The following is a 72089-nucleotide window of genomic DNA, read 5'->3' on the forward strand; positions in this document are numbered from 1 at the left end:
TTTTAAATTTTTACTTGTAATGAAATCTTGCAATTAATTGCCATGCATATTAAAACAAATTCTTAGGGTACTGTCTCATTTGAAAAAGACAAAATTGTAAATACATTTCTGGCCAGTAAACAATTTACTATTTCAAGCATGTATTTCAGTAGAAATTGGTATATGTGAAGAATCTTTTGCAGCTTTAGCCATATATTAAATTCATTTTCTTGTTTTTGTTTTGTTTTGGTATCTTTTCATGTTTTAGGGACTTCCAATATAACAAGATAAGCTCTGCTTTAGGGCGCAACTGAAAAGAGATGCGCAGACTGACTGGAAAGAAGAGAAATTTCCCCACTGAGATCACTTCTTAGCAATATATTAAACCTTATGTGACACAGAAGGCAATGTATTCATCCAATTATGTCAACCAGGCCTTTCGCATCAAGATAGATTGATCTTTAAAATGTATGCCCTTCATTTTGGTTCTCAGAAATGTCCGTGTTGGCTCAGAAATCACATAAGGTAAATGTGAATGAAAGGCAGCTGAACAGCATTGTTATGATATATTATGTCACACGTGTAATGAAAATATGCAAAGGTTGGAAAATCAGGTGTGTTTTTTTTACACTAGCTGGAAACAAGATTATATGAAGGTTTATGTAGGCTGTATGTCAGATATTTCCTGTCAGATGACCATTCCTTTTATAAAAGTCAAAGATAATAACAATGTGACTTTTGTTACCATGAAAAGTTTTCATTTTAGATCTTTTAAAATTCCTTTCCTACCCAGAATTTAGAGTTAGACAGTAATCTAAACACATTAACCTGATTGTTCATGTGTGCTTTCCAGTTACTGACATTACAAGTGAAGGGCTTTGTGAGTTGGGTATTGCTTTGATATACCAGAAATTATTCTGTAGTAACATTTTATTCATTTTAGCATAATGCAACAAAGTCCATGACTTTACTTGTAACTCACTGTCAACTTTAAGCAAGTCATTTAACCTGTTTATGCCTCAGCTTACCCACTTGTGTTATACTTACAGGAATATTATGGGACAAAGAGGATGAAAAACTTCAGTAGCAATGAAATTTCATCTATACAGTATTGGGATTTGTATATGGGGGCAGGGGGAGAGAGGGCATGTTCTGTTTTCTGATCTCTAGTTGAGAGGATTAAGTTTTATTTCCTGACACAATGAGGTCCAGGGGCATGGGACCTCAGTTTTGTTCCAAAGTCAACTATTCCAGTCTGTCCAAAGTCTGTGTAACTAGTGAGTCACACATTTACTAGTTGTGTGACCTAGGACAAGTTCATTACTCTCTATAGGTCTCAGTTACTCCACAACTTTACAAATGTGGAATACTAGCACTTTCCAATGAGTGTAAAGCATTTCAAGACTTACAAAATGGACCAGAGTGAGTTTCCATTTGCATCATTCTAAAATTGGAGTTTGTCCATTGAAATGAAGTCATTCCAGATTTCCACCACTGTAACTGAGAGAATGTCAGAGAATTAATATATAATAGGATCTTGTTTCAGATACGCATTTATTTGTTTTTTCACATTTACTTTTCAACTCTTCACTTCAGTGGAGCAACTGCTAGTATTGACTGACTTTCTGCAAAAGTCTTTTCTTTTCTCGTGTGTGTGTGTCCCATTGTATTCACTATTTAGCTCGGATAGTGAATACTTGAAACAATAATCAGAATGCAGTTTGTGAGCAATCCATAGGCAGAATTTGATCACAGAATCTACTCATTGGTGAAAGTAAGTCTAGGGACTTACCGGGGCTGGGCTGGGCTGGGCTGGGGCCGGCTCTGGTCCCCCAGAAGGGGTGGGGGAGGTCCGAGCCAGCTCTGGCCCACCCTGTACCTGCAAGTGCCTCCTTCCCCCTCCCTGGGGTAACAGCAGCAGCTGGGGGCTCTGGCAGCGGTTTAAAGGCCCCTGGGCGGTTTAAAGGCCCTTTTAAATCATCCCCAGATCCCTGCTGCCACTTCTCCAGGGACGGGGCTCCAGCTGCCACTACCGCCCCGGGCCCTTTAAATCATCCCCCGGAGCCTGCCAGAGCCCTGGGGAAGCAGAAGCAGGGTTCCAGGGATGATTTAAAGGGCCCAGGGATCAGCCACTGCTACCGCCCCGGGCCCTTTCAATCACTGCCCCAGCCCCGCCGCAGCTACCCCAGGGCTCTGGCAGTGGGGCTCTCGCAGCAATTAAAAGGGCTGGGGGCTCTAGCCGCTGCTGGGAGCTGCAGGCCCTTTAAATCGCGCCTGGGGAAGCCGATCTACCCCGGTACAGCACACCGGCTCTTGCCGGTACACCGTACTAGGGCGTACGGCTTACTTTCACCTCTGAATATACACTTGATACCTGAATAATGAACAAATTCATACAAATCTACATTTGTTTGCAAATTATCCATGAAGAGACATAGGGTTACATTTGTTGAATAAATTGTTCACTGCTAAGAGTTTGCTCAGATCTACTCTTCAGTGCTATGTTACCTTGGCAGGATGCCATTTAGTTTGTTTGGGATTTAATTCTCTCCATTCCCCCCACTAGAAAGAGTGGTACTGTTTGGATTTTTTTTACATAGAATATATTGTGGTTCATTTTGCTGAAGTGTAACTGTTCTAACTACTTTGGGCTTTGTTATATTTGACACAATACTGTGTTGATATTGAAAATAAGATTTTTGTCTTTCTGACCATAAGTCCGTAAACAGGTTATCCTGATACCACTGTGAAGAGTGTTGTGATATTCTAGCAAAGCTAAGTAATGATATCTAGAATCTTCCAAAGCCTTTTTGTATTAAGTTCTTGGCTATCTGAACTGCCTTTTCTTGCACTGTAAAAAGCTTGTTGTGATGAGCTTGAATTGTGCAGAGAATTGTTCAAATGAGCCACTCATGAATTGTCTGTTAACTCCTCTGGAATGCTGTAGTGAGCAACTTATGTTTGACAATGTGTTACACTGCTCCTTGATATGCTCTTCAAGAGTTCAATTTCAAAATAATTCGAGTAGTAGGTCACTACAAAGAGATCATCGTTCCCATTTAATCTGAATAGATCTTCTATCAATCTTGGACCAAGGGCACAACATAATAGCATATAGTTAAAGTAGCTGTTTTGTATTAGTATTAGTTCCAGATTTTTACCCTGGATACTGTATTTTAAATGGGACATTCATGCAAGGATAAAAAAGAACATCCCTATTTAATATTTATATCCATGTAGCACACACAGGCTCAAACTAAGACTTTGGCCTCATTGTGCTAGATGCTATATTAATATATGTAAAGATATGCTCCCTGTTCCAAAGAGCTTACATTTATCAATTCCCAGATGTGCATGGCAGTTTGTGCTTGGCTTGATCTGATGGTTGCTATTATGAAAAAAAAAACATTGCTTTGTAGAGAATCCTATGATATGCATATACTTCATTTCTTTGGTCCCAGTATTTGTTCGGGCCTGGGCTTTTTCTGCTCACCATCCCACTTGTACTGCACTCTGAAGGAGTGGTAGGGTTTCTCATTTAAGATGCTCAAATTTTGTTTCATGGAAAGGTAGTTCTTGTATAGTTACCTCTTCAGACTCCTCTTACTGTTGTTTCCAGGCCTCCTTATACAAATCCCCAGTTTCCACGCTGATAATAAGCACCACCTTAACTGGCCTGTATTTTACATCTAGTGAACACTTTGGTAATTTCATAATCGTCTTAAAATCCTTTGGAGTGCTTTCCACAATGGCTTCCTTGACATGGGTTCCAAAGTGTTTTGTTCCTGAAGATACCAATTTCTGCTCTCAGGTGTATTAATGGAAATGTTCACAGCCAGAGAAAATTGCCAGCATTCCTTTTTCAGTCTGAGCATACTTCCGTTGTGTATTCATCAGCTCTTAGAAAGCCACTTCATAGTCACCGCAAAGGAAGACCAAAAGCTTCCAACCCATTACATTTTTATCAGCTGAGATTTCTGGGTATGTTTACACTGCAATTAAAAACACACAGATGGCCTGTGCCAGCTGGGTTGGGCATGTGGGGCTTGGACTAAAGGGCTGTTTAACTGTGAGGTAGACATTTGGACTCTGCGAGGTGGTAGGGTCCTAGAGCTTTGGCTGCAGCCTGAGCATGAACATCTACAGTGCAATTAAACAGCACATAGCTTAAGACCTGTGAGTCAGAGTTAGCTGACATGGGCCAACTGTGGGTGTTTGATTGCAGGGTAGACATTCCCTCAGTCTCTCTGATTATGTCACAATATTTCATTATAGATACTTCAGTTACAACTTTCCTTAATTCACAAAATTGATTTTTCCTTTTGCACTCCAGTGCTATTCTGTATTTTTTCTTCGGGGCAATTCAGTCATCTTAAAGTTTTTTATAAAGTCATAGATACTAAGGACAGAAGGGACCATTATGATCATCTGGTCCAACCTCCTGCATAACACAGGCCACAATCTCACCCACCCACTCCTGTGAAAAACCTCTCACCTATGTCTGAGCTATTTAAGTCCTCAAATCATGGCTGAAAGACTTCAAGGAGCAGAGAATCCTCCAGCAAGTGACACGTGCCCCATGCTACAGAGGAAGGCAAAAAACCTCCAGGGCCTCTTCCATCTGCCCTGGAGGAAAATTCCTTCCCTACTCCAAATATGGTGATCAGTTAAACCCTGAGCATATGGGCAAGATTCACCAGCCAGATACCCAGGAAAGAATTTTCTGTAGTAACTCAGATCCCACCCCATCACAGGCCATTGGGCCTATTTACCATGAATATTTAAAGATCAATTAATTACCAAAATCATGTTATCCCATCATAGCATCTCCTCCATAAACTTATCGAGTTTAATCTTAAAGCCAGATAGGTCTTTTGCCCCCACTGCTTCCCTTGGAAGGCTATTCCAAAAGTTCACTCCTCTGATGGTTAGAAACCTTCGTCTAATTTCAAGTCTAAACTTCCCAATGAGCAATTGATTCACCCACTAGTGTTTGGAAACTGGGGGGGGGGGGGAGTTTCATTTGTGCTCAAGTTGAATGGCAGTTTGCAATAACAATTTGTTTGTGTGTGTGCCACTTGCTCACAAAATTTAGGTACTAAATCTGATCTTTAAGAATTGGATGTAGTTTTTAATGGTAGATTAAAGAGTTAGTAGAGGATACAAAATCTGATAGTCTCCTCCTGTCCACCATGTAAAGTTCTATTGAATACTAAATAATAAATAAAATATGAGCTGATGCTGGGCATCTGGTAAAATTAGATGCTATTGAGTGAATACAAACCCCAATTTATGGATTAATATTAATATCAACTACAAGACAAAAAAGGACATCTATAGATTCAAAAGTTATAAGGCCATAAAGTCTGAGTTGCTACCTGATCAGAACAATTGTGGAGGAAATGTATCTAACTTTCCAATGGTGGTGGGGTTGACAGGCTAGACTCGCTATTGAAAGTATCAAACTCTAATATAAACTACCCTTTTGGAATGGACCTTATCCTCTGTGCTGTAAGAAAGCATTATGGTCCCTGGGTTTTGGAGATCAGGATGGTTTTGAAGGAACTCTTGATAACCTACTACTTTGTAGTAAAAATGATCAACACTATGGTAAGGAACTGTGAATTCTCCTGTGGAATGCTAAAGAAAATAATAAGTTAAAGAGGAACAAGTACCAAGTTTGGCTAAAAAGGTTATTTGTTTAGGACAAGTACTTAGTGATGATAAATGGATTTTGGCCAGATCCAGGAAAAGTAGAGGCAGTTTTCTAAATGGAAAGACTGAGGGGGGAGGGGGAGAAAAGAGGTCTGTCAGAGAATTATAGTCATGGTCATACAGGTAAGTAAATCCATCCCTAATTTGTCATAATGTGCCCTACAAGCTATTTAAGAAAATAGGACCAAATTCTGCCCTGACTTACACAACATGGTCTCACTGAAGTCAAAGGAAGAACTTGATTCACTTGTATTTTTAAGGCAAATGCTCACCTCACTAGTTGCTGTAGGGCTTTCACACAGTCAGCAGCAGTGGAGACACTCTCTGAGTTGAGAATGGAGAGAGAACTCAAGTGGGAGCAGCTAAAATATTGTTCTCTATGCCCCCTTTGCTTTGCTTTCAGCCCATGGGGAGGGGGCAGACTGAGAAGGGGATAACTGAGGATTGCCTCAGGTGTCTGTACTGGGATCACTGTTTGTTACAAAAATATTTAGGGTCAAATTCTGCCACTCTCATTCATGCTAAGAAGCACTATAACCCACAAGTGGTCATACTGAAATCATCAGGAATAAGGGAGACTGAACTGGACCATAAGTTATTTGAGTTAACAAAAACTATGGAGAAAGGCAAGAAACAACTTACCTTGGTGGATTGGGCACCATGATAGCAAGCAGTGATGTCATAATTTCTGTACTTTTATGTTTTGTTTTTTTTTCCTTTAACACACGCAAGTATCATTTTTGCTTTCTTACATTCTGGTTAGCCATCAGTTATCTGCTGTTAAAAAGGCAAATACAATGCTTAGTTGCTTGGAAAGATGTAAAGTAATGTCTTGATGATATTGTTTATCTTCTGTTCCTCTTTTAAGACACCCAAACATCCTATTTATTTCTCTAATTGTGGGCACCAGCAATTAAAGTATATAGGAATCTTGGGTGCCTTAAAATGGTGGAACACACAACTGAAAATATTCTAATGACATCACCTTGCTCAGCTGAATTTCATGTGGGCAGATCTTAACTGCTGCTCCACAGTGGGCATGCATAACCTGAAAATAACTCCAATAGCGTGTGCTACAATTTCAGAATCAATTGGCATATGAGGGTAAATTTAATTTGCTTGATTGCAGATTTCATGGTTTTATTTTAGAGGTTAGCATGACATTATTCTTCAGTGTTGATCCAAGAGTGTCTGCAAGGTTTGGGTTTCATTTTTTATTGCAGCTGTCAATGAAAAATGAGTCAAAACAAACTACAGTAAACTCCAAGTTTCATGAAAGGAGTTGAGTTTTTTAAAAGCAAAAAGAGAAGCAATTTTGTTTGACATTAACAAAATTATAAAATTGACAAATCTGTTTCATATTTCTTGACAGTGACACATTTTCTGGTCTTTGTTTGTTTTGGTTTGTGCAAAAGTTCCTGTGACATCAGTATTTTTACCTGGATTTTTTGTCAATGTGTTCAATAATGTATTAAAACAAATTTTTAATTAATAATTAAAAATAACATTCCAAGTTTTCACTATAAAATTGAAAATTCTGAAATTGACTTTTTTTCATTTTAATCACTTTTTCCCCCCAAGAAATCCTTTCATATGAAAATTTCAACCAGGTCTAATTTTCTGACAGGCAATCATAACTCTGTCAAGTCAATCCAGAACTGGGGTCATATTTGCGCAGATGTTTAGGAAACTTAACAAGGTCTTTGGCAAATGTGGGCTGAGAGTCAGGTCTGCAATGAACCTCTAAAGCAGGCAAGTTTTATATTCTTTCAGGTTTATTTGAGAACTCTTCTGAAGTACAAGCTCAAATTTAGCTCATCACAACTTAAATAAGATATAACTGTATTTTAAAGGCTTATAATAAAGCAACAAAATGTTAGTCGGTGTATGTCAGGACCTACATTTAAGGCAAACACCTCATTATCCAGCAAGGTTATTTAATATATAAAAGCTGGTAGGGATCAAACTAAACAAAATTATGAAGGCTATAGTGGGGAAAATAGATGGATCAGTGTCACCTGTATACCTTTATCCCTAAATGTGGAAACAAGGGGCAGGACCAGTCAATCACATTGACAGTTGATTATTAAATTTAAAACAAATAAATACTTCATCATACAGCTTATAATCATGCTATGAATTCTTTGACAGGTTAGGTCATCAGGTCAAGTACTGTGGCTGATTATAAAAAGATCTTGGTGATATTATTACCATTAATAACATTTTTACTTGGCAAGCTCAGATAAGGGTGATCAGCTTTCATGCTTTGAGGTGTTAGCTGATTGCCTTCAGGACCAAGAAACCTATTTTCCTCCTACATACATTATTGCAAAATAGGATGCATATATTTAGATTTTATTTTTGCACCAGGTATTGGGAAGTAAGATCTGAGATGTGATAAACCAATGGCCTAATTTGGCACAGGAAATTTTGTTCCTATTACTGTAACTAAATTAAAGTTCAGTATGAGTTGAAACTAAGTGTAAGTACATGCAATTTATGATTGCTGGAGGTACTAAACAGTGCATGAATGCTGTGGACTGATTACCCAGGAGGAGGAGTAGACAATTTTACTGGTGACAGGATAATCAGGAATACAAAGGCATAAATAACATTGATATAGAACTAGGAAGTGAGTTAAGAAATGAGTGAGAAACAAGGAGCAAATGATCTGTGGTGTTCAACATCTGAATTAGACACTTTAAGATAAACTAACTTATGTTGGTGTAATATAGTAAACAGAGCAGATAAGTAATGTGTAGATGGCTCTACAGTGCATAAGCAAATCCTTGTAAGCAAGGAATCAAATGGAGATGGAGATAAAACAGAATAACTTGAAGGAAGATATATTGAACCTTCCAAAGTACCAGGCTGAAACTGTTTCATATATTCGCTATGGAAACGATAAGCTTTTAAGGAAACTCAAGAGCTTCATCAACAGAACCAGTCCAAGTAGTAGCTGGGATATTTTTAAATAGATGTGGTATTCATAGGTAACATCTGCTAATGTACCAGACAAATGTTAGGGCTGAAGTACCAGGTTCCATAGTAAAATATTCCCATATTCATGATTTTGCTTACTGTTTACTAGATGCTCTACCCTGCATATGTGTTTCCTGTGGAGCTAAAGCACTTACTACAGCACTGTAGGAACTTCTGAATCCCTACAAATAGCTTCTCTTGTTCCTCTGCACTTCACTTCCTTTTTTTCCCCATCCCCATGATGGAAGGTATATTTCCTTTCAAACACTGCTGAAGCAAAATGTCGCTGGCACTCACCTATGGAGAATATTTCTTCCCTGTACATTAGCAATTGCTTCCCTAAGGCACTCAACACACCATCACTCTTCATGCTCTTCCTTGCCCCCAGGATTAACTAGCACCATAGTAGCAGGGCCTGTGGTACAACCCTCCCCCTCAACTGCCTGAGGCATATATTTATGATTTTTTGCCAGCCTTTTCCTCCCTCCACTGGCATTCTGTCCTGCCTCTCTTGTTCACTATGTATGTATCTTTTATGGTCAACAATGCAATGTCACTCACAAACAGGGGAGAGGCATTTCTTAAGTTCACAGAACAGGGGATAGACCACCAGAAAGAGTCCCTTAACACGTGATCTGTTACTGAGATCTGATTGCACATTTACCAGCTAGGAGAACTGCAGACACACACATACTTAGATGTCAATGACTCGAGTTATTGGTAGAAGTCAGGGATTAAAAGTAGGAAAAAGTGATAAGTTCAGTCAGTCAATATTGTTAGCTTATATGAAATAATGTTGTAAGCAGGATGATTGGACACTTATCAAAAGAAGTTCCCAAAACCACATGACAGAAGTCTGAGTATGAGAAGTATGATGAGATAACTGGCTCTGTGGATGAGGGGAAAGCAGTGGACGTGTTGTTCCTTGACTTTAGCTTTTGACACTGTTTCCCACAGTATTCTTGCCAGCAAGTTAAAGAGGTATGGGCTGGATGAATGGACTATAAGGTCGCTAGAAAGTTGGCTAGATTGTCGGGCTCAACGGGCACTGATCAATGGCTCCATGTCTAGTTGGCAGCCGGTATCAAGTGGAGTGCCCCAACGGTCGGTCCTTGGGCCTGTTTTGTTCAATATCTTCATAAATGATCTGGAGGATGGTGTGGATTGCACCCTCAGCAAGTTTGCAGATGACCCTAAAGTGGGAAGAGATAGATACCTGGAGGGTAGGGATAGGATACAGAGGGCCCTAGACAAATTAGAGGACTGGGCCAAAAGAAATCTGATAAGGTTCAACAAGGACAAGTGCAGAGTCCTGCACTTAGGATGGAAGAATCCCATGCACCACTACAGACTAGGGACTGAATGGCTAGGCAGCAGTTCTGCAGAAAAGGGCCTAGGGGTTACAGTGGATGAGAAGCTGGATATGAGTCAACAGTGTGCCCTTGTTGCCAAGAAGGCCAATGGCATTTTGAGATGTATATGTAGGGGCATTGCCAGCAGATCGACGGATGTGATCATTCCCCTCTGCTCGACACTGGTGAGGCCTCATCTGGAGTACTGTGTCCAGTTTTGGGCCCCACACTACAAGAAGGATGTGGAGAAATTGGAGAGAGTCCAGCGAAGGGCAACAAAAATGATTAGGGGCCTGGAACACATGACTTATGAGGAGAGGCTGAGGGAACTGGGATTGTTTAGTCTGCAGAAGAGAAGAATGAAGGGGGATTTGATAGCTGCTTTCAACTACCTGAAAGGGGGTCCAAAGAGGATGGATCTAGACTGTTCTCAGTGGTAGCAGATGACAGAACAAGGAGTAATGGTCTCAAGTTGCAGTGGGGGAGGTTTAGGTTGGATATTAGGAAAACCTTTTTCACTAGGAGGGTGGTGAAACACTGGAATGTGTTACCTAGGGAGGTGGTGGAATCTCCTTCTGTAGAAGTTTTTAAGGTCAGGCTTGACAAAGCCCTGGCTGGGATGGTTTAGTTGGGGATTGGTCCTGCTTTGAGCAGGGGGTTAGACTAGATGACCTTCTGAGGTCCCTTCCAACCCTGATATTCTATGATACTAATACCCTCGCCCATCTGGTTTGATAAACTGTATGTGACCACACTCTCACAGCTGAGCCCAAACACCTATACATTATGACAAAATTGCTATTGTGACTTGCAGTGTTTTTTAATGAAGAAAGAACTTGAAAACTTGAAAATCCAATCCATGAATTTGGCAGATATATGAAAATAGTCTATCACATGGAAAGTCAAGGGGACGCTTAACAATACAAGGGAATTCCCTAAAAATCTTGTCCATGATTCTGCTAATCAAAGAAGAGACAAAAGGCACAATTCTTTACATCCAGGATAGTGCATGTAAATGTGATCAGTAACTGTGATTAATAACACTGGTGAATGGTTATGTGACACTGTAGGTGGACCAGTGGAGTCTAGGCTACGCGTTTGTAGATGGATGTGTGATGGTGTCTGAGAAGGGAAAACATAGCAGCATCGCAAAGTTTGCGAGCCAAAGCACTGGAACCCAGAGAACATTGCAGCAACATTTGAAACATGGCTCAACTGGTACAGTATCAATGTGATGAGAAAAAAGTAAATGTAAGTTTGCTAAGAAGACAGTAAATCAGGCTTATAATTTTTTCACTTCCTCAGTCTGGAATTAACCAGCTATTTTTAAATGTGAAATCTACCCACCAAGCCAAATGTAATCTTTTTTTTTTTTTGAGGGGTGGTGTTTTTTAAATAAAGAGAAGATTTTAAAATGTGTTAAATTCTGTACCCTGCATGTCCGCTCGCTCTCTCAAACACACAATCTTTCACTCTCCCTGGTGTGCTCCATCTCTTCTTTCTCCCTGAGACATTCAGGTATGCCTTCTGTTAATGAAAGTGAGAACATTCAGTTCATGAGAAGTAACACAATAGGGTTTCTGAAGTGATTAATCATGCAAACTGAGCTCTGTAGTCCAGTAAAACACTAAATCACATTCCTAACTCTAAAGAAATAGGGAACCCCATTCACTTTAGTGGGACTACTAATGTACTTAAATTTAAGCATCTGCTTAAGTACTTTGCTGAATCAGGCCAGAATATTGAATTTCAGACACATGAAAGATACATAGTAGGATGCAGAACCTCAGCTGGTGTAAACTGTCATAGCTCCATTGAAATCAATCACTTCATTGATAATTGAATGACTTCACTGGAGCTATTAAAAAAAAAAAAAACCTTACACCAGCTGAGGATCTTTCCGAGTGTATGCATGAAACTCCCAATCTGTTAATTTTAAATTTATTTATGTGCATACTGTTTGTAGACACCCACAAAAAAGGGCCAGATTCTTTAACAAACAGTTCAACCAGCTGTACAGCCCCAGCCTTTCTAGACTGATGGAACAAAACTGAAGAAAGATTAAAACTGGAGAAAAGTATGGCCAATCTGAGAGAGCTCTGTTGGAGCAAATAAAATGTTCACTGTAGGAAGTGGTTTCCAAAATAGCCTGGGCAAATTTAGATTGATTCATCTGCTTTTGTATCTTCCGAGTGGGTCTGTTTATGGTTTCTTCTTAATACTCAGATGTGTGCAGTTTAATATGCTTAGTTGAAACAGGCTGTTATTGATACACTCTTGTAAATTTTGGGCAGTATAACATAGGGGCAGGTTATAACTATATTTGTTACAAAGTTGTCTTTCAAAGCCAATTTTTCATTGCATTGCAGGGGACATAAAAAGTTATAGATACAAATAATTTGATCTAGGAACATTTTGGTAGCAATTTATATGATGAAATTGCCATAGCCTAACATTGTGTGTGAAAACATATGGGAGTTCTGAAGATGAAAACTAGATTAGAGTACATAAGTTTATGAAGGGCATAGAAGGTATCTTATGGCTAGGCTACTGAGATACAAACCTATTAAAATTTCAAAGAAATAAGCTAATTCTCAATGAAGTGAAGAAAAAGGAATCAAACACAAATATTTACAGTAGGCTAAATCTAGCACCAGGGCAGATCTAGACTCAGAGGAGTAATGTGAAGTGATCACTTGACAGAAGAAAGACCCTTGTGAATGCAATGAAAAATTGCATAGATCAGAAGTTTTTAAATCCTGTCTCTCTGCTGTAAGTTTTCGTTAAAATATTTTGGTTAAAATTATCTTTGGTCATAATTAACTGTTCAGTAGAGATAAGATCATGTTCTGTTGAACTTTATCATGGAGCCACCAAATAACTGAGACTAAGTATACACCAACATACATTTTAAAAACATTACTGCAATTCATAATCATGTTACTAAACCCAACATTATTAAGTGGAGAACCGTGAGAATGGTTCCATTTTTTTTCTAATTGATGGCTGGAACTTAGATAACACATTAAACAATTAAAATCCATGAAAGACCTATTACATAGAAATTATTGAATGGTGATTATCTCAAATTATGCAAAACATAATTCTTGCAATGTGTATTCAATATTGTTTACAGGTAGTGAAAGGCAGTAGGGAATTCTTCTTATTCTGTGATCGCTTGATAGAATCCAGCATACATTATTTTATAATTTTCTCTTTAAAAAGTGGAAGTAGATGTATATTGCTTTGTTTTGGAAGGGGAAGGGATCACTAAGAAAAGACATTATTTTGTTAATGCCTGTTTTATCTTGCTGTACGTTAACTAAACTGTGATCCTCAAGATGACGACAAAACAAAGCAAAAAGCACAAAGTAATCCAGATGGAAAACTTGAATACTATTTCAGAACAAATGCAGGAAAAGCTTTTCTTCCAAGAGAAATAGATAATTATGTTTCTGGCAACATGGAGATTTCTAAACAGGGACATAAAATAATAGCCAGCTCCATAAATAGAAGATTAAAAAAAAAAAAAAACACTAAAATCCATTTTCTTTGAAAGGCAAAAACACTTAAAAGTTGCTGTGGGTAATATTGTCTATAATATCTCTGAAATTGGGCCACGACCCTATTATTGTCCCCTCAGAACTAACAGTGTCAACACATTGCAACCTATTATAGCATTTCTAACTGGAGCAAGGGGGTGCCAACCTTCTAAACTCTAAGACTAGGAGAAGAGACCAGCATGATCAGATCGAAGATCACCTTATTTCTCTAATTTCCAGAGTTAGAAATACACAGAATATTGATTTCAGAGTATATGATGGGGTGAAAAGAGCTAGACTGTGAAAGTGACAAACTATTTTATACAGTAACTGGCAGACCCTTTTTATAAAGAAATAATACAAAAAGCTTACTCTATAAATAGTGTAAAAGGTTTGACTGCAACCAGCAAAACAAGGCAATTTAGTCATTACTGATCTCTTTAACTCATGATATGGGGGGGAGACATGCTATATACTAGGACAAAAAATAAGGTGGTAAATCCACTTTAATTTAGTAGCACATTGAAGCTAAAGTGTCTTAATAAATAAATATTTTTTTTGAAAGTGAAGAAATTTGCTGTTAAGGTTCCTCTATTAATCTTACCACTCCTGATTTCTCCCTACCATTCTTTCCTATTGCATATATAATTTGCCTCACTCCTAAGTCAGGATGTGCATGGTATTTAGATTTTATATCTTCTGTATGTGGTAGAGAGAAAAATTGATCTTTGATCTGTTTTTACAGGTGCGTGATTGGTCCAGTATTTGGAGGATAAAAGAGGCAATATGGGATGGATGGGAGCAGGTTGCTCTCTGATCAATATTAATAAATATAAGATGTGAGCCTATACTGGGGAGGTAGTGTAGGGTTTGTGGTCCAGAAGTGGTATAGGAGATCATAATTTGCTGGTTGGTGTATTGTATGTTAGATGGGAAGTGCTAATTAAGGGGAACATGGTAGAGTTAAGGTTTGTGCAGGAATTTTGAAATGTCTGTGCTCTGAAAATATTAATTTTACAATACTAAATGTACTAAATTAGTATACAGTTATTTGCAACTTTAGGCCATAATTTCTAATAATTTGGGATTGGTCTGTTTATGAATTCTGTGTGAGTCTGAACTCTCTGTATGTATCTTTATCAGATGGCAAACTACTAATCACTGGGCTAAAGACTATACAGTGGGCTGCTTCTCCTTCTCTGGCTGTTTTGTGAATCTAGCCCTTCAAAAACAAATGTAATCAAAAGTTTCAGATCAAACAACATGTTTCTGTTTGACCCAAAACTGACAGTTTTTTTTTAACCTTTTGAATTGTCTTTGACAGAGTAAAAGATGCAGTTAGAGACAGACATATTTTAAAAATTGGAAGTCCAATCCTACTGAGGAAAATAGAAAGGAGCATAAACTCTGGCAAGCCAAGTTTAAAAGTATAATTAGACAGGCTAAAAATGAATTTGAATTTTCATTTCAAATTTGCTAGTTAGAAAAAGACACAAGCTAACAGCAAAATTGTTTTCTAATATCAATAACAGCCTGTCAAACAATCAGTGGAGCCACTGGATGATCAAGGTACTAAATAATCATTCAAGGAAGACAAGGCTGTCACAGAGAAGCTAAATTAATTCTTTGAAATGGTCTTCATTGCACAAGATGGGAAGGAGGTTCCCACACCTGAGCCATTCTTTTTAGGTGACAAATCTGAGAAACTGTCTGGACTGAAAATTCTTTTGAGTTAGGATACAGGGCCTGGAAGACAAGAAAAATGACAGGGAGAATTTTTTACAGATAATCAGGATGGGAAGAAAAAGCAAACTATTTTGGCACCAACTTTTCAGACACTGAAAAACACAAGTTACTGTAATTGCATAGGATTTTATTTAATCAGATATCCGGTGGGTAACAAATGAGGACAAACATGCATCATGAAAGATTTTTTTTTTATTTATAAAGACTGTTTGCCTAAAGTTAATACTCTGCTTAAAGGAGGAACCATTCCTTTGGTTCTGCTTTCTTACCAATAGAAATAAATTGGCTGAGAATATGAGGGCTATTAGCAAAATATCTTCTTGAATCCATCATAGTGAGGAATGAGTTAAATTCAGCAGTACAAGGATATTAAATTTCAGAGATCAAATTTGAAGGAATTAACACATTTAGTAAGAAAGATCTATTAGGAGGTACTATTACAATTTACCAGTCTGGAAGAAGGCTGGGGAATGAAAAAGACACAATTAAGGTGCAACAAACTACAATTCCTGAAAAGAATAATGCAAGGAACAACTGATTCACAAGTATCTCTTCAAAGCCTTGTGTGATATGAACGAAAAAGAGGAAGGCAACAACAAAACAATAAGTAAAGGCAGCTAAGGCTTGTAGGGAAAAGGTAAAATCAGCAAAAGCAGAAAAGTATTAATACTGGAGCTGGTCTGAATATTTTAGGGAAATAAGAAAAGCTTTTGTAAATACATCAAGGAGGAGGAATGAATTTACTGATGATACATGAAGAGGGTCACTATTATTGATGACTCAAACTGGCAAAAACGAACATAAGAATGGCCATACTGAATCTGACCAAAGGTCTATCTAACCCAATACGCTATCTTCCAATAGTTGCCAATGCCAGGTGCTTCAGAGGGATTTAACAGAACAGGTAATCAACTGATCCATCCCCTGTCACCCATCCCAGCTTCTGGCAAACAGACACCATTCCTGTCCATCCTGGGTAATAGGCATTGATGGGCCCATCTTCAATTAATGTATCTTTTTTCAACCCGATTACAGTCTTGGCCTTTACAACATCCTCTGGAAAAGAGTTCTACAGATTGACTTGTTGTATGAAGAAATATTTCCTTTTGTTTGTTTTTAAACCTGCTGCCTATTAATTTTCATTTGGTAACCCCTAGTACAGGGATTGGCAGCGTTTAGCATGTGGCCTGTCAGGGAAATCTGCTGGCAGTCCAGGATGGTTTGTTTACCTGCAGTCTCCACAGGTTTGGCTGAGCACAGCTCCCACTGACCGCGGTTCGCCGTTCCAGGCCAAATGGGACTGCGGGAAGTGGCGGCCAGCACGTTCCTCAGCCTATGCCTCTTCCTGCAGCCACCATTGGCCTGGAACGGCGAACTGTGGCCAGTGGGAGCTGCGATCAGCCGAACCTGCAGACATAGGAGGTAAACAAACTGGCCTGGCCTGCCAGCGGATTTCCCTGACGGGCTGCATGCCAAAGGTTGCCGATCTCTGCCCTAGTTCTTGAGTTCTGAGGAGTAAATAACACTTCCTTATTTACTTTTCCACACCAGTCATGATTTTATAGACCTCTATCAGATTGTGCCTTAGTCATCTCTTTTCCAACATGAAAAATCCCAATCTAATTAATCTCCCTTCATATGGAAGTGTTCCATGCTCCTATTCATTTTTGTTGCCCCCTTCTATACTTTTTCCAATTCCAATATATATTTGTTGAGATGGGATGACCACATCTGCACACAGTATTCAAGATGTGGGTGTACCATGGATTTATATAGAGGCAATATGATATTTTCTGTCTTATGGATCCCTTTCTTAATGATTCCCAACGTTCTGTTAGCTTTTTTGACTGCCACTGCATATTGAGTGGCTGTTTTCAGAGAAAAATCCACAGTGACTCCAAGATCTTTCTTGAGTCATAACAGCAAATTTAGACCCCATCATTTTATATGTATTGTTGGGATTGTTTAATTTAAAAAAAATCAGTCTCCAATAAGAAACACAGACAGCTGGGCAGTGAGGTAAGCCATCCTTCCTGTAGGTTTCTGTCATTTTAGACTTTGTACATTTTTTCATGTTCCCAGTAGTCATTGCTTAGCCAGGTTTTACAAATACTTTTTTTTTTTTAAATCAAGCATTCTAAGCATGGTGTTCCTGAGGAGAGGAAACATCCTCCAAGGAACAGCAGTTGTCCTTCATGACCCTGAAGCATGGAAATCCTGTTGAAACTGCTGACCCAGCAGTCATCTCATGCCCTTAAAGGGAAATGCAATTCTCTTCAAATTTATGTGTAAATGGCCAAAGTGTGACCTAATTTACACCTATGCAACCCCACTAGTTAAAAAGAATTTTCACACATAGGTGGACAACAAAAATAATCTTACGGCAAAATGGATTGATTGATTGATTGATTGATTCTCTGGTCCTTTTTCTGTATACAGAAATTGTCTTTTGGAGTGAGGGAGGGAGGAAGAAGAAATTCTGTCCTCTAAACAATATTAAAGAAAAAATTATTTGGGGAATTTTATTTTTTTTATGCTGAATGAGTATATGGATGAGCTCAGAACAAAAGCGTCTGTTCTTCAGTTCATGCTGCAAAATCCCTCCCTGTGCTCTCCAAGCCAAAAGAGATTGAATTCTGCTATAGACCTTGTCTGTGTCTTAATACATTTCCCTTGCCTGTAGCATGCTGAGCGTAGGTAGTTATGACATCAGACACAAATTATTTAAAAAGTGGCCATAGAGTCTGTAACTTTATTGAAGTTAATTTGAACAAGACAGCTAAGGGTATCCCAATGGCATGGGATCATCACTGCACCTGGAAGGCTGCAAAACTAGGTTATGTACAATTATATTAACAATCTAATCTATTTGATATGGTACTATAGTATCTGAAGGACAGATTTTTTTCAGCGATATTTAGGCACCTAAACATGAAGACTTCTACTTTAGCAAATCAACTAGTGGAATAATTCCTATTAATTTCAGTGACAGCTGGCTGCATCGGTGCTATTGAAAATCCCACTAGGCCTATCTGCATCTTTAAATATCTAGGTGTCTTTAAAAATCTGGGAGTGCCCTTTCCCATCAATGACCTCCTTCTTTTCCATACACATTTAACAAACAGTTTTCTAGTAATACCAACATCTAAACAGGCCTGCAAATTCCATTTTTTACAAATGTGGTAATGTTAAAGACATACGTAAATGTCTAATTGGAGCCTGAAGCCTTGTCTATATTCAGAGTAGTATTGGTTTAACTTTAAATCAGTTTTTAAACTGATTTAATTAGACTGGTGAAAAACGTGTGTTCACTTTTAATTCATTTAAAATCTAGTTTATATCAACTTAGTATATGATTATTAATCAGTGGGCTACATTTAATCTTGGAATTTTCTAAACAGAACCGGCCAGGAGTCTGCTGTCAAATGTTTATTTGAGCAGGATGGCACGAAATAATTCAATAAACAAATTTCTTTAAAGGAACTCCCTCTTCACTGTCAAACTGAAATGACAATGGAAAATTCTGAAAGTTGGGAACCAATAATAAGCATTTGACAGAAAATCCTTCAAAATTCACATCACATGTCCCAACTGGTGAGCCAAATTTTTAAGATACGGTCTTATTCTTCTAAATATCTATTTTGGGTCAGATTTTCAAAGCCATTTTCAAAGATGCAGATTGGTGCCTCGTAGCATTTTCAGAAGTGTCTGTGATTTAGTTACATAAGTTCAATTGACTTTCAAGGGAATTAGGTATCTTACCTGCTTATGTGCTTCTATAAATCCCCCTAGGTGCCTAACTGCATTTTTAGGTGCCTAAATCACTTTGAGAATCTGCCCCCCCTTACTTTTTGGATTTGTATTTTCTTTAGTCAGCTTTGTCAGTTGATACTATTTTCTGGGGACATCAGCTGAGTGTCAGTGAATCTGATGTCTGTTTTTCAATTTAAATTTTTGGGTTTATTTAAAAGACACTTATGTCAGCTATTGGTCTCTGATTTATCCAGTACAGTATTTCAAGAATTAAAGATCAATGAATGACATTAAGCATAAAACAACAAAATACATAATAATAAACTCCTCTTCACAGATAGTCAGGCATGGCTACTCAATGAGCTACATTATAAGAGGGAAAGGGTGACTGAGTTATGCTACCTTCACCTCTGCTTCTCGCAAGCATCCAAGACCTTCTGAATCTGGGTGTAAGGAGAAGGGAGGGAAGATACATAAGATGCTAATGGAGGGAAAATGTGTAAGGCACTGCAGTACGATATCAGCAGTATGAGAAAGATTAATCTTTTTTGCCCACTTGCCACTACAAAGGAGAGTTGCACCTGAATTCAATTCAGTGCCAGCCCTAAGAAGGGAGCAAAAGAAAATTTAGGATATTCATTAGAGGAACTGGAGATTTTGAGCCAATCTGCCAGGTGCTCTGTAAAGATGCTCAACACCTCATTGAAGTTACCCAACCTCTTACAGGGCTCTCCGTAGTATATTTGCAACCTTGGCGCCACTTTCTAAAACTGGATGTCAATGGTAGGAGTATATTTGTGCTGTATGGAATAGACAACTATGGATCCATAGCCCACAGTGTTTTCCCAGTTAAGTGTGTCTCAGAAGTTGGTTCCTATTTTTGAAGTATCAAGTCCTTAAAATTGTCATGACTATATCGTAGCCACCTGAAGAACAAATCTGTATCCAGGACTGAAGGAGTTACTAAAGGTGATGTAGTTTCTCTCCCTGCCACAGGCTTGAATTTGAAAAATTGTTCTTTCGTTGGATTTTTTCTCCTTCTGAATGTTGCAGGCTGAAATTTACCACTGTAATAAAGTATAAAAATAAATTTTAATTAAGGCTTATAAAAATGCATTTCTTGTTAAGCTGTGCTTTTGAGCACTTGACCTTGCTGATGGCACACCAGCCGGCCTCTCAGTAATATTGGTGCTTGATTATATAAAAATGTATTTCATGAGTATTCACTGCTAATTGAAATAATGGTGAATCCTGGTGTTCTAATGAAAAGACAAGTGTAATGGCTATTTCTTCTATAAAAGGTTAGTTGTATTCTTATTGGAATAACAGGTAAATTTTTCCCACTTCTCTGAAGTGTGGAAATATTTTTAGGGACTCTATAATATTTTTAAGCATTTTGTAACCATGGGAAAAATGTCAGTTCATGTGTCATCAGACCTATGAATTATTAAATACAGCAGGCAATTACTTGCTATCGTCCCTTCTTGTAAAGTTAGCTGACAGCCACTCTAGTTTTGTAGAAGTCACCAGAATGGCAGGTGAGAGCTGCCAGAACAGGAAAGAAGAATGCTTTGTTTGTGTTTGAAGAAGACTATTGGGGAAAGTAACGACTGGAGGAATTGATGGGTGGCTAGGTGAGGAAGAAAAAGCAGTGAAGGTAGGAAGAAGGAAGGAAGGTAACAGTGACAAAGTGAATATGTAGGAAAAGGAAGCAGAAAGCATCAATTCAATGGATTGTGTGACTTGAAGACAGGAAAAGGGAGGTAGCAGAAATCTGTGCCAGGAGTCTGGATCTAGTCTGAATAAAACAAGTGCAGTTGAAACTGTAATTCCATGTTTAGATTCAAATCACTATATAAACCTCCTGAGCTGTCCTATTATGATTGTGATGTCTTTAAAGCCCTTCATTGGAATTATGATTGATTACTTCCATAGCATCATTCAGTTTTTTGTTGTGAGTGTGAATCAGGTTTATTAATTCTGGTTTATTTGAGTTGCTGTTACTATATGATAAAGCCCAAACATATAGTGAGATCTATGTTATATGATAAAGCTGGGCAGGATATGGTTTTCTGATCCTAAAAGAATTCTTACGATCACCATATTTTTTTTCCCCATCCTGAAACAAAAAAAGTCAAAATCTCAAATTGTTGCAAACTGGTAATCTAAAAGTTTTCTATCAAGCTGATCAAAATATTTTGCTTTTTATAATTTTTTTTTCATTTTGATCTTTTACTTTTTTTGTATAAATTTAAAACTTTGAAACAAGTAATTTTGAACTGGGGAGGGGGAACCCTTTTCATGCATCCGACGAAGTGGGTATTCACCCATGAAAGCTTATGCTCCAATACATCTGTTAGTCAATAAGGTGCCACAGGACTCTTTGCCCCTTTTCATTTAGAAAATGTTGAAATGGGACATTCTGACAATTTTGAGACTTTTTTGAATTAGGACGTTACTATTATATTACATTGATTCCAACTCTTTCTCACAGTTTTGATTTTGATGAATGGGCATTTTCCTATAAAAAACTGTTTCATTTTATATTATAGAGCTGGCTGGGAATTTTAAAATCTCATATTTGCACATTATCCATATGGATTATTTTAGCTCACATTCTTTTATTGTTAAAGGCTAGAATGTGATTATTTGATGTGCCCTGAACAAGATTATTATTAAAATGATGGGATTAAAGTACATTTGTGAATAGACATAGACTTAAGCATGTGTTTAACAATTAAGCAAGCACTTTGCAAAATCAGACCATTTAATATTATTTTAAAGACTAATCTATTGAAAAGAGATTTAACAGATTCCAATCCTAATGAACCTAACAATACAACTGTAACTAAAGGGCCAGATTCTTCCACCCTCGCTAGTAGTTCCACTCATTTTAATGAAACTACCTGAATATGGTACAAAGTGCATCAGGGTGGGGAGCTGAGCTGGTCAGGATCTTTTCAATTTTTTGTTGTTGTTGAAAAGTACCAGTTCATCAAAACGGAACCCTTTTGTGGGAAAGCATCATTTTTGACAAAACTTTTATCATGAAGGTTTCTGGATGCATATTTTGGTATAAGAGCATACAAACGCTAGAATAACCACTAGCCTGGGGCACTCACCCAGCTTCAAATCCTGCTCTGGGCTGATTTGGAACTGGGACATGAATGCTGGTCTCCCACATCCCAGGTGAGTATTTTACCCACCAGGCTTCAGGGCAGTCCGTCACATTCTCAAGCTCTCCCGTTCCACTTTGTTTAAATGACTAAATGTTCATTGTGTCACAGAGTTGGAGAGAGAGAGATTCAAAACAGTTCTGTAGTCAGGTCAGATTTTTTAGGCTTCTCATTCTAATGTCTTCCTGCCTCTGCCTAACATGCCGGAATATTTAATTCACTTTCACTGTCTAGCTCCATTAATCAAATGCAGAAGTTCCATGATGAAGCATCATGTCATTTTGACTGTTCTTGATTACTGAAGGCCAGAACATTTAGGCATAGGCAGCAAGAAGCCTAAAGTGTTTGAACTGACTACAGAACTGTTTTGGATCATTTATGCCCTTTTTAGTGATGGGCACAGAGAAATCCAAATAGTAGTTTTTGGATGTGGGAGTTGTTTTTAGCTTGTGTTGGATTATGTATATACAAGATTAAATTTTAGCATTATTAGGTCAGTTATTTTATATTGTAATAAAAATAGATGGCGTACGTTGAAGCAATGCTAGTTGCATATTTAGGATTTAGAAAGAAAATCCTTACTTTCTTATTTGATGCTGTAAAAATGTATGTATGTGTTAATGAAGTCCCTTGGCACTGGCACTTAACACTGTACTTGAAATTCAACAAACCCTAATGTAGAGTACTTAGGATTTGAAAATGTCACTTCTTAGCATACGGAGAGTGTACCTCAGTTGGCACTTAGAGGAGGTGACAGCTAGAATAAGTTAACGATAAAGTTGATCGAAAGTAGAATTTAAGATGGACATTTTGAGCACTATAAAGGAATTTGAAGAACAAATAAACTAACATATTAAAAGAAACAAAGATTTCATCCAAAGCAGGAAGTGAGTGATAGGATCAATGATCCCGTAATTCTATGGAGTAAGGAAGAGAAGAACAGTGCAGAAAAGCTAAATGATTTTATTGCATGAGTCTTCTCTTCTGTTTTCAGCTAATTAGAACTATATTGCAAAAAGTGGAGGTGCTAGAACAAATTGATAAACTAAGAGCAATAAATCACAAGGACCGAATAATGCTCATTCAAGAATTCATAAGGAACTTCACAATGAAGTATCTGAGCTACTAACAAAAAGATGACAGGTTTCAGAGTAACAGCCGTGTTAGTCTGTATTCGCAAAAAGAAAAGGAGTACTTGTGGCACCTTAGAGACTAACCAATTTATTTGAGCATGAGCTTTCGTGAGCTACAGCTCACTTCATCGGATGCATACCGTGGAAACTGCAGCAGACTTTATATATACACAGAGAATATGAAACAATACCTCCTCCCACCCCACTGTCCTGCTGGTAATAGCTTATCTAAAGTGATCATCAGGTGGGCCATTTCCAGCACAAATCCAGGTTTTCTCACCCTCCACTCCCCCACACAAATTCACTCTCCTGCTGGTGCTAGCCCATCCAAAGTGACAACTCTTTACATAATCAAGTCGGGCTATTTCCTGCACAAATCCAGGTTTTCTCACATCCCCCCCACCCCCATACACACACAAACTCACTCTCCTGCTCGTAATAGCTCATCCAAACTGACCACTCTCCAAGTTTAAATCCAAGTTAAACCAGAACATCTGGGGGAGGGGGGTAGGAAAAAACAAGAGGAAACAGGCTACCTTGCATAATGACTTAGCCACTCCCAGTCTCTATTTAAGCCTAAATTAATAGTATCCAATTTGCAAACGAATTCCAATTCAGCAGTTTCTCACTGGAGTCTGGATTTGAAGTTTTTTTGTTTTAAGATAGCGACCTTCATGTCTGTGATTGCGTGACCAGAGAGATTGAAGTGTTCTCCGACTGGTTTATGAATTATATGAATGTTATAATTCTGGACATCTGATTTGTGTCCATTTATTCTTTTACGTAGAGACTGTCCAGTTTGACCAATGTACATGGCAGAGGGGCATTGCTGGCACATGATGGCATATATCACATTGGTGGATGTGCAGGTGAACGAGCCTCTGATAGTGTGGCTGATGTTATTAGGCCCTGTGATGGTGTCCCCTGAATAGATATGTGGGCACAATTGGCAACGTCAAGAACACTATCCCCGATAGTGGGACCATGCGGGTACCCATAGCAGTGCCGCTGATCTGAAGGTATACATTGTCCCCAAATGTGAAATAGTTATGGGTAAGGACAAAGTCACAAAGTTCAGCCACCAGGTTAGCCGTGACATTATCGGGGATAGTGTTCTTGACGTTGCCAATTGTGCCCACATATCTATTCAGGGGACACCATCACAGGGCCTAATAACATCAGCCACACTATCAGAGGCTCGTTCACCTGCACATCCACCAATGTGATATATGCCATCATGTGCCAGCAATGCCCCTCTGCCATGTACATTGGTCAAACTGGACAGTCTCTATGTAAAAGAATAAATGGACACAAATCAGATGTCAAGAATTATAACATTCATAAACCAGTCGGAGAACACTTCAATCTCTCTGGTCATGCAATCACAGACATGAAGGTCGCTATCTTAAAACAAAAAAATTTCAAATCCAGACTCCAGCGAGAAACTGCTGAATTGGAATTCATTTGCAAATTGGATACTATTAATTTAGGCTTAAATAGAGACTGGGAGTGGCTAAGTCATTATGCAAGGTAGCCTGTTTCCTCTTGTTTTTTCCTACCCCCCCCCCCAGATGTTCTGGTTTAACTTGGATTTAAACTTGGAGAGTGGTCAGTTTGAATGAGCTATTACCAGCAGGAGAGTGAGTTTGTGTGTGTATGGGGGTGGGGGGGATGTGAGAAAACCTGGATTTGTGCAGGAAATAGCCCGACTTGATTATGTAAAGAGTTGTCACTTTGGATGGGCTAGCACCAGCAGGAGAGTGAATTTGTGTGGGGGGGTGGAGGGTGAGAAAACCTGGATTTGTGCTGGAAATGGCCCACCTGATGATCACTTTAGATAAGCTATTACCAGCAGGACAGTGGGGTGGGAGGAGGTATTGTTTCATATTCTCTGTGTATATATAAAGTCTGCTGCAGTTTCCACGGTATGCATCCGATGAAGTGAGCTGTAGCTCACGAAAGCTCATGCTCAAATAAATTGGTTAGTCTCTAAGGTGCCACAAGTACTCCTTTTCTTTTAACAAAAAGATGAAGTATATTGCTAAGAACAGGTACATTACTGTAGAGTAAAAATATTACAGATATCTTTCATATCAGCTCTAGAGATGATCCTGGGTATAACAGACTACTAAACCTGACTTCAGTACTAGGTAAATCAGTTGACACAATTATAAAAGAGTTTGGAAACACTGAGGTTAATATGATATGAGAGAGGGACAAATCAGCGTTGTTTCCTAAAAGGAAACATGCTTGTCCAATCTTGAAGCATGTCTGCAAAAACGTGAGAAAAGGAAAAGTGGTTGATGTAATTGATTCAGTCTTTTTAAAAAACCTTTGTCAAAGTCCCTCATGAGACGCTATTAAAGAAATTTAGTAGGACCAAGGTGAGAGGGAAAGTACTGTCATGGAATAGACACTGGTGAAGAAAGACACTATAAAAATAGGAATAATGATTAATTTCCAGCATGGGAAAAGTTGAAAATGGGATACCTTAAGGATCTGTAGGAGAAGGTCAGAGAAGGAGAAAAGGTCAGCAATGAGGGGTAAAATTTGCAGTTGACATGACTTGTAGCTTAATCAAAACAAGTGAATACTATAAGGGATTCCAAAGAGACTAAATACCTAAGTACTGGGCATGACAAATATAGTTAAAATGAATAATGGCCTAGTAAGTGCAATGTAACACACATTAGAAGGAACCATTTGAATTACTCATGCTCTTTTTTGGGTTGTATTGGCAGGAAAACCACCTGGGGCAGACTAATGGAAGCTTCTGCTCCATGTGGGACTATGGAAAGGAATAAAAATAAAGTTAAATAAACTATAAATAAAAATAAAATGATAGGCCATGTACAGATAATAACACTAAAATGAAAAACTCAATTTCTTCAAAACTTTTTATGCTATTTTCTGATTGTTTTTCAATGATTTGGCACATAAAAGTTGTTTCTAATCATTTTGTCAAAAAGCAGAAAATTCCAAACCTTATGAAAAAATAAATTTTCAAGCAGCTCTAGATATAAGAAGACATTATGTGATCATAGTAAATTTGGTTATATGTTTGGTATATTTGTATTTATTCTTATAAAAGTGCAAAGAATTATTATAATACCTCTCATCTCAAGACATCAAAGTGCTTTAGACCATTAATGTTTGTAAGTGTCACAGCACCCCTCTGAGGGAGGGAAATGTTAGGTGCATTTTACAGATGGAAAAATTGAGACATGATAGGAATAGCTGACATGTCCAATATCATACTCTTTGGTAGCCCTGTGCTCTAACAGCTAGCCTCTGCTTCCTCTTAGGCCCAAGTTTTTGGAAATGTTTCTGTCCCTCTATAAATAAAAAAATCATTTAGTAAAGAAAAGCTGTAAGATGGCATAGCATGTATAAAGAGTAACATCTTTGGTAGATGAATGCATTGGAGCCCTTGCTGAAAGCCAGACAGGTACTTTATGATGCTTTACTTTTGTTACGTAATTAGTAGACAGATGGACAAAACTACAACTTTACCCAATGGACAGAGTTCAGAATTACCTAACTTTGTTTCCAAATCACTTGGAATACTGCTCAGATCTAGAGAATGGCGTATCTCTCAGATTTACACATATTGTTGGAAGAAATAAGCTACTGGAAAAAAGTGATCATTTGTGGAAATTTTCCATAGTTGTGTCAGAATCTCAGGTTTATGCTCAAGAAAGAGATCCTTTTTACACAATGGTATTGAAGCAAAATACAATGTTGGAAGATGTTTGTTTACAGGGTTCATGAACTACTGGCCACAGCAAGTGCCCTTAGAATCTGAAAACATCACCCAGCCATGCGAGCAATATTGGATTTGTGTCAGGAGCATAAAATATTTAAAGTTAAATAATAAAAGATCACCAGCAATTCCAGGATAGTATATGTGAACATTTTGGCAGCTCATAAATTTACACTGTGACCATTCTGTCTGTGCAGCCATAAACCAGTGAAGTTGGTCTGCAGCAGGTGCCATAATCATTTTACAGGACATTTTAAAAGGAATATGCAACAAGGACACATTCTCCCTAAGGAAAGACATAAATAAAAACAAAAGATTATTTTTGGGGGGTGGGGAGAGTAAAGGCCTGTCAAAACATATTCCCTTTTCTGTATTTCATTTTCTCCATTGTGCCATATAATATTTGTTTCCCGAATGATCCCTGTGTTGTTTCCTTGAATAACCTTGCCTAATATGCTATTAGACACATTTATTATTCCTCTAAAGCCCAATTGCTTCCCATGTCTGCATAATATTAATTTGTTTTAAATTCTATGTGTATTCACATAACTCATAGATCACAAGATAAGTTGAAAACTATGCCATTCCTAGTGGTGTTTTAATTATATAGTTACCAATTCACATTTTATTTTCATATTTACATCAGATAAAACACACACACATACCAAAAAATAACCAATCAAACCAAGAGCCGCATAAATACAGTCTAGACTGGAAAATCAAACATTAAAAAAAGAAACTCCAAAATCCTCCAGCAAACTTACATAAAGTTATTGCCCACATTGCATATCTTGGACCTGATTCTCCATTAACTTTCTCCTTTTACACCTCTGCAAAGAGGGTGTAAAACCTTACAAAACATGGTTCAGGGGTACTTGAATCTGCTTAGGGACACAGATCAACAACACTGCCAGCAGTTGTGAGAGACCCATGTTTGAAGTCATCAAATTCATGACCCCCTAAACTTTAAAAATAGGAAACCTGTTTGGGTTAGACCTCTTCCCCTCCCACTTGGGGATCCTTGTGTTATGAGCTGATTTAAAGTGCAGCCAGAGGAAGCCTATAAAAACACCTTGCAACTGCAGACTGAAATTGTCCTAGTTAGATATGTGTGAAGGTGTTTTGTCTGAGAATTATGGGCTCAATTTTAACTTGCATGAAAGGAGGTAAGAACAGGCTATCCATTGGTCCAGGTGCACAGGAGTAAACAGAGCGACTAACCTCCTTATTCCAGCCCCAGGGCAGGTGGGTAGAGAGTGGGAGAGGAGAGGCAGGGAATGAATAAGGCAGGGCAGACCTTGTCCTTACTTGTTAGTCAGAATAACTAAGCCAGAATGAGAGGCAGTAGCAATTTTCTGCTGTTTAAAGGTAATCAGTACATTATTAATCTTCAGGAGCAAATAAAAGGCAAGGTGTCGCTTTGAAACAGAGGTGTGCATCTGAGTCAAAATGGCTTTTGGATAGGAGCAATTTATGCATCGTCTCTTGTTCAGGGCTGTGCTTAAAGTCACAATCTAGCCCTATGTTTTTAAGGGGGCTGGGTTTATCAGTGAAATTTGTCATGTTTATAGTCAAGTTTCTGGTAAGAATTCTTCACCGAATATCTAGAGAGAGAGCTTCTCAAATTTAATAGTTTAAAAGCAGTAGCCCAGAAAGCATAACTAGCTGATACCCAGACTGGTACTGGTCACTGGTACAAACCACAACATCATATCATTTCCTACTGCCTGTTAAGCCCCTTCATGCCACAATATACCTGAATGCATACCTGGCGCCCTTTTTTAAAACTGACAGAATACTGGAATAAAGGCAGGCTTCATTACAGTGCATGCTAATGGAAAAAAAAGTACAGGCACTTGAGAGAGAATCACGTTTGGCTATTTCACAGTATTAAATAAAGTTAAAACTACTGGCATAAATGAATAAGAAATAGCTTGCACAGATTCTTAAAGATCCAGCTGAGCGTGTGCCAGGCAATATGTCTTACTATTACTCATATCTAATCTATGCATCTGAATGCTCATGATGATTCAGCAGTTCTTAATAGAACCTCTGTATAGTGCCAGTATCTCAGAAGGAAACTGCACAATCAATGGGAGAAGACTGGTGCATTTGAGTGTTAAAGGTAAGTAAATGAGTTTTTGTCTTACACCCTTACCTTTCCTCTGAGGCAAGATGCTATCAGATGCATCAATAGATCTATAGGTCTATTAACCAGAAAATCAGATTGTGAGTGGCTGTTGTATGGGTATGCCCCAGGGAGAGCGCTCAGGCCCTTACACGCCTGGCTCAAAGGAGACTCCCAACTGCTGTCCCTGTGCTCAGGGAAACACAATGACTGTTCCCTGCTTCATGTGCCAAAATGCTGTGCTGGACTGGGACCTAAGGATGGTATCCTTAGGGTTCACATCCCCATATGGGGCAGAGGAAGGAGTTGACAGGGGCATGACCTTTGTGATAATAGAGAGAACACAGATGCACAGAAATAAATATGGGGTGTGTGTGGCAGGGGGTAAATTAACACAATGTTTGAAGATGTTCACCTTTGTGACCCATAGCAGAATTAGCTAGTTTTTTTTTTTTAAAAAAAGGTACAAAGATCTCTTCTAAATCTTATCCTAAGCCTCCACTTCTGCAGCTGAATATCAAGGGAACCTCCAGTTCTGTTAGCCTATAGGAGCTGTATTTCTATACCATCTCAGCTGTTTGTGATGCAACAGAAAGGAATCTGATATAATCTACTGAGAAATGATAGTAATTAAAAATGAAAATGGCCTGATTTAATATAATACATCTAATTTATTTTTTTATTTGATACCAGCTCTCTGGTCACACAATTCAAAGCTATTTGCAACAGATGAAGTAAACCAAATGTGAAAGCATTGCTGTGACCTTGTAGATTCCACATTTTGCTGACTACCCCAATTATCACCTAACAGTTTGGTACTGTACACCCAATCCTGCAAACATGAGTAATTTTGTTCCCATGAATGGTTGCATTTATCTTAGACTCACCTAAGTGGCTGCTGGGTCAGGCTGTGCTTGTAAAGAATTCACACAATTAAAATATGGAAAAAGATATGTATACAAAAATATACAGTATTTTTCAGTATTTTTCTAAGTTCTATTTCATATTTTTGTAAATGTTTGTGCTTCTATAAAGGTTTCCCTCCAAACAGTGTGATGTCCTTTTTTATCCTAAAACTTCATCTAGTCTGACCAGTGGTGTACTGGTAAAAAAAAAAAAAAAAAAAAAGTGGGTGAACTAACCTAAATTCCATATACCCCAAATGAGAAGTGGGTAAACTCTATTTACCCATGATGAGACTGCTGAGTCTTACCTTTATAAGCAATCATATAATTATGTTGATAACAAAAGTAAAATACATGAAAAAAATATAACTACTGATTTGGGGTATGTCAATTCTTGGATGCCCAACCTATGACCTTTAAAGGGCCTGATATTCAGAAACTGATGTCCACACACTCTATATTGGGCACCCCAAAACTTACGTGGCATCCAAATCATTAGTCACCTTTGAAAATATCATCATAGTTTTGTATTCCAACCTATTCAGTTTCTAACTTTTCCATTTCTACTTCATGCGTGCTGTCACATGCACACTTTTATTTTACATTATTTATTTTATTTTTACTACTTTTATAAGTATGAATGGAGACCTGCGGTGATGCTTTCTCAACAAACTCACCCCTCTGCCTAATCTCACATGTATATTTGTGTTCCTAGTTTTAAAAAATTATTACACTAAGTTACTTCCAACTCTAAAGTTCTAAAACACTATTTCTGTTAAGTGTAAAATCGTGCTTGATTTATGTTGTGCAGACACCTTAACTTGAAGAAAAAATGTTAGAACTAGGGATATAAGATTATTTTGCTCTATTATTCCTTTAATTCTGACTGTTTGCTTCTTTTTAACCATTTATGAATCCTGCTGTGGGAACTTCCTGTTCATTTACTATTGGTTGCACTGATTGCTGGCTATTCAATGTGCAGTGTTCCTCAACTTATGCGTTATAATGTGGCTTACTGATTGTCTGCATGCAATGATGATATTTATTTACTGCATTTATCTTACATTGCTTGAAAGAGAAGAAGAAAATTAATTATACTTGTTAGAAGCCTAGGTTCACCATAGAATTAAGAATGAAACACCTAACATTAATAGGACTTACACATTGAGAAGAGAAGGGATCCCTAAATTAGGAATATATAAGTATAGATGGTGATTGATTTGCAAGATCTTTTAGTCCCAGTTGCTATTTAAAAACATGATCCCTAATTTATTCCATGAGACAATTGTTTTGTTAATAATTCTGTAAATGAGACTTGAATTTTTCCAATTTCTGCCAAAGGATCTGAAATTGAAAAAAAAACAAAAACGCAGTACAGCTTATCAAATCTCTTTTGGATTGATTAAGGCAACATATAATTAATGGAGCATAGGGATTGATAAATCACTAGTTGTGGTAGATTATTGTAATTATGGAATTTACAGTGGCAGGGGTGTATTCGATATGTCACAGAATTCATACACCAGGATTCCTGAAAAAAAGAATAACATTAGAATCACTACCCAGAATTCATATTTTCCACCACAGTGAATATATTGCATATTCTCTGCATTGCATTAGAGCAACAATTTTCATAGATTACTAATGGGCTGATTTTCCACCATGCTTCTGCTGCTGGTTACAGCTCATTGATCTTTGTTTACCTGGACATGATGAATATTAGAGCTGCAGGGTGCCTACTCTATTCTCTGCTAGTGACATAAGTTACATGAGTGGAGGTCAGAGGATTAGGTGTAGGGGAGCTTAACTTCACCACACCCTATTTGCCCCAGCCTGACGCTCTCCCTCTTCCCCCTGAGGCTGGCTAGGCAACTACACTAACTCTACCAGCTGTCAGTTCAGAAAAAGACCTGTGATACAATGCTATCTATAACAAATGAAGCAAAGCAACAGTTTGGAAAATATTTCTTTGGTGGGAGAGAAATAAATAGATATATACTTGGGATATGCATTCCAATATGTGTGTCATTCCTGTTGCTTTAAATGGGCAAGGATAAAACTATCAAGGATAAAACTTTAGAAGGGATATCAATCAACCTCAAACTTTAGGGCATGAACCTAGTGCTATATATTTGAGGTTATAAAGAAACATCCTCCACAGGTAAGTTCTTGTATAATTGTCCATTAATGGGGTAGGCATTATCCCAACTGTGAAGAATGTAGTACTGGCTACTTTGGACTTGTCTACACTAGTAGTTTCCTGAAGTGTCCCATTGGTGCACTACCACTGGTGAAACATCAACTATGGGAGTGCTGATACAGACAGGGCAAAGACATCCACTGCCATTTTAACCACCACACTGTTTACACCGACTTTGAGCATAGTAATATGAAAAAGGTTAAAACATTGTAGGCTGGCCTGCACCGGAACTCCCCCAGTTACGGTCACTGAAGGAGGTGCAGTAATGGTAGTTTACAAAAATATCCAAATACCCTTGAAGGCAATATGAAGGACCAGATATATCCTTGGTTTGATCTAGTATTGCAATTTTTACTTTTCATGTGTCTAAAACTTCAGCCAGAATCATCTTCCTCACAAAAGCCTGTTTACGCTACAATATTTTGGTAGTGCCATCACCAGTGCAAGCCTCTGGCAGGCATGCAGCACAGAATGTACCTCTTGTTTTGATACAAGCATTCTTGCAACATTGCCCAGGCTTTCATGCCACTGCTGCCCTTCCAAAGTTTTGCAGCTGTAATCATGCAATTAGTCCTCCTGGTACAATTCCACAAGGTTCCTTTCTAACCTTCAGTGGAAGCTCTGAGCAATGGCTCTGTCAACAGTTAAGCCATTCACCTGTCACTGAAAGCTAGGCAGGATCAATAAGCCAGTGGGAGATTGTGTTTTACCACCAGGGCATCTGGAAGTATGCAGACTTATCATGCACGGATTCTTGTGCATGATAGAAGAATTCAAGGTATCCATTAGAACAACCAGAAAAGTTTAAATAGCCTTTTTGATAAACAGTAGGCATCTGCTGCACAAGCTGTGTCAAGCATTGTGGGATAGTCACTGCAACAGATGACTGACTGGTGTAGATACACTGCACCATTGTATCTTCTACCAATGTGACTAAACAAGTGTGTGCAGTGATGTTGCAATTATGTACAGAACACTAAATTGTCCCTGACTCATGTCCAAAATTGTCAACACTAAACCACCATTCCTCATCAAATAGATGCTTGCTGGAAATAAAGAGATGCCATCACTATAGGTGAAGATGCTATAGCATGTAACTTGTGTGTGCATTCATGAAAATTCTGCTACCTGGGATATATGTGTGTGTGTGGGAGTGGAGGGTAGAAGGATGAATATTCTGATTTCTGTCCTTCTTTCATGGAAATGTATGAAGATGCTATTTTCCCATTTCTAATGATTTTTTACTTGGCATTTAGAAAATAATTTGTTGCCAGTATATGAATTGACTGTCTGGGTCTAGGAAGCTGCTTACACAATCAAGTGCTATAAAGGGAAGCAAACCTAGCAATAAATAAAACAATAATGTAGTTAGCAAGAGTAACACATTCCAGATTACAACAAAGAAGCACAACAAAGCCATTTAGTCAGTTATATAAGTTTTACATCTTCCACATTTCTTTGTCTATTCTGCCATTTTAAAGTTAAATGGACAAACTGACCAGTATTTTTAAATACTCTGGCATCATAATCTATGTCAGTTCTGCCTCTTTGATTTCTACCTCATCAGTGCTATGACAAAATTTATGAAAGAGATCAGACATTGAGTCATATCTTAAAAAGTAAACCTAAGTTCATGATGCCATAACTGCTTGCCTAGTTACAAGTAGGTTGAAGTTCTTTTACAGTCCATGCCCAGTCTGCAGCCAAGACATTCTGATTAGGTACTAAATAGTCAATGTTCATTGATTAAATATTATTTATGTGCAATAGATATTGGACCTATAAAATACTGGCCCTAGAACTGCTGTTTATTATCCGAGCATTTACAATGAAACACAAGAGTTTCTAAATACCTGAATAAATTCAAAATCTGGGCACAAATATATATATAATACAGTAGAAACCTGCATTCCCACTAAATATTCTTCCCTCCTAAAAGTACAAACCAGATTTCAATATTTATCTTTCAAGTATGTTAATATTTAAACCATCCTTGATGGAATGGAATTCAGATAATCATTCGTCTTTTAGCCTAGTGTTGTGCTTCACGCGTCAAGCTGCACAAGATGAATATAAAAGTTATAGTTTTGAGTCTTCACGTATTTAATTTAGCTACCACCTAAAACATGATTATACTTGTACTGAATGATAGTTTAATAAACTGATCAATGCAATCAAGATGGACTGCAGACACACAATATTCACTAAAAGAAAAGGAGTACTTGTGGCACCTTAGAGACTAACCAATTTATTTGAGCATAAGCTTTTGTGAGCTACAGCTCACTTCATCGGATGCATACTGTGGAAACTGCAGAAGCCATTATATACACAGAGACCATGAAACAATATCTCTCCCACCCCACTCTCCTGCTGGTAATAGCTTATCTAAAGTGATCACTCTCCTTACAATGTGTATGATAATCAAGTTGGGCCATTTCCAGCACAAATCCAGGTTTTCTCACCCCCCCCCACCCTTTTTTCCAAAAACTACACACACAAACTCACTCTCCTGCTGGTAATAACTTATCCAAATGACCACTCTCCTTACAGTGTGTATGAAAATCAAGGTGGGCCATTTCCAGCACAAATCCAGGTTTTCTTACCCCCTCCTCCCCCCCAAACACACACAAACTCACTCTCCTGCTGGTAACAGCCCATCCAAAGCGACCACTCTTCCCACAATGTGCACGATAATCAAGGTGGGCCATTTCCAGCACAAATCCAGGTCTTCTCACCCCCACCGCCCACACACACACAAACTCACTCTCCTGCTGGTAATAGCTCATCCAAACTGACCACTCTCCTTACAATGTGTATGATAATCAAGGTGGGCCGTTTCCAGCATAAATCCAAGTTTAACCAGAACGTCTGGGGGGGGGGGTAGGAAAAAACAAGGGGAAATAGGCTACCTTGCATAATGACTTAGCCACTCCCAGTCTCTATTTAAGCCTAAATTAATAGTATCCAATTTGCAAATGAATTCCAATTCAGCAGTTTCTCGCTGGAGTCTGGATTTGAAGTTTTTTTGTTTTAAGATAGCGACCTTCATGTCTGTAATTGCATGACCAGAGAGATTGAAGTGTTCTCCGACTGGTTTATGAATGTTATAATTCTTGACATCTGATTTGTGTCCATTTATTCTTTTACGTAGAGACTGGGTGAGAAAACTTGGATTTGTGCTGGAAATGGCCCACCTTGATTATCATACACATTGTAAAGAGAGTGGTCACTTTGGATGGGCTATTACCAGCAGGAGAGTGAGTTGAGGGGGGGGGGGGCGGAGGGTGAGAAAACCTGGATTTGTGCTGGAAATGGCCCAACTTGATTATCATACACATTGTAAGGAGAGTGATCACTTTGGATAAGCTATTACCAGCAGGAGAGTGGGGTGGGAGGAGGTATTGTTTCATGGTCTCTGTGTATATAAAGTCTTCTGCAGTTTCCACAGTATGCATCCGATGAAGTGAGCTGTAGCTCACGAAAGCTTATGCTCAAATACATTGGTTAGTCTCTAAGGTGCCACAAGTACTCCTTTTCTTTTTGCAAATACAGACTAACACGGCTGTTACTCTGAAACCTGACAATATTCACTAACTCTTTTAACAGAATAGTCTTCAGCCTCCCTCCATCCCAGCACTTTGAAGAATTTGTTAGGATTTATATTTGAACTGATCTAACTAGTGACAAATATAATTAGAAATGGAAATGGAACAATTATTGATTTCACATCAGGATAAACCATGTTTATGTTTAAAAACAGTGAACAAAGAGGCTACTAATTTTAACGAATCTTATGTACAAAACCTTCAGGTTATTGAGGTGCTTGATCACTGATCTGGAACAAGGAAGACTCTTAGGCTGTTTCTTACAAATACATCATTGTCAAAATTGATTTTTTTTAAACAGTAATTTGATAGAATATCCAAAAGTGGATGAAATTCTCTCCTCCACTGTGCAGAGAAAAGGAGCAATGAATTGGATTCAAAAACTACCAAGGCTGCAAAGGGGGAGGGGAAGGAGGAAGTAGTGGCTTCAGAAAATGCTCTTACTGCTCCAGCAGCTTGTGGAAGTCCCTTTATGCAGACACTGGAGTTGAATTTCTGTAAATCTTTTTCTTTGAGGAGTTATATGCCAGTATAGAAAAAGAGTCAAGCAGGAGACTTAGGACATAATCAGCTTCTAAGGCCTAGTATGACTAGGAGTTAACCCAGTTTAACTAACACATTTTAGAAGTCAAGTTTAACTTGTGCTAAACTCATTAGGTTAAAACTAGTGTGCAGATCAGGTTTAAACACAACCAGCTCAGCACATGTTAAACTCTAAAGAGCTTTGTCTATAGTAGACTTTTCAAATGTGTTAGTTAGAACATGCAACTAACACTTTTTAACACCACACCTTTAATCTTAGTCAACATAAGGCATACATGGACATTAATTCGCAAAAAGAAAAGGAGTACTTGTGGCACCTTAGAGACTAACCAATTTATTTGAGCATGAGCTTTCGTGAGCTACAGCTCACAACATCTGATGAAGTGAGCTGTAGCTCACGAAAGCTCATGCTCAAATAAATTGGTTAGTCTCTAAGGTGCCACAAGTACTCCTTTTCTTTTTGCGAATACAGACTAACACGGCTGTTCCTCTGAAATGGACATTAATTCTCCTTCACAGCGAAGGAAGCCCATGTGGAACAGGAGGACAATGGCAAGTGTAGATGTGCTGGTGGGTAGGGGATGGAGTTCTGTCAAAGGGAAGGATCTCCCTGGGTTTGTCCTAGGTTCCACAGGACTGGGATAATATTTCCTGTAGATGTACAGGATTAGCAGAATAGTAGGCCATGTCCACACCAATACTCTTCTGTGAGACCACAAACTCCTCTCACCGTGGCAGAGCACCAATTCCATTACTTGTACCTATCAGTACCCTACTCACTTTGCCTTTCCTATGAGGTTTTTCTGGAGTAGTTTGGCCTGCTGCAGTGCCAGTATTCTTCATATATTCATTTTCACATATATAATACTCTCTTCAGGATATATATAAATCCTGATGTAAATCCTTACATAATCAAGGAGAGAAAGGACTTGATTTTGTTTATGACAATGATTTGCTACTAACTTACTAGTAAGAGTCTCCCATAAAATCTCCCCATTATATATGATAATTCTGTTATGAGTGTGCTTGAAAAGAGAAAATTCAAGGGTGTGGAAAACCTGTTCATTTGTTTTTCTGTTCACACAACCATGTTGCCTTATAACAATGGAGGTAAGAAACACGACTCACCCAACACATTGATCTTAGTTGCACTTCTGAAGGCATGGTCCATCAGAGGCTGAACTCCTCCCCTCTTTCCTTTTGCATCTGGTGCATATCACCAGTTTAAGGGTTTCAAATGTTGGTAATGAAGAGGGTTCTTTTTAAAAAAAATATTGAAATTCTGCTTCAAAGATTTTAACCAGGGTGAGGTTAATTTATCCTTCAAAACTGAATATTTGGTAAAGATTTTATTTGGATAGAGCTTGAGCATATATACTATTATTACATGTTTGGCTACAATATGAAGTACCCATATTGTTGCCAATATAAACTTGTTTCATGTAAATGAAACATTGTCTCCCCTTTTTTGATGGGTGGGGCACCTAGCCTGCCAGTGAATAACTAGCTGCTGAACAGTTGCTGTCAGACTGCAGCATCCCACTTCCCGTAACAGGAACCACTGCCTGGCTAGTTAGCTGGCTATTGGACTAATGCCCCTATGAGGGGACGAAATACCAGGATTATTCTAATCCCTTCCCCATTCCCATTTTAGGACCCATCATCCCATCCACCTTTTGCACTGCAGGAGTGCGGAGTTGTTATTCCAAATAGAGCTGTAGTTGTCACTACTGTCCTGTAACTTCACTATTAAAAGCTATTGCTGTTAGTTTATTTTTATTACTGTATTATTGAGTGAAATTTCATTAACTGTATCAGACACTCTGATTCTCCTACAGTTGCAGGGTCATATTTTCTCTGGAATTAAAGTTATTGGCTATTGTGTACCATGCAGGTATTGTGGCACCTTTTATTAGGGTGATTTGGATAATTGTGTTGGGAGCATGGCTACATTATTAAGCAAACATTGTTCAGGTATTTAGTTCATTTCACATTACATAGGATTGCCTTGTTGTAGCTCAAACTTTCTTTATGGGAAGAGAGCATTAGCTGACTCATGTTCTGAATGAGATTGCTAAATGTGGGCTACTAAATGATCTTTGGACCATGCAGAGAAACTTGAAGTCACAGGGATTATGATGAGTTTTGTTTTGAGAAGTCTCCTCACGGTGCTGTATGGACTACTGGATTTATTTAATTGTAACCTGTTACTGCACTTGCCGAGTGTCACACAGGCAGTGGCCTCCCATGCACTCCCACATGGCCAGACTGAACATCATACACTCAGCTATATTACAGGAATGGCTGCTGTTATAGCACATGGCCATCATCTCCCTGCTGGATCTGAGCTGGATAAGATCAGCTGTGAAGAGACAGAAGTAGTAAAGACCAAATGTTGGGCAGAGGGGCAGTACTCACCCCAGTCTCTTCCACCCAGTAACCATCCAGCCTCCCCCTGCCCCTCCCAAGACACTCCCATCCACCTGACAAGACCCAGCTGCCTCCATATTCCACTAGGACACCTCTCACAAATTCAGATGTTCCTAGCTTTCCTCCAAGAAACAAAAGTACCCCCACCCTCACTACCTCACTGGATACCCCCACAGATCCAGCTTCCCTTTGCTACCACTAGCTTCCCCAAGCCACCTCCAACCTTGCAGCTCCTCTATAGCCACCCCATCTTCTGCTCAGACACCACAGATCCAGTTGCTCTGGCTTCTTCTACCCTGAGAACCCCCTCCTAGTACTCTCCTACTCTCCAGAAACTCCATTAGCATCCACTCACCTGTCACAACTGCCTGTTTTTTTTACAGTTTATGACCGGTCCCTTTTACTGCATGGTGATGTGTGTTATGATTTTAAGCTGAATTTTATGGTGATATACTAATATTTTACAAATATGCAAACTATTTTATGGACTAATTTGTGCATTTTTAAATATATATATAGCCACATATGGAGCTGCACAAAATTAGTCAGATATATGTTATATTTCAATAAAATGGAGGCCCATTTTCCTTAGAAGTTCTTCATCTTCACCTTGATGGTGTAGAAACAGTTATCATGGATTTCCTAAAATGAACTCCCTCCCCTCCCTCTGATTTTTTTGTTTTTATGCACTGGATTGCATTTGATGCTGGTAAAAACTCACAATCTGTTTTTGAGAGATTTTAGTCCTGAAGTGATAAAAATGTACAAAGTTCAAATGAGCATGAGAAGTTTACACTATCTTGACTGATGGGGTCCAAAGAAATCATCCACCATCCAAAGTGCAATAAAAAAATACAAGTTCGGGATTCAAGGATTCAAATCTGAAAACTTGAAATTCAGAGGGGCTTGTATTTGAGGTACTGGTTTCAGTTAGTTACACAGATCTATAAAGAACATTATGGAAGTCTAAACAGGATTCCAGAACTGATGGCAGTATCAATCTACAGAATCTGTATATCTATTCAGCGAACCATTTAAAATTCAGTGTTGTTGGCTTTCTACCATCATATTCACATACCGCTATATTCATAAATCTCTTACAAGCTCTATTTGTGAAATGCTATGTGACATATAGTAATGTCACTATGTGACTCCACTTAAAATAGCATAACATAATGTGACTACGAATGAACAGAGTACTATGAATAGCAACATCAACAGATGGAATACAGTCAGTTTAGCATATCTCTATTTGTTATATAGACTAGAACCATTAGATGGTAACAGATTTGTTCCTGCCATTATGACAAATTAAAAGAGATCACAACAACCAACAAAACATTAACTTCTTAGCCCGCAAGGTTTTGGTGTGTTTCAGTGCATTGCCTGGAAAGATTAACAAATTATTCTCCAAATTTGTAAATGATTATGCCAATTGTATCTCTTACTCTCTTGTAAGAAATAGTTGATATATGACAGAAAAATCAGCTTCCACATCCTAAAACCTAATGAGGCTGTAATTTTAGAGGCCTTTATCTTCTAGTGAAACAAATGGTACAATTAAACTCAGGGAAGACTCTAGGGGAAGACAGATACCCAGTTGAGTTCTATGAGTGCATACCAGATAACTGGTTCCCCTGTTATTATCTTTTCGTAAAATATAAAAATGTAGTACCACTTTATGCAAGCAGTAATGTTATGTATTGAATGTTGCCTATGATTCCTCACTACTGCTATATGTCATTGTTCTCACTATGAATATTCTGAAAAAAATAATCTTTTTAAAATTTCCATTTTGAATACGGGAAGTATTAACTTCTTTAAATATCTCTTAATCTTCATATAAAATCTCTCTTATCCAACGTAATCAGATCTAGAACTCCTTTATCCAGCTGTCTCCCTCATTTAACCAAACTACTGATTATCCAAAAAGTTTCTGGTGCTCCTTGAAATATACAGCCTTTTGTGGTTCCAGTGTAATTGAAAATAAAATTCTGATTGATTATGAGATGAGCAAGAATGGTCTGAAGAGAGACACATTCTGGAAAAATAGAGATTAGATACATAGAATAGGAAAATACTTGCTGGCAGAAGTTTCAGAAACTATTATGGATGGCCTGATTTTAATTATTTTTCCTCAGTTTCTTAAAACTTTACACTTCTAGCAAAAGTTTTAATTTATTCTTAAGTACTCAAACTAATTACACAAAACTGGATAGAATTTGGTCCATTATGATGTGATCAACATTTGCTATTTAAGCCCGGAGCCTGGGAGGAAAGCAAATCCATAAACCTGAGAAAGAAGAGAGGAAGAGCACAGGGTAAGGGCACTAGGACTTTGACTTCATTGGGATGACTTGTGAGAAAGGCCCTCAAAGGTATTTAGGTGCCTAACTCCTCAATATCTTGGAGTATCTGGGCCTAAGATACTACTCAGCAACAATTAGTGTATTTTTTGTTATTATTTCAGGCCTTAGCCTAAAAAAGATTTTGTTGCACTGAGAGGAGAAATTCACATTGTCATTTAAAAAAAGCAATTTTTGTTTACAGTGACTTTTTTTTGTTTCATCTCTTGCAATTAAAAGCAATTGTTTTGCACATATCTACTCCCCATCAATATGAGTCATAAACATGAAACTGAACCCTAACGTATGTACTCTCTGGAACAATATTCATAAGTTTAATCAATGATAGGCTAAAATGACAAATTGTTCTTTTGTAATTTACAGTTCTAAATCTTCTGGTAATTGAAAGTAAATGCACTGGATGAAACATTTGATTTCAGATTTATTTCTCTTCACTGATATAGGAGCCATGTAACAGAAGAAGATAAATATTGATTTTTGTTAAATTGCTTTTATTCATCTTTTTTTTTTCACTTTTCATGTGATAAAATTACGTTTTCCAGTAATTTGGATTATTGCCAACACATCATTGAGTTGGCAAGAGGGGACCAAAGCAGATTGATGTATGTGTACAGCTGTTGTACAGATCAGAAGTTATTTGAATTTAATGTCTCTCTTTTCAGATATTGGTGTTATAAGACCTAAGAGCAACAAAGATGTCAGCAGTGTGAATTTCATTGGGACTACACATGTGAATAAAGTTAAGCCTGGCTGTAAGTGTTTTCAGAATCCCATAGTTTGGGTTGATGATGACTGTAACTTCAGTGATATCTCTTAAACATTTTAAATATTATTTGTTACACTGACACATTTTTATCCTCACTTTGTAGCTCACACAGGAGCTTATTAGTCCTTTTGTCAGCTGCATAGTCATAGCGTCCATTTGACTCTCCCCCCGCCCAATACATCCAAAGCGAGTCCTAGTGAAATGTGAACTGTGCAATAGTATGTTGCACACTCTTGCCAGGGCTGGGAGGGTCAGCAATAAAGTATATTTTATATATACTTTATATGTGTGTGAATACATAAGCATGTGAGTCGGAGGACAATGAGAAAATGAGAAAGAGGAAGCTCATAGACAGAGGGCTGAATAATGGTAGGTGCCAGATAAATTTGGAACAATAATCTGATTGCAAAATTGGAACCTTCAGTTGATTTTCAGATTACCTTTTAAGTAGACCAATTATGAATATAATAAATTATACAGAAATCTAAGGTTTCAGAGTAGCAGCTGTGTTAATCTGTATCTGCAAAAAGAAAAGGAGTACTTGTGGCACCTTCGAGACTATAACAAATTTATTTGAGCATAAGCTTTCATGAGCTACAGTTCACTTAATCAGACTTCTACTTGCCAGTTTATTTCTGGGAGGATATGCTTCCTGAAAAATTCAAGTTGTGTTTTCAGAACTCCAAACTGATACCCACAAAATTCCTCTTGAGGTTAACTGGTGTGAGATTTCCACTTCAATGAAAGATAGGTTTCATATCAGTGAATGAAATATTGAATTAGGATCCTAATAAAGCCATTTTAATACACATCTTACAATATTCATCCTTTGTACAGCTGGCAAATACACTCAACTTCTTCCTAGTCAGTGTCTTCCCTCAGAATTCAAGATCAGGACAAATAACATCTTTGGACACATGTGAATAACTCCCATTCTGGGATTAGGAACATATGGGAATGTATTGTGTGGATGAGCAGACTGTGTTGAAACAGTTCTCCTGCCCTAATGATGCTGACTTCAAATGAAAGGACATGCTGAAAGAAACCGTTTCTGGATTGATTATCATACATTGTATTAATAAGTCTACATGAAGGCTTGCTTAGTGACTTAAAGTAGCTTTAAAAAGCTATTTTTTCTAAGGAAAGTGAAATATGAAAGAAGACTGCTGGAATTTGGCTACATACTTCTATTATTATTAGTGTGTATCAAATCTGCTCTTCATAGTGAAAAGAATTAGTTAGAAATAAAGATCATATTGTACATCTTTGTAAAATGCTGACAGTGGAGTCCTTAGTTACTCATAAAAAAAAAAAGAAAAGATGAAATTAAGGGATTAACAAGTGAAAAGACATTTTGGAAACAGCAATTGTATTGTATCTTTTCAAAATACTAGAAGAGGGAAGTAAGTGTCTCTCTTCCTTTTTTTTTTTAAATCTACAACTAATCTTTTTACTGAAATTGTCCAGTGCCACCATACGCACTCTGGGAAGGCCTGGATCCATATGTAAATTTCACTGTGCAGGACTTTTTTCCTTAATTGCAGTGATTTCAAACACCGCAGAACATTAGGGAAGTTTAGATTCAAATACAATCTTAGATGGAATAATTGAAACTCAACTTTATTTCTCAGGCCTCAATCATGTACTGTAATTTTTCACCTGTTTAGGGGTCTTGTGGTCACAAGATCTTGATCACATTGTGGTCACACTTGCGATTTTTGGTCACCTAACGTTGTGCATAAAATGAAGGGAAAGTTGTTCAACAACCAAAATATAGGGACATATTCTGATCATGCTTACACCAGTGTAAATCAAGAGCAACTCTATCAAAATCAATGGACGAACACTGGAATAAGTTGGGATCAAAATAAAATCTAGATAGCCTTTCTGCTATCTAAGTATGGGGATTTCACCATTTTTTGTAAGTATAATAGTTACAAAAAGAAAATGGCTTGACATTTAGATACTTTGACATTTTCCATTGATATTAATAGGACTATAAAATTGTCATTCTGGGTGCCATTTACCAGTGAAGTGATGCTTCTTAATTACAAATGTTATGTCATTTGTTTTTAGATATAAAAGGTTATGGATTCCTTTATTTCTCACTTTGATGAAATCTAAATCAGTACAGAAGCAAAACCTTTGAAAAATAAAATATGAACTTTAAATAAGATTATAATCCCCTGGGGCATATACATGAGTAAAAGTGCTGCCATTCAAAGTATTAAGAATACATTTTCTACATATAACAGTTCTGCATTTGCAGATCTGAACTCTGCCTAAATATACCTTGAAAGCATGTAAAGGTAAAAATATTGAATTCAGCAATATAAAAAGTTTGTAACTCTTGTGGTCAACTGAATGCATCAAAAGAGCTTTCCTACAGAGCAAGGGTTTAATAAGCCCATTTTCAATGGAGAATTATTTGACGAGATGCATTTAGTACATTTAGTCAATCCATTTTGAAGCACTTGGAGGAGAGGAAGGTGATCAGGAATAGTCAACATGGATTCACCAAGGGAAAGTCATGCCTGACCAACCTGATTGCCTTCTATGATGAAATAACTGGCTCTGTGGATATGTGGAAAGTGGTGGATCTTGACTTTAGCAAAGCTTTTGACACAGTCTCCCACAGTATTCTTGACAGCAAGTTTAAAAAGTATGGATTGGATGAATGGACTATAAGATGCATAGAAAGCTGGCTAGATTGTCGGGCTCAAGGGGTAGTGATCAACGGTTCAATGTCTATTTGGCAGCCGGTATCAAGCAGAGTGCCCCAGGGGTCGGTCCTGGGGCCAGTTGTGTTCAACATCTTTATCTGTGATCTGGATGATGGGATGAATGGCACCCTCAGCAAGTTTGCAGATGACACTAAGTTGGGGGGAGAGGTAGATATGCTGGAGGGTAGGGATCGGGTCCAGAGTGACCTAGACAAATTGGAGAATTGGGCCAAAAGAAATCTGATGAGGTTCAATAAGGACAAGTGCAGAGTCCTGCACTTAGAATGGAAGAATCCCATGCATCTCTACAGGCTGGGGACTCACTGGTTACGTAGCAGTTCTGCAGAAAAAGACCTGGGGATTACAATGGACAAGAAGCTGGATATGAATCAACAGTGTGCCCTCGTTGCCAAGAAGGCCAACAGCATATTGGGCTGTATTAGAAGGAGCATTGCCAGCAGATCAAGGGAAGTGATTTTTCCCCTCTATTCGGCACTGGTTAGGCCACATCTGGAGTATTGCATCCACTTTTGGGTCTCCCACTACAGAAAACATGTGGACAAATTGGAGACAGTCCAGCAGAGGGCAACGAAAATGATTAAGGGGCTGGGGCACATAAGTTACAAGACAAGGCTGAGGACTGGGCTTATTTAGTCTTCAGAAGAGCAGAGTGAGGGGAAATTTGATAGCAGCCTTCAACTACTTGAAGGGGGGTTCCAAAGAGGTGGAGCTAGGCTGTTCTCATGGTGGCAGATGACAGAACAAGGAGCAACGGTCTCAAGTTGCAGTGGGGGAGGTCTAGGTTGGATAATAAGAAAAACTTTTTCACTAGGAGGGTGGTGAAACACTGGAATGGGTTACCTAGGGAGGCAGTGGAATCTCCATCCTTAGAGGTTTTTAAGGCCCAGCTTGACAAAGCCTTGGCTGGGATGATTTAGTTGGTGTTGGTCCTGCTTTGAGCAGGGGATTGGACTAGATGACCTCCTGAGGTCTCTTCCAACCCTAATAGTCTATGATTCGATGATAGACTGAGAATAAGTTTTGTGCTGCAACAATGAAAATGTTTAAAAGTGAACACCCAGAATGCTTAAATGCTTAAACACAAGAGTGTGGATCTCACAGTAGATTTCCCCCCCCCTAGTTTTGAAAAATGTTTTAACACCATTACACTGGATTTCTGAAACAAAGGGTGAGTATACTTATAGGGTTCAGATTTAGTTCACAATTTACAAATCAATGACGCTGGAGTGACTTATTCTCCTTTCATGCCAAGCTATTTCTTCAGATTTAATACTGGAAATACAAAATATACAGAGAAAGATTTAGGGTCTAACTAGCTCTGCTTTGGATTATGATAATCAGGGCTGAAAGCAAATGTGCCTTTCTCTCTAATACAGTTGTTGCTCTAACTTATAACTCAACATGTGTAATTGCTTACATTAGTATTTTCTAACACATTAGCTCTGAACATGAAAGAAAAAATTTAGCCACATTTACTAATGATATCAAGTTCTTCACCCCAACATCTTAGCACATCCATAGATAACACAGTTTGCTATGTCAGGAGGCTTTGGCTGTCATTGCCTATTGTACTAACTTCCCAGACTACAGTATTAATCTTAAAAAGGACTTGAAATTTAATTTGAAGTAATATAAACAATGAATATGTCAAGTCTGTTATGCTCTTTGTCATGCCAATGAATAATTGGTATACACTTTTTGTTGTCATTGTTTGTAAACAAAATTTTGGATAAATTGACTAGGAAGCAGCAGAAGAAAAGCCCTAGTACTGGCAATCCAGACAACCTTTCTGATCCTTTCTGTGTTTTTCCTTGATAAATTCACATCAATTCAATTGGAACCCAATTGAAAGTCCATTGAAGTCAATGGAAAGAATCATGTTGACTTCAACAGGCTTTGGATAGAGCTCTCAAAGTCTAAAAACAGAAAAAAGGGGGCTTTTCAATCCTTTGCTTTCTTCCTTTGATTTATGAGTGGGTAAAAGTAAATTTCTTCTGCTTCATTGAAATGTATTCTGCATGGTGATATGTCAGTCAGAATGATTTCACCAGAATAGTGATAACATTATACAGTGTCATGCTCATGGGATTATGCTATTGTTTCGGATTTAATTACCAAATTATCACACATTTCCCAAGCTTATGTTCATAAATTGAATCTATTGTCAATCATTTTACTGCTTCTGAATAGCAGAAAGGTGTCTATTGCTGGCGTACACTGCTGGACTCATTCTTCTCCATTGCTGGCACCAGGATTGTAGAAGCTATGTCTCTACTTGCACAAACCACTGAGAAATATACTGCCGTTGTTTGTCATCTGTGAACAGACACGTTTGAAAAATGCTTTTCTTTGATAGTTTTTAGTGTGAGAAATAGTCCTTACAAATGATGGAGGAAAGCTAGGTCGAGGAAATTATTATCTTTATCATAGTATTTCTAGAAGACAAGGAATTTTTATTCACATCCCAATGAACACATACAGCAGTTAAATTATGCAGTTTTTAAATTGGTAATGACAAAACTTGGCTGAATATTTTAATCTTTTATAGGTCCATTTTGCCTTTTATTAGGAAATGTTTTATTCTCTATTTAAAGGTCTTAAGGTCCTCTGGGTTAAGATGGGGAAAATTAAACAATCCTATAAGGTGTTTTCAGCTTGATCATGTTAATGTAACAGAAAGAATAATGAAAATTGGGCTGGATCCATGGAGGGCCCTCTATATGGAAAGAGGGCTGGCAAAGAAATGAGGTTATTCCATGTAAGGAAAAAAAGCTGGAGCCAGGTGAGGCCAGGGTGGGTTACTATTGTCTCCCCTCTTGTCCACAGAACATAACTGGAAAAGACAGTAGAAGCCCAGGATGTATGTTACATTTTCTATTGACGTCCCCTGTACATTTGTGAGTCCTGGGTCAGTTGCAGTCAGGAGAGTTCCCTGGCAGCATGGCTTGATTGGACCCACCCAGTTAGGGAATAGACAGGGGTGAAAGTGGGCCAGTAGGGCGTACTGGTAAGAAGCCAATACCAGCCCATATGCAGCCCACGTTAAAGAGCTGCCATGGCAAAGGACCCTTCTTAACAAGCTGCCCTGGCAGTGCTTTAATGTCGTTGCCCCCGTATAGGTAAGAATTTAATATTACTTTCACCCCTGGGAGTAGATGACTGCCAGGCGCTAGAGCTGTTATGAGATCCTAAGTCTCTTGGGATCTCCCGTATTTTGGAGTAGCTCCCATGGCTTTACCCTGTGGTGTAACCTCCATGAGAGAGTCTTTGTGGAGGGTGGAGATGGGCTGGCTCTGGTTTACAGTGTTAGTATTTTCTCACAAGAAACTGAAAAAGCATTAGACGAGCTGTTCAAGGGTATTAGGTTGATGATGTGTACTGAGTTTGGTAAGCAAGTTTGCAGCACAGCTTTCTCTTTTTCATTGCCTCACTATTTTTGTAGTTGTGTCATAATAAGCTTCTGCACTTTTGGTTCAAGACTAATAAGGCTTCTTGCATGATATTATGTGATATCATCTAATCTTTTAAAATTACTACCTAATTCTAGTTAAACTTTCTGACATTAGACATTAAGGGGAAAGCATCTGACTTGAAATTGAACTCATGAATGAAATTATGAGCTGTGATTTAGCTGCTAGTGTTCATTTTGCAAAGTTGCGCTTCCAGAACTCCCAGATTTAAGGAAAGTTGTACTGTTTCTTCAGAGTGAAGATTCAAAAGTTTGATCTTGTAGTAAAATTATAGGCCTTTGTCTGAGACAGCCTTCATTGAATGAGATCTATTTGAATGTATTTACTTCAGGACTTCATGAAGCAAACCTACTCTATCATCATATTTGGATGTGATAACCCACAGGTGTGAAGCCTTGCATTTATTATAGATCTGAATTAAAATACTTTTTTAAAAGGAATACTAAGCTGTTAGGGCAAAATTTTGTCATCAAAAGCTCAAATGAAATTCCCTGTGAAACAATATGAGCCAGAGTTCAGTCCCCAGCATTTTTATCTGGGATGTTTATGATGGTACTAATGAGTGTTCTCCCCCACGTTGAGAATTAGGAATTCCAGGCTCAGACTTTCTGAGGAACCAAAAATTAATTAGATTTGGGCATCCAAATTCTTTAGGTGGTCTTGAAAATCCTGTTCTTAGATTATAGAGAAGAGAATGCCATTTGTAGTCAATCATTTCTGCTAGGATTTGCCTGGCCAGGCCCGCACACTAAAACTATCTGATCTTTTGAACTTTAGTTGTTTAATTAGACTCACTAAAGAGCACTCCAGGTCTGTTCTGAGCCTACAAAGCTTTGCTTAGGTAAATCAATTATTTAATTAGCTTTAATAGGTCTATGCATATGCAAGGCCAGGCCTCTTGCAAGATCAATCCTGCTTCCGAGGACTTGAGCTGGTTGGAAAGTGATTTTTTTCCCATGAAAATTTGACAGAAATGAAAATGGTTTGTTTTTTTTTAAATATTTGCTGAATTATTTCTTCTTTTTCTTCTTCAGCATCCAAAAAGTTTTGACAAATTTCCATTTTGCACTGAAATACATTTTTTTCAGCAAAAAAATTTTGACCAGCCATACTAAAGAACCAGCCTCTGTAGGTTTGCTGTTGCTGGCAATGCTAATAAGAATAAAAGATAAGATTACTGGAGAGATTTGAATTTGAGGAAAGAGAATTTGAGGAAAGATGCTAAAATATCCTGCAATACAGATGAGACCAAAAAACCACTAAATACATAATCTTCAAAATAATTTTGGATACAATGGGACTTTAAAGTGTCTTAGGTTTTTGTTTCGAAATAGCAAAATCTGCGTGAATATTTTTGGGAAAACTTGTTATATGTCATTTCACCCAACCCTACTCTCCATCACCTCCATAAATGTGTACAATATTCTTTTACAATAAATCCAGAGGTCTTTAGTTAGTTGTTATTCATTTTTCACTTGGTTCTTGATCAGGAAAATTCCAATTTACCTCTGTTCCTCTCTCTTCAGCAGGCAGCCCCTCCATGGCAGGCAGCACACAAATATCACTACCTGTTACACTTAGCACTGTCCCCCAGTGCCAGCTACCATATTCATTATTTATGAAGTGGTCTTTATAAACCATTTTAAATAGAACCAGACTCTACTCCCTTTGTGATTTTATATCCCTCTATGTATAGCCCAAAATCATATAGGCTTCTTTTGTTGCCATGTCACATTGCAAGCTAATACAAAAATTACTGTCCACTATCACCCATAGGTTTTTTACATCACTACTGCATTCCTACTTCATTCCTTAAATATCTGTGTTTTGGCCTATTCCCTGCAGGTGTTAGTTTTTATGTTTCCAGGTTGAATCTCCTTTTGTTTTTACTGGCCCATTCTAACCTCTCTGGTCACTGAATGTTTTTCCTCTGTCCTCTACTGGTGTTTGAGACACCTCCCAGTTTAGAATAATTTTTAATTGCATGTAATGGTCCATTTATTCTCTCTTCTAGAGCATTAATAAAGGTGCTAATTTAGCACCACATACCCCAATCTTGATATATTGCTGTATGATATATATATATCATTATCCTTTTTTTATGGTTCCTCAGATAATTTTTAATCTATGTGACAGTGTTGATCACCAAGGCAATTTGAATGAATTTTTCAAGTAATATTTGACAAGTCTTCTATCAGATGCTTTTGTAAAGAGTGTATTACATCTACTGCATTTAGTAAAAAATCAGATCAAGCATATCTTACATTAATTGCTCTTTACAAACCCAAACTGTTTATTGATCATAATTCTTCTATCTACTAGATGCATATCTTTTTCTTTAAATATTTATTTTATTATTTTATTGAGGATTAAAATTTTCTATATGGTTAAGAATTGTAATTAAACTTTGTTGTTTGTTTTTAGGGCTGTTGATTAATCACAGTTAACTCACGCGATTAACTCAAACAATTTAATCATGATTTAAAAATTAAACATGATTAATTGCAGTTTTAATCATACTGTTAAGCAATAGAATACCAAGTTAAATTTATTAAATATTTTGGATGCTTTTCTACATCTTCAAATATATGGGTTTCAGTTACAACACAGAATACAGAGTGTACGCTGCTCACTTTATATTATTACTTTTATTACAAAAAGCTACACTGTAAAAATTATAAACAAAAGAAATAGTATTTTTCAATTCACCAAGTACTGCAGTGCTATCTCTATCGTGAAAGTGCAACTTACAAATGTAGATTTTTGTTACATAACTGCACTCAAAAGCAAAACAATGTAAAACTTTAGAGCCTACAAATCCACTGAGTCCTACTTCTTGTTCAGCCAATTGCAAAAAAAGAAGTTTGTTTACATTTATGGGACATAATGACAAATGTAAATTATTATTTACAATGCCACCAGAAAGTGAAAACAGGTGTTCACATGGCACTTTTGTAGCAGGCATTGCAAGGTATTTACATGCCAGATATGCTAAACATTCATACGCCCCTTAATGCTTCGGCCACCATTCCAGAAGACATGCTTCCATACTGATGACACTCATTAAAAAAATAATGCATTAATTAAATTTGTGACTGAACTCCTTGAGGGAGAACTGTATGTCCCTTGCTCTGTTTTACCTGCATTATGCCATATATATCATGTTATAGCAGTCTCGGATGATGACCCAACAAATGTTGTTCATTTTATGAACACTTTCACTGCAGTTTTGACAAAACGCAAAGAAGGTAGCAATCTGAGATTTCTGAGATAGCTACAACACTCAACCCAAGGTTTAAGAATCTGAAGTGCCTTCCAAAACCTGAGAGGGACAAGGTATGGAACATGCTGTCAGAAGTATTAAAAGAGCAACAGTCCAATGCAGAAACTACAGAACCCGAACCACCAAAACAAAATATCAACCTACTGCTGGTGGTATCTGACTCAGATGAAGAAAATGAACATGCATCAGTCCACACTGCTTTGGATCAATACCGAGCAGAACCCATCATCAGCATGGATGCATGTCCTCTGGAATGGCGGTTGAAGCATGAAGGGACATATGAAACTTTAGGGCATTTGGCACGTAAATATCTTGTGACACTGGCTACAGCAGTGGCATGTGAACGCCTGTTCTCACTTTCAGGTAATATTGTAAACAAGAAGCAGGCAGCATTCTCTCCTGCAAATGTAAACAAACTTGTTTGTCTGAGCAATTGGCTGAACAAGATGTAGGACTCAGTGGACTTGTAGGCTATAAAGTTTTACATTGTTTTATTTTTGAATTCAGGTTTTTTTTTTACATAATTCCAGATTTGTAAATTCAATGTTCATGATAAAGAGATTGCACTACTGTACTTGTAATAGGGGAACTGAAAAATACAATTTATTTTGTTTTTACAGTGAAAATATTTATAATAAAAATAAATATAAAGTGAGCACTGTACACTTCATATTCTGTGTTGTAATTGAAATCAAGATATTTGAAAATGTAGAAAACATCAAAAAATAATTCAACTGTATTCTCTTATTTAACAGCATGATTAATTTTTTTAATCGTGTGATTAATCGTGATTTGCTTTTTTTAATTGCTTGACAGCCCTATTTTTAATTTGGTTTTATTCCTCTGGTCCTTTATTGCCTCATGGGTTTATTTTAGATGGTCTATCTTTTGCTCAGGAAGTTTAGTTTTTGTATAGTATTCACTAGGTGGCAAATATTAAATATGAACTCTTCCTCTTATGTTCTGAGATTCTGCAGGATTTTTTGAATCATTAGCATTTACCAGTGTTATTAGTGGGACCTCATTTCAATACCTATCCAGGATTTTGTTGCCACTCCATGTATTGTATGAAATTATATTATCAACTGTTTGGGAAAAGGCTTTGTATCCTGTTTATCTGTACTGTGAGGTATCTAGAAAAAGTACTGGGGAAAAAAATAGAGGCCATCTGATAAGGTAAAAAAAAATCTCAGATTTCCTGTAAGATTGTTAAGTTAAATGCTGTCAAAGTGGCAATTACACCTACATTACTTTCATTCAGCAGTGAGTCAAATAATGATAAGACATTATGGGCCACAGTTTCAAAATGCATTTCTTAAATTCCTACCATATTCCTGGTTCATAGGAACAAAGCTATTCTATCAGTCAGTATGATTTGGCATTTCTAACTGTCATTGTCTTCAGGAAAAGCATAAACTAAGATTTACTGAGGTTGAAATCCCAATCCACGGGCCTAGTACTGCAACCCCGCCACGTTTCAATGAAAATTTGTGCACACAGGCCATGTGGGACTGAGTCCGATAGCATGAGACTTGGAAAGTAACAATTTACCACCATTCACTGCATCTTACATTACTTATTTTTCACTAATTTGATATAACTAAATAGAGTGAAATATAACAAAATGCTATGTATGTGGTACTACACTTAATAAAACTCACCAGTAAGGTTGGGTTGATAAATAATCATATAAAGTGCTATGGTATTTCTATATATCTGTGATATTTTGAAGGTGTCTTGAACTGTGATAACTATAGCCCTGTTCCAGCAAAGTACTTAAGCACATGCTTAATTTTAACCATGTCAGTAGTCCCATTTAATATAACGGGAATACTCCATGCTTAAAGTAAGTTTAACTGCTTTGCTGGATCAGGGACTATGTTCTGAAATTATCTTCCTTAGGATGGGACTTAAATTAACAAAAAACAATAAAATGTACAGTGCATAAGGCTAATATTATCTCATCACTACATTATGTTGCATATTAAATTGATATTGGAGTGCATGGGATAAATAATATCATGCACTTTTTAGAGACCCTCACAGTATCTTGGCCAGTTGAGCTAGAGAATCAATTTAACATTTCATTCCCTTTCCTTTCTTCAGTATAAGCTCTTAATATTTTAAGGTAAGCCATTTACTCTTTAGTTTCCTGTTAATTTTTAAAAATAGAACAATATAGGAAAATGACTTAAAGGAAACATATTGTTTATTTCCATTTTACTTCACTTTCAAGTACCTCTTTCAGTAACTGCTGGTGTTTTCCAACTTGATTCATTCTACAAGGCCTGTGTCATGGATTTAAATGGAGGCTTATATCTTGACTGATTCTACATATTGCAATAATGTGCTTTGAAGTCATTATGATATACTGTGTCACAGTAAACTCTTAGAACTGTACAGTGTCTATTCATTAGCTGCTTTTTAACTTTGGACCTTTGGAAATTTGTCTTATTAAGATGGGATAAGGATCTATCAAATTATTATTATTAACATTATTATAATGTCTAGGAGACTCAGGACTGGCCCTGAACCCCATTTGTGTTAGGGGCTGTACAAACACAGAACAAAAAGACAAATGCTGCCCCACAGAAATTACAATCAAAGTATAAAAAAGAGACAATAGATGGATACATGGAGACTACCAGGGGAGTACTGAGGAAACACTGAAACTATATTGGTCAGCATGATAAGCTGTAGTCAGCACACCAGCAGCCTAACTATTGTAGGAATTTAGTGACACAATTTGTGAATGACAGCGGCCAAGGAGGCCACCATACATCTTGAAATTTTGGCCAACTGCCTTCAACCTTATTAAATCCATAACAGGATTACCTCTCAGAGGAACATGTGTTGCCAACAAAAGGAAAAAGGGGATGGATCTGTCCCTTTTCATTGCTCAGATCTAGAGCATACCATTCGCAGAGCTCAACCTATTTACTTAAACTAAGACCCATCAGAGCCTGTGCTACCCAATGCCTTTTCTAGCCTGCGATTTAGAACAGCTAATAGCCTGGGAAACCACCATGCCTTGGAAGATGGTTCAGGCTTCTCTGCAAGTTCAACCCCCTTTTGTAAGCAAGATGTGTTGATGCCTGATTTGCAGGGAAAAGGGCTTCATCCTAAGTCTCTCCCCTTGCAGGTTTGAGATAAGCATCCCCAATAACTACCTGATGAAAAGCAGTTCTGACACTCTGATGCCTGGACCTACCACACACAGTTGTGACCCTGTGAAACTAAAAATCACACAACCATTCCAATTCAGCAATTGGTTTATATCAACCAACTGTCTAACTGCTTGAACATTCACGCCAACCAACTGTGAAGTCCTCAAATACCAATGTTATCCAAGCACAAAAATTCTTCTCTCCCCCAGCCAAACAAGCAACTGTTGAAATCTATGAAATCCTTACAAGTTCACACAAAACAATTGCACAACTTGCCAAGTCCACAGGAGCTCGCGCAGCTGATCCAACTCCCTTAATATCCATATTAGTGTCAAAGTCTGTGATACCCACACCACATAAAACCACAAGAATGCTTCAGTCCAGGTGACTGTAGAATTCTTCTACTTTTGCACTGTTCTGTGAAAATCCCAAATTCAACTGTAAGACAAAAAACGCACAACTCTTATTAGCATTCACTCATAATAGCATGTGGTGTGGGGAGGGGATGGCAGGAATGATTTTGCAGTGATGAGTAGAGCAAGAAAGAGGACCTCTTCCATACTTAACTGTCCTGCACCCCAGCTAGCATGTGGCAGCTATCTGAGAGCTCCCCTCCCAGTGGACCTGGCTTATTGGCTGACTGCTGTCACAAGACAACCCCAGGGGTTTTGACTACCTTCTTGGTCCCACCCTGCAAATCCACAGTAGCTATGAAGGCCAGACTGCCTTCACTTACATTTAGAGCCTTATGAGTATGCATATTAATGAAACACATGCAAGGCAGAGGGCCTGTCACACACATCAGTGCAACTCTGAATAACAGTGATACTTTTGATTTATAATGATGTGAATGCAGGGAGACTCAGTCCCACAATGTGTATAAAACACAAAGTAGGTTTCTGTAATCCTAGATTAACACATAAAAAGCTAAATGAAATGACATTTTGTAGTGATATAATTTAAATAATAGCATCTGAAGCGTGTCCCAAATATCAGCCCGTAAACATTTTAATGTGATATCTCCATCTGTGATTTTTTAAGAATCACCATTTCCCCCCTGTTTAGCCATTTCTCACTCTTTAGGTCTTTGAACACCAGCAGGTCATTGCCAAGTACCTGTGTCCTCCAGGTTAGCTAATGAGAGTTTGTTCTGTTTTCTGAGTGTTTCTCTTGCACAATAAGACTCTTTTTTCCATCATCAGTATCTTGTTATCTCCACTCCTTCACTGAACTCAGTGATCTCTGTTGAATGCCATGAGAGTGTTTCAAACTTTCCTACCTTGGAGAGATTGAGAATGAGGTGGGAGTGTTGATACACTTAAAAATTTATCACATTGCTACTTGTGCAGCACTGGAATACAAAATGAAAAAACATGGCTTCCTAAATAAAACATGATTTTACTGAGTTCTTTCCATGTCTGTTTTACCTACAGAGGTAAGGATATCCTAATATAGAGTTTATCAACTTAAAAATTATATATTTATAAAAAGAAAATGCTGTTTGTTAGAGTTCTCTGTTCTTGGACAATTGGAAATAGACTAGAGGACCTTGTTTCATTTTTATTTATAGTTTTTCATTCTGATTCTAATGAAATGACACAGTTCTGTAATGTTTGTGTAGGAAATATTAAATCCAAGCTGAAAATTGTTGTTCTTGGATTTTTGTTTTAATATAATTGACACATTTTTTATTTTGTTTTATAAAAGCTTTTTTTTAACGAAAGTGTTGAGCCAAATTTGAGACGATGAAATCCCTCTCAGTGGATCTCAAATCTTAGTAATTGGTTTATGGATGTATCTTTTCTCTTCATAGGAGAAAATAAATAGCCATTTGAAAAATACCCTTCGTCATACCAAAGCTTGTTATCAACTCCAATTGACTAGATTTTGGATCAGGCTCTTAAACTTTTTCCAGTGAAATGTAAGGCATATATAATTCTTTCAAAATAGTTCAATTTCCCCTTTCTTCAGATTATGTTTTCTTCCTCTTAAGAGTAAGGAGGGGTATTCTGGACAGTGAGAAAAGTTGAAAGTTTCTAAAAGAAAGTTCCAAAAAAGCTCCAAGGAAGACATTGTTGGTTTCTGGGGAAAAGGAGGAACTGAATGCAATTTTTCTGATTTGCATATATATGAAGAGGTGATAGAAGGAGGTTTCATTTGGTTTCAGTCTTTTGAATAAAATATGGATATTTTAAATGAAAATGCAAGTAGATGTAGTGCTTTCTATTCAGCTCGCCCTGGATTGTACATAAGGGAAGGACTGAAGGCTAACCTGACTAGTCATCATAATTCGTAAAGGTGCTAAATTGTTAGAGTCCCTCAGATAGAAAAGAGCTAGTAAGGCTCTTCAGGGGAGGCTTTTTATTTATGCTGTAAATTATGAGCTGCAGAGAGGTCCAGAGCATCTTTCAAAGGAGCCAAGAGGGTTGATAAGAAGGAGACGCTGGCAAGACTTACAATAGGAAAAGAATCATGCTGGATTTTCACAACAAGGATGGACCAGATGATCGGTATTTCTAAGCAAAATCGGAATGCTTACCCTTGGGCAATTAGGCACCAACCTTTGGCGGGTAAAGCTGTGTTAATGGGAGCCATGTACATAGGCACTGTTTAAATTCTAATATATTGTTTAAAGTTTAATACTTTGATAGTGATTAGTAATGTGTGTGTGTGTGTGTGAGTGGTGGGTTGGGGTTTTTTTGTGTGGAATGGGTTCAGGAATTCTTGTTTTGCATAAAGAATGTGTAGGCCAATGTGTAAAATTCCCCTTTACACAAACTAGGGTATAATATTAACACAATAACACTGTTTACAGAGATGTTAAGAGACTGTGTTCATAGTGTTTTGCAAAATTTTATCAATTAAAGTTTGCTGTGTGTGAATGTGTACAGTATTGTTGTGATGGGGTGAGATTCCCACACTGGCCCTGGAAAAGCAGAATTGGGCCAAGTGGGCCCAATCAGCTAATTCGGCTGCAGAAAAGGGAGCTTTCAGCTGGAGGCAGCTAATTAGAGAGAGGCTCACCTGTGCAGGAACAGGCTGGGCCTATAATGCCAGGAAGCTGGCTATAGACTGGGGCTACTACTGAGAAAAGGTAGTTCCTCCATGGGAAGAGGGAGGAGGATTTTTGGAGCTGGACATAGAAGGGGAACCAGAGTGTAGAAAACATTCCAGGGAAGGAGCAATGAGGGCTGAGAGAGGAAGCCCAGAACAGCTGAGCTGAGGGTCCCCGGACTGGAACCCTGAGTAGAGGGTGGGCCTGGGTTCCCTCACCAACCACTGAGGCAGTGGCACTGGGCCAGTAAATGGGAAGATTGCCTAGGACTGTTGAAGGCATGAACTCCAGATGAGGGAACACTGACTGATCTAGTCAAAGGGCTAAGTGACACAGAGGATGCTGTGGGTTCTGGAGCAAGAGGAGCTGCAGACCAAAGTCAGAGTGATGGTTTGCAAACCTTGGACAGAGGCACTGACCTCAAAAGCTAATCCCCAGAGTAACGAGGAGGAGGCACCTGACCAGTGGTGAGTGAAGCATCCCGTAACACTGTCCTGTAATAGGGTTGGTGTCGTAATGGATGTATTACAAAACAGAATCTTAGAGTTTTGGGGTTCTAAGTAAGTGAAAAAAAATACCTCCCCCCATTCCCACTTCCTTCATGCTTCAGCTGCATGTTCCTGCTGAATGTCTGTACTTTGGATATCCTCCAGCAAGAGTCTACTACCTGACTTCATCAATAATGAAGTCTCTCATTACAGACCCAATGTCATCTGGAAAGGAGGATTTCTGAAGAGTGAATAAAACAGCTGTTACCTAGTGTGGGGTGGAATCAATGACTTTATTCAAATTTGCAGCTGCCAAGTACTAAGTTTAATGGTTGAAAGGCACTGTACAGGAAAATTACATGTTTCTTAACTATTGGTTTCAGTACCTAGATTAAAAAAAATCTCATGGCTTTTTTTCAAGATAAGATTCTTGTTTTTCACAACATTCATTAAGAGATGATGACTTAAATTCAAATTCTCTGACTTACTCAAATCAGAAATTCTATCTTCTTACACAAAATGGGTCACAAAACGGGAAACAATTATTGGCTGGAGTTGTCAATAAATCAAAAAGTTGCTATATTTTGGCTTGATTTTCAGAGTCAGCACCTATGAAAATTAGGCCATTTATTTTTGGAATTGTGGGAGGTCTTCTGTTTTAAATGTTGAATGCATAATTGACAGAATATTTTGAAAAAACTAAAAATATGATGTAACAATAATTTTTGAATCTTTAAGAAGTTTGCAAGGAGAATTCATTTTTAGAATATCAAAAGCTTGGTGCCATAATTACTAAGAAAACATTTTCAACTGCATGTAGCATGATGATTCATTTTGCTGGTACTAAATCATATGCTCACTTTAGGATTAACTTCATTTTGGGGCCAGGATTGATCAACATTACAGAGAGAAGCTGGGATATAAATTAAAACTCAATTGCTCAATACTGTCTTTCCCCTCCATCAAGTCACAGTGCAATGCAGAAAATATAAGATCTTACTAGTTTATTCATTACCAAAGAACTATGGGCCAAATCTGGAGGTTCTTACTTGTGCAACCCTCCCTCCCCCACGAAGTCAATTTAAAAATAAAAGCTTAATGACTGATATTTAAAGTCACAACCATTAACAGCATTGTGAATTGTGACTTTTATGGCACTCTTAACTTTGTCTCCTTACATCTTGTTGGCATAGCATATATATGTCTGGTGTAACTTTATTGAAACCAGTGGAGTTCCTCCAGGTATGAATTTGGTCCAGGGTCCTCTAACAGAGGTTCAGAAAAGACTAAGTAGTGTTTAAAAACTAGTGGATTCTTTAATATGCCATAGATCACATTGGATTCCATTTATTTTGACCACATTACTCAGGGCAGCTACTTTAGTAGAACATCTCCCATTGATTCAGTTTAGCCCAGTGACAGCCAATGGATGGATTGCTGCTTAACTATCTGTGCCTCACATTTCTTATCAGTAAATTAGAGCTCTGAAAGCAATGGATGAAAAGCTATATGTTATTTATGATTATTCATTTTATCTGATCATAACTCATCTGAATAATGAAATGGCAAACAGCTGTCAGACAACCCAAACAGTACAGCTGTGATAAATGAAGAGGGGTGGGGGTAGCTCCCTTCTATGGACACCCAGCCAGCCAGTTAGCTATAAAGTCCCTCTTGGTGGCTGTTCTCTTCTTGCTTTACCTGTAAAGTGTTAACAAAGTCCCCCAGGAAAAGGAAAGGAAATGGGCACCTGACCAAAAGAGACAATGGGAAGGCTAAGACTTTTTAAAAATGGGAAAAAACTTTCCCTTTGTCTCTCAGTTGTTCTCTCTTGGCTGAAGAAACAGGGGCAGCAGGAATGTTGTGTAAAGTTTGAACCAGGTATGAAAAATTATCATCCATACCTAGGATTCATTGGGACAGGGAATGTTTAGATAGAAGCAATCAGGTTTATTTCTTTATTTTGGCTTGTGGCTTTCCTCTGTGCTAAACTCAGGTATTTTTGTTTTCTTTTGTAATGTTAAGCTGGACCCCAGGGAGCCATTCCTGGTGTTTAACTCCTTTTCAGTTGCTTTATAACATCTAGCAAAAAATGATTTTCCAGATGTTTCCTTTCTTCTCTTTTTTTTAAATAAAATTTACCTTTAAAAAAAAACTTGATTGGCTTTGTGTCTGAAAAGGTCTGTACATATGTTTTTCAATTAGCTGGTGGCAACAGTTGGGTTTCCCTTTTGTTTGTTTTCTTTCTCGGCTTCCCTGAGGGAAGGGTGGAAAAGCCGAGGGGCCTCAGGGAAAACTTCCCAAGTGCGTTTTCCCAGGATTTGCAAGAGGCAGTTTTTTCCCCTTGGGTGGGCAGCATTTACCAAGCCAAGGTGAGAGAAAAGCTGTAATCTTGGGAATTTAATACAAGCTTGGAGTGGCAAGTATTAATTTTCAGAATCCTTGCGGGCCCCCATCTTCTGCACTTGAAGTGCCAAAGTGGGGAATCAGCCTTGACAACAGTCTTCTCTATTTTTTCACATACTGCATTCTTTGTGTTCCCCGAAGTTCCACAGAATAATCTCAGCATAGTGAACATGGTGATAATAATTTGTCCCGGGAGCATCTTAGTGCCCTCAGGAGACCCACTTCTGAGAAAATGCACTGGAAATTGTAGTGGTTGTAACCTCTGAAATAAAATTGATTAAAAACTCATTGTAACCAAAAGTTAGCAAAGACACTTCCTGCAGGATGTTCTATGTGGCATTCATAAAGTAGATAAATGATATGTATGAAATGCAGTACAAATGAAAGAAAAGGAAACTACACTCAGATACTATAGTGATGAGAGCCATGTAAGTACCTAGAGAGACGGAGATAGAAGGATCATTTTTTTTCAGTCAACTACTTGTTATGCAGCTGGTATTCACCAGGTGGCACACCACCCTTTTTTCCCTTCATGCATACTCTCCATCAAGCTGTGCATGCACCTCTATACTGGAACATCCTGAGCACTGGAACATTTACATCACTCTCACGTCTCATATATTGAAGTTACTATGCATTGCTCTTCATCTTACTTTCTCCCTTTTGTGCAGAACTGCGGGGTCTGATGCTTGAGTATGGGTTATTTGCAGTCCAAGCTCTGGGACCCTCCCATATCACAGGATCCTAAAACCTGGACTCCATCCCAAGCCCGAATGTCAACACCACAATTAAACAGCTCCTTAGTCTGAGTCAGTTGGCACAGGTCAGGCATGTGTTTTTAATTGAAGTGTAGCCATACCCTATGAGGCAGGTTAGTTTACTGGTATGCCTCAGACACAGCACATCTACTCTCTGCCTGACTTCCTGGGCATTTTGTAGTTGCCAGTTATTTATAGTTGCTTGTGAATAATAGTATGTGTTTGCTGAAAATACACTGTACTGCTGAAAAGACAAATATCCCTCAGGTTTTTCTTGTGTATATATCCAAATGTCAGAGGTTCTTCAGCAAAGGTAAATACTCGTGTGTGCTAACTGATTATTTAATACAATACTTGTTTTACATAATGCCCCAGCTCCTGGAGGCAAGTGATTATGTGAGCATCTCAGTTTTCATTATTAATAATAATAATAATAATAATTAATTAATAACCAATATGCTTCTAGCCCTTGTGGCTGTGAAATTAATCTTGAAATTGTGACTTGAGTGAACGCTAAAGTGTCTCAGAAACCACAAGTCAAATAAAAAAAACCCTCCTGAATTATTATTATTTATTATTTATTTAGGCTAATCTCATATTTTTGTGGCCTGAACTCATGATTTTTTTTATATATTTGGGGTATGTAGTTCTGATACTGATAAACAGCACTTATATTCTTTACCTTCCCCTTCCTCCTCCCTGATCATTGATGTTTGACTTACTGTTTCCATTTCCTTTTGATCCCTTCAGAACAGTGCTTGACTACTTCACCAATAGTGGCAGAGCAGGGAGGGACAAGAAAAGAGATTAAAAATCCAACATACAGGCAGCAGTTATAAAATGTTAGACAGAAATTTCTTGTTTTTTGCCTTTAGAATGCAGCAGATTATCCCAATTGGCAGGTATTAAAAACAAAACAATTCCCAGGGAATAATGCTTCCAGGTCTCATATGAGCACAATGCAAATACCTTGTCAACACTTATTACCCAAGCCATGTTACAGCTGCCAAAAGATCCTACTTATCACAGCCTCAAACATTCAAAAATAACGAGTCAGGCTCCAAAGTTTCATGAGGTTGGCTCAAAGAAACATGACTTTTTTAAAATAAACTTTTTGTTTGCCTTTTGTTTTTTACACATTAGGGTATGCTTTGGTCAAGCTTTCATACTTTTCTGCAGAACCATGAGAGCTAGATGCTTATTTAAAAAACCCTGAGGTCCTCACAAAAATCCCTGGATTCCAGGAGTGGGGTCTTTTTAAGAAAAATACCAAATACTGCAACACTCATGATAAAATTGTGAGACTTGGTAAAACTCCACAAAAATGCACTGCCAAGTTTGATTTTTATCTTGGAACCCCCCCTAAAATTTACATTGAACTCAAGCCCAGTCAATGTGAGTAGAACTGTGGTTTGTGATATAATCTTTAGACCATATTGAGTTTCACTCTGACAAAATATTACTTAAAATGTCTGTCATTTATATATATAGTTAGGGCCCTACCAAATTCACAGCCATGAAAAACACATCACAGACCTTGAAATTTGGTCTCCCACTGAGAAATCTGGTCCTTTGTGTGCTTTTACCCTGTTCTATATAGATTTCACGGGGGAAAACCAGAGTTTCTCAAATTAGGGATCCTAACCCAAAGGGAATTACAGGGGGTATCAAAAGGTTATTTTAGGAGGCCCGCAGTATTGCCACCCTTACTTCTGCACTGCCTTCAGAGCTGGGTGGCTGGAGAGTGGCGGCTGTTGGGCAGACGACCAGCTCTTAAGGCAGCACCCCACCAGCAGTAGCACAGAAATGAGGATGGCAATACCATACCATGCCATCCTTACTTCTGCGCTGCTGCTGCTGGTGATAGCTCTGCCTACAGAGCTGGGCTCCCAGCCAGCAGCCACCGCTCTCCAGGTGCTTGGCTCTGAAGACAGCACCACGGCCAGCAGCAGCGCAGAAGTAAGGGTAGCAATACCTCAACCCTCCTGCCCCCCAATAACCTTGAGACCCCCCCACACACACACACACCTCCTTTTTGAGGTCAGGACTCCTGCAATTACAACACCATGAAATTTCAGATTTAAATAGCTGAAATCACAAGGTTTACAATTTTTAAAATCTTTTGACCGTTTAATTGACCAAAATGGATCGCGAATTTGGTAGGGCCCTACATATAGTGATCATAATGAAAGATGGACTGTATATACCATTCTAGTATATACCATACTATTCTAGTAACATTTCATAGTCTATGCATATGCAAAATATGATACTGCCAGCAGAAGAATGAGCATAGGAAAAGTTCATCTTTGAAGTGCTCCCTTTGATAGTTTCAGTGAACATAGTGCTGAACCATAACTAAATGTATATATGGACTGTAATTCTGGAATCAGAACTTTGAAATCAATTGTGACACTTTGTTCCTCAAAGTAGTACCCTGGAACTCCCATATTTACCACTGACATGATCACAATATGTTTTGTACAAAGTATACCTTGCGCAGTATCATTTTAAAAGTCTTGATCTGTTGAACATAAATTCCCATTGAATTGTTTATTCTATCATTATATGTGAAGTCATGAAGTATTGCTATATGTGTCACTGAAATATGTTGTGAAGTTGGCAAATGCCCACAGCTGGCCCTTCAGTTGCAACAAAGGAGCAGCCATCACTGGCCAAACAGGCATCAGGAGCTCATCAAGAAGAATCCACTATCCCAGAGGCTTCTCAGAGAAGGCATGTACACAATGGGGGACTGCCTGACCCCCATGTCAGAACAAGCACCTTTCTAGCAGCTGGGAGAAGGCATATAAGAGGGACAGTGACATCAGGACTTGACCTCCCCTTCCCCACCATCTCAACATCTGGAAGACAAAGATTTTGAAATAGGAAGATTGGTCTCCAGCTGGAAGGAAGTTCAGTCTGAATACTGAGAACTGTAACATCCAATGAACTATGAGACTGTTTGATTCAAACCTTGCTTCCTTTGTTAAAGTTAGAATTTAGTCTGTGTTTCTATTTTTATTTCTTAGGTAACCAACTTTGATCTCTTGCCTGATACTTATAATCACTTAAAATCTGTCTTTCTGTAGTTAATCTTATAATATGTAAATTTAAAACTGTGTGGGTTTTTTTGTAAAAGTGCTCTGATTACAAAGGCTGGTACATGTCCACTTTCCTTTGAAGAAGTGGTAAATGTATTAATTAGCTTGCACTGTCCAAGGGAATCTTGCAGTGTGAGATGGTATAATCCTGAGGTACAAGGCTGGGAGCTTGGGCAATTTGCCTCTCTGTATATGGTTCATGAGTGGCCCAGGGACTATTCATGATATTAGCTGGGTATGTGGCTCCAAATGTTGATGGCTGAGTTATCACAGCATTTGGAGGGGTTTGCTGCTTGTCACTTACATCACTGCCCAGGCTGGAGAGTTAAGGGGGCACAGCAGTCTTGCAGTTCCAGGTTGTACCCCAGGGATCCTATCACATCAGTGCATCCGATTCAAGCACTGTTATCTTCAATTCAAGCAAACTGCTTCAGAATAGACAGATCTTCCAAAAACAATATTAGTGCCAGAGGAGGCTGTTGTCTCATCTGAAAAATTTGGTCACTATTGAATGTTATAAAATAGGAGTGGGTCTTTGTCTCCAGAAGAATCCTATTCAGATTAGTACAGAAAAAATAAAGGTTAAATAAAAAATATAAAAATGGCAGACATATGGCACTGCAGTATTCAGTGCATAATTAACTATTCTAGTAACATTTCATAGTCTATGCATATGCAAAATATGATACTGCCGGCAGAAAAATGAGCATAGGAAAAGTTAATCTTTGAAGTGCTCCCTTTGATAGTTTCAGTGAACATAGTGCTGATCCATAACTAAATGCATTAGATATAAAATTCAATCTTTACATAGACTACTTTTAAAACATACGGAGGCCATGGAAGAAACAATGCTGGCAAATCTTTATATCTTTCTAGCTAATGACTTAGCAGAAAGTATCAGAATAAAGCAGGAATGACCTTTTCAACCACTTTCTGAGATCATATCTTTCCATATATAAGGCCACTGCAGAGCTTCATAGCTAATGCAAAATTAGTCTAATTAATCTGGCTGGGAAACACCTTCTATTTGTAGATAGTTTCCTCTTCAGTTAAAACATGTTTTTAAAAAGTTGGACAAAGACAAGACAATCCATGGGTAAGGATGGAATGACCTTCTTTCAGAGAAACTTAGATCAATGGTCTAATGCACCATATGCACTGGTAACAAAAGCTAGCTTCTGAGAAACGCCATTACATCCCAAAATATGATATGTTACTAGTCAGTTCATATTTTTCAGATTATGATGCAATATATATATGAAAAATCTAAGGATAGTGCTGTTGTCTCTTGTTCTGCGTCTGCACAATTTCTAACATAAGGAGACCCCAGTCTCAGCTTGGGCAGCTAGGTATTACTGTAATTCAGATAAGAATGAGAGAGGATGAATATTTTCTTCTTATTTATGAACCAAATATAAGATAATTCTTTCACATTCAACCTTTGAAATGCTGAAATTCTCATATCTAAAGACAATGAAAGCATTTAAAAAAATCAGACTCTCATAGCAAAGATTAAACGAACAGTGGAAAATTGAGACTTTTCAGCTATTTAAAAGCAATGTCTATTAACCTGACTTTAACAGCTGGCAGGTTCAAGTTTCTTTGGTATTCCTGAAGGACAATTAATCTTAGTTACATATTTTAACCACCAATTATATTAATTGTGATACAAGAGCGGTCTGTTTTCTTTGTTTCAGTAATCACTCTCAAGTGTTTAAGTCAATTCAAGAACAGTTGTCAAGAAATGACAATGAGAAACTAAATTTAGCTAAACCTGGAGATGAGAGAATCCATTTTTTTAAAAGACAGATTACATATACAAGTTGAAAATAAAAGGATAACTTTTACTTTGTATCATAATTACCAAAACTTATAACAATCATGGTGAATATAACTTTATTCCAGGAGTATTTCCATGGATTTCAATGAAACTTTTCACAGAGCAAGGACAAAACTCCGCCACCTTTACAAACCTTTACAGCAGTTTCTATTCATTCAGCCAGTAATAGGAAGTGAAATGTGATTAACACTTTTAACTTTCCATCCATCAAAAAAGGCACAGGTGGGGTACACACAAGCTAACAGGTTATAATATATTTTTGAAGACACCGACAATGAATAAATATTTTTCAGTTTATTAAGTATATTCCGAAAGGTTAAATCTGTGAAGTGCCAAATTCTTTGCATTTTTCATGCATACTTATTTTAACTTTGAATAAAATCTAGGGCAAAGTAAATTTTGTTTTTAATAACTGTGAAACAACCCTTGTTGAGTCTTGACTTTAAGCACATTTTGTGTTAGTGTGTTAAAACAATTCTTGTATTAAAAGAACAGCTCTTCAAGAATGAATAATCAAAATATCTCAAATAAGAGTTTCATTCACTTAAATGATGTTGGAGAAGTAATGGGTGAAGGGCAATAGCATGAGCACTTCCAGTTACTCAGTTCACAGGGATAACTAATTGGTCTGTAAGGTGCTTCAGAACATTAGCACAAAAGATCAGGTACAGTTACTGTCTTTTCTGGCACTAACAAATCCATGCATATTCTTTGTAGATACTTTTCTATTAGTTATTAAATACATATATGTGCTATTATCTAGAAGTATTATTTAATATCTTAGTTTATTTATTAATTATGCAGCGTGTTATTTTGCTTTTGATCATTATCCTGCAAATCCTGAAGAGTCTAAATGAACTCATTGAGACTATTCTCCTCTTCCTCCTCATCCCTCAGTATCACATAATGGGTATATTTTTGTTTTACTTTTAAACAAATATCCTTCACAACATAGTATATATTTAAGCATAAAAAAGGGGAAAGCTACTGTTGAAAATTTTTCCCCATGAGTCTCCAATAAATGCTGATCATGAACCAACTCTATGGGTTTGGGTAGTTGGGAGTTTTGTTAAACCTTCCACAGAATTTCTGCATTTTACATTCCTGCTCAGATACAGTTCTTCTTGTATTTTCCCTAAAATTCTCACAATGCCTATGATGAGTGCTGTCTTCAGGATGTCACTGATTGTTATGTCTTGCACTCCTAATGTTTTCTTGAGCTGCTCATTCATACCCTTAATGATCATTCCAATAATTACTGGGATCATCTTTGCTCTAGTTTTCCATAACTGTTCCACTTTGTGGCATAGTTCTTCATTTTTCTCCATCTCCTCCTCTTGTTTCTTTTGTTTCTGTCTGCTGGTATGGCAATAGCAATTAACACAATTTTGTATCTTTTCTACAACCACTACGTCCAGCCTGTTTCCCTGCACCCTTCACTCGCTGACAATTACCGGATCCCATAAAATCTAAGCCTCTTAATGCTCTAGAGCAGCTGTTGTCTATTATTTTTTGTCAAGGTCCAAATTTTTGGGTCAAGGTCCAGACTCCAGAGAAAATAATAATGATAATAAGTAAATAAGATTCTGGGATCCATTCAACAGTGTCTGGTGGTCCAGATTTGGCCTGTGGTCTGCCTACTAACTACCCCTGCTCTAGAGCACTCTCAATTTGGTGGTCATAATACCACATGGTTCATTTCAATACGTACTTGCTACACAGGCTCCTGTGCACTTGGCTACCTAATTGTGTCTGTTCATATATTCTCTCCCAGGCAGGCTCCTGCAGCCACTCCACACATTCTCCACTGTCTCTTCCTTTTTGGCACACATGCTGTAGTCCAGGAAGCAGTTATCAGTCAATTTTGTTTTGATCATAAGTAAGCCTTAAGGACTGCTCTTGTGTACTCATAATGAGCCTCTCTGTCTCTCTTTTGAGGTATCCTTTTACAAGTCATGAGTTTGTTAATCTCCACTTACTCTCCATCACAGACTGTGCATTGATTTCTGTGCAAATCTTCTAAGTCTTTTTTTTTTTTTTTTTGGCGACTTGCTCTCTCCTTTCTTTTGTTTTCTTGGGCTTAGCCTTTGTTTGTTGTTGTCATAAATATAAAGGGAAGGGTAAACCCTTTTGAAATCCCTCCTGGCCAGGGGAAAGCTCCTCTCACCTGTAAAGGGTTAAGAAGCTAAAAGTAACCTCGCTGGCACCTGACCAAAATGACCAATGAGGAGACAAGATACTTTCAAAAGCTGGGAGGAGGGAGAGAAACAAAGGGTCTGTGCCTCTGTCTATATTCTGTCTTTGCCGGGGATAGACCAGGAATGGAGTCTTAGAACTTTTAGTAAGTAATCTAGCTAGGTATGTGTTAGATTATGATTTCTTTAAATGGCTGAGAAAAGAACTGTGCTGAACAGAATAACTATTTCTGTCTATCTTTTTTGTAACTTAAGGTTTTGTCTAGAGGGGTTCTCTATGTTTTGAATCTAATTACCCTGTAAGGTATCTACCATCCTGGTTTTACAGGGGGGATTTCTTTATTTCTATTTACTTCTATTTTTATTAAAAGTCTTCTTGTAAGAAAACTGAATGCTTTTTCATTGTTCTCAGATCCAAGGGTTTGGGTCTTTGGTCACCTATGCAAATTGGTGAGGCTTTTTAACCAACATTTCCCAGGAAAGGGGGGGTGCAAGTGTTGGGAGGATTGTTCATTGTTCTTAAGATCCAAGGGTCTGGGTCTGTAGTCACCTAGGCAAATTGGTGAGGCTTTTTACCAAACCTTGTCCAGGAAGTGGGGTGCAAGGTTTTGGGAAGTGTTTTGGAGGGAAAGACGCGTCCAAACAGCTCTTCACCAGTAACCAGTATTAGTTTGGTGGTGGTAGCGGCCAATCCAAGGACAAAGGGTGGAATATTTTGTACCTTGGGGAAGTTTTGACCTAAGCTGGTAAAGATAAGCTTAGGAGGTTTTTCATGCAGGTCCCCACATCTGTACCCTAGAGTTCAGAGTGGGGGAGAAACCTTGACAGTTGTCATGATCTTATGATCTTTTATATTTTGATATTATATTCTTAGTTGTCAATTCCTTTCTCCACATATAGCAGACCTTTTCCTCCATCACACTGTCAGATGTACATTCTGTCCATGTCTTGACTGATATTCATTATTCTTTGCATCACCAGGAGCTTTCTTGTTTGGTTGTCAAATTTTTCTTCTCCTCTTGATTCCCCTTGATCACTCCAGCAGTGTACCATACCTGACATAGTAATGGCTCAGATCAAATTATTTGAATTGAATTTTGTCCTTGGAGTAGTTCTTATTTGACAGTAATATTCTTTCCTCACTTCCTTATGTTGTAACTCTTGACAGTTTCCTGATTTCAAGGTATTTGTAGGGCCATGTTCAGAGATATCTTGGAGAGTAACTTCATTAACTTGTATGCCATCTGATTATACCAGTTTGCTCCTCTTTACCTACACGTTTAGCCAAGTCAACCTGTACTTTATATCTTCACTAAACTTTTCTACCACATCATCAATCTCTGTAACTCCTTTTGCAACCATCCATATATTTTCAGGTTATCACTGTATAACAAATGGTTAACTGGTAGGGTTGCTGCTCTCTGCTGATATGATAAACATAATTTATCACACAGCATCCATGTTAGCAGCAGCAGCATCACGACCATGAGCAACATTGGTGATAAGGTATCTCCATGAAAGGTTCCTCTTTTAACTTGGACTTCATCAAAAAGAGTCCGTTCCAAGTAGAGTCAAGTTGGCTGCTACAGAAAGGAAATGTTCTTTGGATTAATCTTGTGGATTTTCACTATCTCAACCCATGAATGTGGGAGGCTGTCATATGCTTTTCAAAAGTCTATCCAGACCCTCTCTATTTTTTATTGTTTTGCATCTTCTGTGAGCTTCCTGTTCAACCTGAGGTGGTCTTTTGCGCCTTTTGGGATTACTGTGCAACCTGTTTGTTCAGGAAGCAACATTCCATTGTGAGCTAACACCCCTGGCTCTTCTTTGCCAGAATTGCAGTTAGAAGTTTCCACATAGTTGGCAAACATGTGATCAACATATACTTCATATAATCACTTCTTTCTTTTATTGTATGAGCATGGTTCTCCATGTCACCAGATATTTTGGATATCTATTCTTCAAACATTTATTAAGTTCATGTAAACAATCATGGAGATTTGCTGGGCATTTCAGCCAGAATCCATGCACTCTCATCTACTCTGGGTGACTTCCAATTTTCCATTTCTCTCAGTACCTCATATATTTCTTTCTTTGTATATTCCTCTATTGTGTGGTTTTTAATTTTTCTCACATTTTTAATCCAGTCCACCGCCTGATTATGTTGTAAAAAGAAAAGGAGTACTTGTGGCACCTTAGAGACTAACCAATTTATTTGAGCATGAGCTTTCGTGAGCTACAGCTCACTTCATGAGCTGTAGCTCACGAAAGCTCATGCTCAAATAAATTGGTTAGTCTCTAAGGTGCCACAAGTACTCCTTTTCTTTTTGCGAATACAGACTAACACGGCTGTTCCTCTGAAACCTGTGATTATGTTGTGTATTTTTAGACCAGATTTCCTTCCACTAGTGTTGAAACTCTTCCACATTATATACTGACTCTTTATTTTTTCCTGTTCTGCTTTTGACTTTGATCAGATCAAAGTTAATCTCTTCGGGTCCTTCAAGAAGAGACTGATCTGTTCAGCTTGACAGCTTCATGCTGAATGTCTTGCACACCTATGAATCAGTGCAATCAGCTTCTGTTTACATTTTTCCTTCACACTCACACATCTCTTTCATTCAGCTGATATTTCTTCTCCAGGGCTGTTCATTTCAGTTTTATCTTCAAATGACCTTTTCTCATATTCATCCAATGGGTTGATATCTCAGTGAAAAATCTGAATCTTCTGGGTTAATCTTTGTTTCCATGGAGGTGACTGGATGTATGGAATTTGCTGGTGGTTCACATTCCCTGCTCGCTTGAACTTAAACCAATGAGCTGTTACTATTGCTGTGACATAAATTATATCACTTAGCTCGCTAATACTCATTTGTCTTACAGCCTTCTTGAGTGCTTCATTCATGCTTGCTGTATATCACCCAGTTTTGCTGATCTTCAAATTTCATATTTCACAGCGCTGGTCAATGCTCAGTCTCTATTACAGTCTGTATGATCTCAATCAAAAAATCATTCCTATCCCCATACTTTCGTCATGTGCTGTTTCACTCACATTTGTTCTCAATATTTCTTCCATTTTTGGCTGCTTTTTATCCTGCATCATTGCTGCTTCCAATATGTCTGCAAATGGTTCAATACCACAAATCTCTCTTTTCAGTCTTCAATCTCCAGTTGTGTAAATTGTCCTCTTTGAAATAAAGCTCGGTAATCTAATGAGTCCATTTCTTTCTCAGAATTGTTGTTGTTTCCTTCCAGTGTTGGAGCATTTGTTTCTTCTGGGCTCACTCTCCTAGTTTGGCCAAAATCCAACATCAGATCACTTCTAGATTTGCACTGAGTCCATTTTAGTCTTTTGTCAATATCAATCTCTAGTTTACTTGGGTTGTTTAGACAATTGCATGATATTGACCTGGGGTCATTCACCTCCAACAGAACACCCTGCTGGGCAAGGAGCCTGCAGTGTGGCTCAGCTCTTCTCAGGACCAATTAATGCCA

The sequence above is a fragment of the Caretta caretta genome, chromosome 1 (assembly GCF_965140235.1).
Source record: "Caretta caretta isolate rCarCar2 chromosome 1, rCarCar1.hap1, whole genome shotgun sequence".
In the NCBI taxonomy this organism is placed as follows: Eukaryota; Metazoa; Chordata; order Testudines; family Cheloniidae; genus Caretta; species Caretta caretta.